The following is a 59945-nucleotide window of genomic DNA, read 5'->3' as shown; positions in this document are numbered from 1 at the left end:
ACTTACCAGGCAGATTTATCTCCCTAACTGCAAACCATTTAACCCAGCTTGGTGATGGCGCAGCCTGGGGTGCACTTTAGCTATAATATGCTGAGTCATGCATCTGACAGGCCACTGACAGGAAGGACAGGGGAGCTGTTGGTGAGGTGGTGACGTTTGTGCTCGGCAAATGAAATGCATTTTCAGCAGGCACTCAGAGCATGGGCACTGTTTGTTTTCTCTGTGTAATTGGTAAATAGGCTCCAGTTGATACAGTACAAGGCAGTTGAGCTTGACGTGCCGTAAGGGCTTCAGAAGGCTTTCACATTTGTTTGTTGTGAACAGATTTGGCCGTCGAGTGGAGAGGGAAGGCAGAAGCTTTGTTTGTCCAAATGGTCAACTTGGCTAGAGAGGTGGAGAAATAACACTGACGTGGAGCCTAAACACACTTTATCAAGACTCAGCAGCGAAAGCACATACGCACATGACACAGAGTTTCTTTCCTCTTACCTGTCTGTGTTAGCACTCCGCACTACCATACCAAAAACAAAGACCAAAAACTCATGTTTAAGTTCAAATTAATTACACATGCCTTTATCTGTCACCTGTCTGTGTGTTATTAGTATCACCTGTTGCTAAATTTCCTTCACCTGTATTTGGGAGGGTACTCTTCAAGATTGTATAAATTTCCGGCTGGTTTTCCTATGGAATCACTTGTGCACACACACACACATACACACACACCTGCACATAAATGCAAACACATTGACACATGCGCTGTAAGATAGTCAGAGCTCTAGCATACATTAATCAGAGAGACTGTGTGCATTGACATGTTTCGTTAAGCTCACTGCTATCCCATAAGGCTTGCAAATGGAGACAGGTATCCTCCTGCTCTCTACAGTAATTCTCTTCTCTTGGTGAACAGCAGGATATAGGCATCAGCCTTGATAATAGGGATGTACTTATCCTACACTGACTGAGGGAGGTATAGAGTCAAAAAGAGAGAGGGAGGAAGTATATTCTGTATAGGAGTACACTGAACCTGGTGGCAGTAAAAACATCACAGTAATAATTAAAAGATCATGTTAAACCATCCCCCAAAATATTTCTGCTTTAAAGTTTTTCTAAAGTTTTTTTAAAGTTACAATTTAAATTATCACACCAAGTTATTTAACTTCATATTTGTCAGTTTTTGATTTTGTTCTTTATCATCGCAAAAAAGGTTACATTGGAGATCAAATCAAATCCAACGTTAATATAAGCTTCAGGACTTTTAATAGAATCAGATTGTAATATAAATGTTAGCTTCAAACAGACTTGCATGCATGTTTCTTTTAGCTTTTACAGGGGATTATGAGTTCAAAGGGGGAAGAGTGTGCCACTTGTGACCCTTTGTGTTTCAGGGGAGGCAGGTTTCACAGGGGTTACCCCCCACCATCGCGGGCCCACGCCCATGTGGAACGCGTCCAAGACGTGGGGCTGTCCTGGCGCTGACGATAAGCTCACTTCCTGTCTAGACGTGTCAGGTTCACAGATGCAAACGCTGCTGCCCTATCATTCTAGCATTTCTCCTGCAGAGTGACTTATGGGGGTCAGAGGTCAAACCTACCCCTCAGCAACCCTCATACCCCAGGCCTACCCAACATGCCAACACTCCTTCCAGGAGGTACCTGGGTTTCCTAGGTCTCAAATCAGAACTACACATGACTTACTAAGCTTAACTGGATTATCCCAGCTGAGTTTCAGTACTAACCAATCCCAGTCTCACTGTGCTTCAGTAGTAAGCCCAGTCGAACTACGCTGCAGTACAAACTAAGCCAAGCCCATATTAACTTCAGTAATTATGAAAGACAGCCATGCTTAGGTCCATCCCTCACACAGGAGACAGTCAGTCACTGATGTGTCTGACCTGTGGGCTGGTCAGTCCCATCAGGACAGAAATGTGGGACACTGTTGGTCTCATCACACAGCAGGTAGGGTGGATTTGAGTCAGTCTGGAGGAGTGCACACACTTCGGCTGCAGTGTTGCTAAATAGCCGCAGGTGGAAAAACTGTAAAGTGCACAGAGAGAAATAAATGATTGGCTGTGATAAGCTGTTTCCCCATCAGTAGATTCCTGTTACTTTGTGTGACATGTAACGGGATACAGGGGTCAATGGTAGATGCATCCTCGGAGGATATGGATGGAGTCAGAGTAGAGGGCTGTGAGCAGAGAAGGTACAGGGTTAGAGAGGCAGACATGGGCTCATCTGGGCAGTCACCCAGGCAGATCCACCCAAAAGTGACTGTAGACAGCGATGCTGATGTCATAGCCTTGTCAGAACATAAAGAGAAGCCTCTGCTAGCTAGCAGAGCTCTGACACACACACACACACACACACACACACACACCTTTATACCTCTCCTAAAATTCCCTGTTAACGCCTTTCAACCACCATTGTAAACAGACGTCTTCACTACCAACACCATCCTGATTCTGTACAGAGCTGCTTACTGTTCAGATCTAACAGAATGTATTTATATTGAGACAATCTGATTACATCCAGAAAACAAAGTGTTAAAGAATATTTCTATGATAAAGATAAAGCAGCTCCGTGTAAGAGTGTATAAGATTTTGTGTGAACTGCTGAACCACCCAGGACAACTTCAGAGATGATTCCAGGCTGCAATGCTAACGCACGGCTTCCCTCTAGTGGTTGAAATTTATTACTGCATCTCAACCTGGTAAAATCAGTCGCTCGACTGCAGGGGTTCTCCAACGCAGGCTGGGCACCTCCTCGTATGCTAATTTTTGTTACAGTCACAATTGTGACCCCAGAATCATGACAAGCTAATTTCTAGTTGTTTAAGAGATTGTTTAACTTTTTAAGGCTACATTATGGCAGAGAATAAATCTGTATTATAGATATGTCGTGATATTAATAGATATGCATTCCATTAAAGATAAACTAAGGGCATTTAATCAGTCAGAATAACTAATGATTTCTTTTCTGTCATTTTTATTTTTTTTCAGTAATGTGGTATTCTTTATAATTGATTAGATTATTATCAGAACCATTCCTAATTGCTAAGAGTGTAGATAACTGATTGCTGAAAATTAAATCACTCCTGGAAGAGTTCAGGAGTTCAAAGAGAAAGAAAAGGGTAAGGAGTCAAACATGACGCCTGGGAGGTCTGTGTGTGCAGATGATAACTCAAAACACACGACTCAACCATTAACAGTGGCAATAAAAATGTAATTGTGGGACACAATCAAGTGAGCAGTGAAAAATGAATTTCACGTGGATACAGGCTTTCAACCGTAGAAGTAAATATCAAAAGGTTTTAATTATTTGACTTAGCTAGCTAGTCCAGCTTTAAGTGTACTTTCAGTGAGTGTCCGCCCTCATCTACTGAAGATCTGGGAAGGTCAAGCACATTTAATATAGCCATCTTTAGTTCCCTGAAAAAGGGGCAAACCTTTTAGCTCTCCTCAGCTCCTGATTGGAGGACACATCATTGGTAAATGGTAAATGGACAGCATTTATATAGCGCTTTTATCCAAAGCGCTTTACAATTGATGCCTCTCATTCACCAGAGCAGTTAGGGATTAGGTGTCTTGCTCAAGGACACTTCGACACACCCAAGGCGGGGTTTGAACCGGCAACCCTCTGACTGCCAGACAATCGGTCTTACCTCCTGAGCTATGTCGCCCCTTTATTACAGAGGCTCTAACCCCACCCACCTGCTTTTCCTCAGTGGTTCATAATCAGATGCCGTTTACAAACGACACAAACGACACCGCACATCGGATCCATGGCCTGTGCCCCTGCACTTTATATTAATAATGTGTTTCATATGCATCCCCACACCTTCATGCGTCTCATACATATGCAAATGACATGTCGGCTTATAAGCAGGGCAGTAGTGGGCTCACAGGGTGACGTGCTCCTTTTCTCATACTTTTTTCTTTTACACCAGAGTCACAAGATGGCCACAACATGTCCTCATCCACTAAATGTTATGCAGGAGGTGGCTTTACTAGATCTTTTCCTGCCCAATAACAACAAACTTCTCATGATGGTTACAAGAGCAGAGTCGTTGGCTATCTTCTGACACAGATCGAAGACCCACCTCTTCAGACTGCATCTTGGTTCCCCCTCCCATCCCCACCCCCTAGTTCTCCCAGTTTTTGTACAAGTTAGGTTCATTGTGCATGTAATCTGTATGTAATTAAAACGTGTATTTAGGTTCTTGGCTAGCACAATTAACTTGAACTAGTGCTTCAGTGATGTTGCATCTAATAGTTGGTCTGAGAACGTTATTACCGTAGGCAGGTCTGGCACTGCTGCTAATGTAAAACAGGTGAATGCAGTGACGTTTTTTCACTCTGAATAATAGTGTCTGATAAATCAGAGTAATGTATGGTAACACTGCATCAGAACATGTGTGTTAAGGACAGGTGTACAGTATATTGTATCTGAGTGATACAAATGAAGCCCAGCTCTTTCACACAGATGCAGTATTATAATTCAGCAAAGCCCACTAAAGAGTGAAGGCCCCTGCTGGCTGAAACATTGCGAGACACAAACCAAACACCACCTGTGGAGTATTAGACTTGTGTATGCAGAGCCAACTTCTTGTATTCGCCATATGCTTTGCATCCTTTTAAGAATGTATGTGCAACATTTCCTGTGGTTTTCTAATTGTTATTGTATTTTCCACTTCATATTCTACTTTACATTTCAGGATCACAAACTCCATTACAGAGAAGTGGGGAGGGACCTAGCTGATGCAGGGCAGCCATTTTGTTCCAGAACGCCGTTACATGTGACTACACATCAACTGAAGTGGGGAGAAAGAGTTATTAAGCCAGAGAGACCAGGGGTTGATTGGATGGCCAGCCTGAGAAAGCCAGGGATTTGGCCAGAAGCCCAGGGAACACATTGCTCTAAGTGCCACGAGCTCTTTAATGACCATAAGACACATTAAAAAAACACTGATGGGACACAATGGGGGAAATACAGAACGTGGGACCAAAAAGACCCTTTTTCCCCTGTTGTGTCAAGAGCATTCCCACAGCCTTATTCACACCATAGAAACCAATATACTGTATGGATGTACTGGATGTTTGTAATTGTGCATAAGGATTTTAGTTATCAGCTTCCAAGGGTAGATCTGTAAATTGACATTCAATTTTTTTTTTTTTTTACAGTACAATACATAAAAAAGCATAGCATTTTAACAGCATATATCCAGGGTTAAGGGTATAAGTTACAAACATTAAAACTGAAAACTGTATTTACACAATTTTGTTTAAAAGCAAGGCCAAAAACGCAACTGAATAGGTAGCATTTTAAAAACCAAAGATGGGAAATCACCATGACAAAGCAACAAGGATTCACTTTTATACCTTTACACACGGAATCCATGTGCAAGCACATTACATAATCTTTTTTTAATTATTATTACCATCATCATCAATATCTTTTATACATTCTAATACAAATGCATGACAATACATTTCAGCTAAAATCACATATAATAATCACCATGGCAATGACCATCACAACACAATAAAAAATGCACCATAAGTCGGCTTCCAAGCGAGAGGGGAGCAGGGGCAAGGAGACACACAGCACCCTTAGTAAAATATCTCTGAATAAGGGCAGCATTAAACAAGTGCGGCTCTTAAAAGGGGGTGAGTGGGGCAGGTAGGAGGAGGGGGATACAGCCACAGGTTGAGGGGCTGGGGATGGGGGGGGGGAGGGGGTACATCCAAGTTATACATAAACACAAACCTTTATACAGCTAAGCCAACTTTCCTCAGTATAAATATTCTTCATCCGAATGTCAGTGCAGTGCCACTCTCCAATCCTGCTCGGGAAATGCAGTAGTTTCCGGCGTCAACTGGTCCGTTTTTGCCCTGGTTTTGTTATTTGTTTTTGCTCTTTGTTTACAGTGTGCCCAGTACCTCAAAGGTCCAGCTGAGAAGTACGAGTCATTTGGTTGTTGTCGAGGTTCCCGATTTGCCAGTATAAAAAAAAAAAACAACCAAAAACAGAAAGAAAACACTCCTTTATATTTTACAAGCCTTTTTTTTCCTTTTCCTGTCCTTTCCTTTTGGAAAAGTCCTTCCGTACTGTGAGCCAGACCTACTGGATCCCTCTGAACAAACACATAGCGAACACCATGGCGAAGAGCTGGAGACCAAAAGGGACAGAAACAGTTCATCAGTGTTCAGCCCAACATTAGTAAGTACTATTCTTAACACATGGCATACATGTTAGGGGGATTCAGACTTTTGACACGCATTGCATTTCTGAAGCATAAAACTAACATGCAGAACAAAAGAACACAATCACCATATTAGACATAAATTGAAGTACAATATCTCTGGTCACCACAAGGTGTCTCTCTACTATACTGAGTGGGGCACAGGAGTGCGAATGATGCCTTGGTAGGGAAATGTGACATTAATCCTCACTATTTGTCACTTTAAAAGAGCGACTAGTTGACCTACCTGGTTAAATAAAGGACGATGTTTTAAATATGAGACATAGGACAGTTGGCTAGAGGAAGGGCTCAACCTGTTTCATTTACATGAGCTGATAGTCATTATTTCACTGGCGCATGATTTGTCTTTTTCATGCTTCGATCAGGGACTTGTCCAACACACTGGCAAACATGACAGCAAAAACAAAAGCATTTGTTGAACAAAAACAAGACAACCGTACTTCAATAGTCAGGACCACAATGGCGAGCGCTCCAGCCACGTAGATGTACATCTCAAAGTAGTCGACCACCGCCGAGTAACAGCCCTATAAAAACACAAACATTTTTTGAGTAAGCATTTTTATTGGACCACTGAAACAACCAGCAAGATCTTGGCAGACCACCCAGATAGTTCACTATAAACAAAACATGTATATTTAAACGTGCAATAACCACAAAATTATTTTGATCCTCACTGGGATGCGGGTGCTTGCAGTTTATTTGAGTCAAGCCTTGTAAATTCAACACACAAATAAACCAACTTTCTGTATGTTACACTGCACTACCAATGCAATTAATATCAAATTCATAACATAACATAACACCCACAAGCCACCAGATTAGCAATGGTCCACTGAGCACAGTTTGAAAACCCCTGATGTAGAACATTTAACAGTGGACTTAAAAGTTGATAAAACAGTGGATAAAACTGACACAAAGCTATGCTCAGAAACCTTGCAGTCCAGAATCCAGATGGTTCCCAGAACCGTCAAAACAGGTTGGGAAGATGGCAAAGAAAAGAATGCTTCTTTTCACTAAATTCTTAAAACTCACTGAAATGCTTTTCACTTTTGAATGAGGACACTCTTCATTCAACATCACACGCATAGCAGCAGACAACACAGTGAGACCGCTCTTCAGTGCTCAAGGTTCGTTCACCACCGTGCAGTGAGAGGATTTCATTTATGAACACAGACGTAAGGTCATACAAATGAATAAAGGTATTCAGCGTCAGAAACAAAGGCAAAGGAACCGAAGAGAGTGATTCAGTATGAACGCAAATCAGGTCGGCCTCAAGCCTTTGGATGGGAACCCAAATGCCTTGTTATGTTGCTAACGCAACATAAGTGTGTTTAGTTTGAAATAAGAGTATGTTGCGCAAGTTTGGACTTTACATAACAGTGCCTTCAAACTGTTAAGGGATGTCAAGACGAAACAGCCTGTTTCGATTGGACCGAATTGCCTTCTGGAACATCGACGGCATCGCAGTCATTAACTCTGGACAGATTTTTCATCTCGCAGGACATTATTTCACAAGCGAAATGCAGCTCGCCTCGGGCTGTCCATGTCTGAATTAATACAGTACATAAAAGCTCTGTGTTTCATAGAGAGTGGTCCTGCAGTTGACCCCGACCACAGGGAACACACAAAAGCACAGAATGGATTTCATGGAGCGAAGCCGCTCCCAAGGCGCTGTTCAAGCCACCATTTTCCCCCTGAAGCTTTTACAGATATTAAACAAAGCGTTAGGGCCAACAGACATTCAAACTTACCTACCACTCACTCTCACGAGCTGCAGTGGCCAACCTATACACTCGGCGTTCTTATCGGCCCAAGATAACACCATTCAAAGAAGTGTGGCAATATGGTTTACAATGCAATATACACAAAAGATAAACTGAGCGGTTTGAGATGTCTCCTTTATTTTGATAGAGTGCAGTCTGGATATAATAAACCTTTCTCCATAAATGTCTTACAAATAAAAACAATCTCAATGGGAAAAATGTGGAGCTTTGATATCATCGGGCTCAGAGCTGGAGAGCCACAAAGGGAGGCATTTCGGCGAGGCAGGTTTTCACCTTATTGTGGCGGAACAGCATACTGCCCATTAGGCACTCCTCTTTGCTGATGTAGGCCACGTCTCCAGGGTGACTGTTCCTCTGGCAACAGGCCTCGGGCACCATGTCGTTTGGGTTGATGAGCCTGAAGAGGCTGTCCTCAAAGTCTTCTGGGCTGTTCACCCCACAGCAGTCAAACTGGGGAGAGAGAGGAGTCCGTGTACACTTTCCAGAGCCTTAATACGATGTGCTTTTACGCTAAAACCCAATGATAAACACCCTCAAAACCACCCATAATGACTCAGAAAGCGTGCCCATTATGAGCACTTCTCTGTGACATCACTTTGATGGCGAGACCTGGCTGCTCTTACCACACCACCCTGAAAGGGACATAATACTGATGAGTCAAGGCCCATTTTGTAGGGGTCTCTGCTGGATATCACAGGGAATGCAGGCCACCCGCTATTCGCCGCTACAGGAAGGGCGCGGCGAGGGCCTTACCGTGGTCATGATGGCGTTCCAGGTGGAGGTGAAGACGTCGGTGTTGTTGTAGCCCTGGTAGTGCCTCTTCAGCTCCCGGGTGAAGTATTCTCGCGTGAGCTGCAGAGACAAAGCAGAGAGGCACAGGTCAGAGGGAGGGGGCGGAGACGCCGTTGCGCGAAACCCACGGCGGTCCGCGGCTCGGCCGCCTCCGCTCGGAAAGGCCAGAGACTCACGTGCTCACGGAAGATGAAGGCCAAGATGGCGGCGGCCAGCTCTGCCAGGAAGATGATGAGGATGAGCATGAAGAACTGGACAGAAAGAGAGAAAGTGTAGGAGAGAAGGAATCAGAGGCCAGACTGAACCCATTTTGCTCTACATTAAATATACCTGAAGCTCTGTGCGCACAACCCTCTCTGTTCGACCGTACGAATACGACAGGATTAAAGACAACCCCAGGAGTTTAATAAATGATTTCCCGCTGTCTACAGCACAGCGCTCGACAGGAGGCCCGGCCCGTAGGGCATACTCACGAACAGCAACAGGCACTTGTTCTCTCGAATGGCCCCGCAGCACCCCAGGAATCCCAGCAGGAAGAGCATGCCGCCCATGGCCAGGATGACGTAGACGCCGGTGAAGAGGAGGGGGTTCGCCGCCACGATCTCTCGGAAACCCGTAGGGTCTACCAGCACCCACACGCCCACGCCCAGCAGGAAGGACCCGCCCAGCTGCCAGACAGACAGACAGACAGAGAGAATGGAGGGATCATACCGGGGGCACAGGGACTCCTCATACAACATCGGGGACGGATTACTTTGGAGTACACGGTGCAGGAATCTGTACAGAAGCCCTTCCATTTACATTATCCTTTCCTTTCCGGCAAAGACTGAAATGATAAATGCGCTTTAGATACAGGATGGAGAAAGATATGAAAAGATTGGATTTATTTAACCGTATCACATCATCCACTTCGTAAATGTGCACCATGTATTAAGCCGACACTGAACTATTAGGCTTGAGTGGACATTAGAGGTTGCTCAGGAGAAACCAGGGGAGAGAAAGGAAGGGCACTTCAGGTGACAAATGGCTCCTTTTGGGGGATATTGTGGCCCTGTAATTCCCTGGTCCTCTACCTCTCGGAGCAGACAAACCCTTCAGTTATGATTAAGAGGCTGCCAAAAGCTTTTAGGACCCCCCCCCATCACACCCTCCCCCTTCTCTGGGCCCAGCTGGGAGAGATTGAGTCTGATTGAGTTGCTTGAGGAAACTGTGGGACTGTGATAAGAGCTCCTGACTCTCACTCTCTGTCTCTCGTGCATGTACACACACACACACACACACAGACACACTTTATCTCTCTCATTCTCAGACTCTCTCTCTCCCTCTCTTGTTCTCCCCTTGCTCTTGCGTTCTCTCTCCAGTTTGATAAACCTGAGGAGCATTTTCCAAATTTTGTCCCAGCTGCTTCTAAGTCGGACAGCCTCCCTACACCGATGCGTGTGCCTGTTTGCAGTATCTCCTTCCTTGTCAGCCATATTGCCTGCATCTTGAGTGTATGAATATATGGTAATAACCCAATATTGCCATATATACTCAATCCAGGGCTGTGGTCAGGGGGCTTTGAATTAAAGCACATAGGTTAGATCCAATGCTGTGAACAATGCCAGCACCAAGCTGACTGCAACGGTTTCTGATTCCACCGGGGCCTTTAAGTAAGCCTTCAAAACCCACTTTTACCATTTGACCTTTTTAGAATGGCCCACCATTCTTATCTTTACTTCTCAGGATCCAGACGCTACTCTCCGTGATGTGCTTCTTTTTAGTTTCATTTTTTATTCTGTAAATATTATGTGTCCTGATTTCAGGAATTTGTAACTTATAATTACTGACTTTTTATTTTTAGCTCAACTTGAGCACTAGCTATGCGATTGTTATGCAATGAAAGGTGCTCTATAGATAAAATGCTTAATAATAATAATAATAATAATAATAATAATAATAATAATAACAACAACAACAAAAACAACAACAACAACAATAATAATAATAATTTAAACTGGATGCACACACACATTCAACAACAGCGCTGCATGACTGAGCCAAGTGCAGTAATTGATTATTAAATAAGGTAAAAAATAATGAACTCTTCTTAATGAGCTTCTTAAATTCAGCCTCAGGACAGCGACAGCTTATATCAGAGGGTGGTTGTGATCTTATCTTGTCAAGGTCTGTCTTTGCAGAAGCTCTGTTTCACCCAAGCACGCTGCGCTGCTGTTATAGGTAACACCCGACCATCTGCCCGCCCGCGCAGCGTACGCAACGCGCTCCTCCGACGCAGACTGCGCAGCGCAGCTGGAGGCCCGAGGAGGGGGAAATAAAGGCAGCTGGCAGACTGTGCCTGAGGACGCGTGTGCCAGCCTGCCCTCTCCTCCGATCGTGGAGGGCGCAGCAGTGAACGAAACCGTAAAATATAATTAACTATAAAATGGCGCAGAAGTAAAACTAAAGGATAAACGACTGCTCCAAATGTGACTGTCTCATCGTCACATTTGGAGTGGATTACCTGTGGAATGGAAGTAGAGCATATCACGTATCAGTCTCAGTACAGAAGCATGTTCTCTCTCTCTGTACAGTGCCCACCTACTTGTACCTGTGCTGATGAACCAACACTGTCCACTCTTCTGTACTCCCCTACTGATAAGAGAGGCAGTGACATTTAACCATTCGCTGAAGAACAGCTTTCAACAGTGTCACTGTACGAAAAGCTGCGGTATATTAGAAAATGCATCTCTGCTGGGCCTTGAGGGGAGCACTCACAGCACGGCAGCAGCCTGATTGAAATCTATAAACCCTCGGGGAATTTCATCTCTCTGTGTTTTACTTGCAAATGGTCAATTACATATATCCCACCAGCTCCATCCATCAGTTCTTATCTCAGTCTTTCCAATAATAAATAACCCCCCTCTCTGCACACAACTACAGAGGCATGGCACTAAATGGAGATGAGAAGATAATTCACAGATCATTAACTTCTCAAACAGAAAATGCCCTCCAACAATCCAGCCAAAGAAAATAATGAAAAATAGGCACTCTACAGACAATAGAGGTCTATTATTCTATTTTATTACTGTGCACTTTTTTTATAAAGCTACTATAGCTGTCACAATGGAAGCTAAATAGGACTTTAACAGTTTGTCTGAAAGTAATCAATAGGAGTTTGGTTTTTCAGACTACATCATTAATTAGATTAAGCTTCGCTGTGATTCACCCTGTGCCTCAGTCATCACCATGAACACAGTCTCTACACCATTTTAAATCATTCTTAGGAACTGTGACAAACTAGGCTCCACCCCCCATTGTCTGCTTGGTCACCCACCTAATAAGATGTCCTCACTTACCACACTTACTTTGTGCTTTGTTAACAAAAGGTGCTGCGTCTTTCCATCATTTCAGGCGTTTGTCTTTTTTAAATGAGAGAACATTAACCTTAAAATACTACATTTTACTGTTATTCCAATATGAGGACACTTGACTGCACCTCAAATTAAATTTAAAGCAAGTTTAAATTTGAAATCTCAACCTACAATGAACTGGCGTAAGTATGAAGTCCTCCATTTCTATCAATATAACTGGAACCACACAGATAAAAAGCTTTCCTTATGATAGTCCCCTAAAGGTATTGAACATTCCAGAATTTAATTATCTCCCTCATATGACAATTTACATAAACACAATTAGAGTACATTCCTATAAAGGCACTGAAAGACTTATGTAACTGAGTACAAGAACATTCTTGAATGAATAAATTACCTAAGATCAATGCTCCATGTCTACCTACAGTGCACTGCTAAAAGGTTCGATGCTTTAAAACAGCCAATCCTGAAGGTCAACCTGAAACATAAAATTAACTCCTTTGAAGCCATCTACTTCACAAACTTCCAAATCTGAAAGCGGTTTAGGGACCCTTGACTGTCTGAAATATTTTTGATCTCATAATAATCAACATATCAAATTGGCTTAATCCACAAGACCGGTATCCCCCCAGAATGAAATGACCTGAATAATATTCATCTAAGAACAGCACTATAGAAATACAGAATTTTTTCCCATATTTTTTCAATATTTTCTATGGTGCCTCTATAAACACATTATTACAGTGATACGGAAAGCCTGGTTTAAGATCCATAAAATAAACAGGGCCAAGTTTTGACCTTCAAGGATTTCACCTCTGTGGGACAACGCACACTTATCTGGAAGAGGCTTTGGGTCTCTTTGTGGAGGGAGAGGGGAATCTCCCATCTACATAATCTCTTTGAAAGTGTTGAGCTCCTACCATTAAGGCCACTAAGAGATTTTAATCTCCACAGCTCCATCACTCTTCCCTGCGAGTTCACAGAGTTCCCCTGGATAGCTCTCAGTAAGCTCTCCGTAAGTTCTCCAAGCAGTTTCATGTTCTTGTTGAATCTCTCACCACCACTAACACCTCTGGTGTGTCTTTCCTACTTCTTTTATGACAAATTTATAAGTGCTATCAATCCTCTTCTATGAGTTACTTTTGTTGGGTCAGGAAGCTCTGTAATATCTTCTTAGAGAAAATATTGTTTTATCCTACAAAAGTTTCTCAGAGAAAATATTTTTTTATCCTACAAAATATGAGCTCAGCATTGAATGCCATTTTAAATGGTAAATAGGGATTATTTGTTTCCCTCCCATTGCCTGTGGTAGTTGCTCTTGTTCTGGGAATTTCTTGCTTATAATGTCTTTTTTATAAGTTGCACAGATGGATTTTGGGCTTAGATCTGCCTGTTTGCCTGGGGTCCCACATTCTTGTAGATGACACCCAAATCCAATTAAAGGTAAACAAGACATTTTTACCTACAGCTTCACTTTAAAGGAATAAATCCAAAAGAGATGGGTGAAGCATGCCGTAAATGTAAAATATTCCAGGGTGCTTTTGGTTTGGGGAGATTGTAGTAGTGCTTGTCGTTAACGTTTGCAATGAGTCCTCATTATGGGGCTTTTCTGCAGTGACTTTTCCCCCCTCACCAAGTTCATTTAACCAAAAAAAATGTGTTCACCAAACAATCAAAAGCAAATTACTCCCCCTAACCACCGCTCTTCCATTGGCCTTTGCCAACAACCGCCCCCCCCCCCACCACCATATTTGGAGAGGCCGTCCAATACCACAATCCAACAGCACTGTCAGTAACAGAATAGTAATGGCTTTTCTCTGCTTTACACAACTATTCCCTAATGGCAGAAAAATGACAAACAGACCAGAATCCTTAAGCTCTCAAACCCCCAGGAGGCCAGATTGCACAAGGACTATATCATAGAAGCTCTAAAAACTGCTTAAACTACAGGAAATGTATCCATCACAGCCAGACAAGGAAACAAGTTCCCACTAATGTGACAACGGGCGTGGGACTGAATGCTGGGAAAATACTCACAAAGATGAAGAAGTTGAAGACGAACATGAGGTATTTGATGCAGCTGAGGCAGTCCCCCTCCATGGCCGTGCCTCTCGCTGAAGCCTCTCCGCTCCCCTGGGGAAGAGACACAACTGTCACTGTGCTACACATACACACACGAGCGTTAACATACACACACAACACACACACACACACACACACACACATACGCACGCACACACACTTGCACTTTACAGCATGATCCAATGCGATCAGTGAGCTTTGTGTACAGGGTATGGCCTGGGGTGGGAGAGAGCATTGAGGTACTTTATCATTCCGTCCTTTAATTAACAGAGTGAGGGAGAGAGGGAGAGAGAGAGGAGAGAGAGAGAGAGAGAGAGAGAGAGAGAGAGAGAGAGAGAGAGAGAGAGAGAGAGAGAGGCCACTTTTTTCAGACTGCATTGATTTTGAACTATTAATTCACTTAAGCATCTGTAATGGTGCTGACAAGGCATAATGTTGCAGGGCTATGGCAATGACTGTCCCTTCTCAAATGTCTTTGCACAGACCTGAATCATTTCAATGCAAATTAAAGGGCGATGGCCCTTTTTTTGTGGATATTTTGTCCAACGCTCTTACACAGCACTGCTGCTGAGGACCAGAAGAATAAAGCGGAAAGTACAGTAAAAACACAAAGATCTGCAGCCTAGCAGCTCAAACAAAGCGCGCGTGACAGAAAGAGCAGCGGCGGCGGCGGCAGCCCCAGCATGGTGCCCCGTGCCCTAAGTGCCGCTGCATTACGCCTTTTATTTTCGGCTCTGCCACCACGGACCCGAAGTGCCTCTGACTCCACGGCACGCTGTGTTCCCGCTGTGTCTGTGTGATGTCCCAGATGGTCCGTGTCACGGCCCCTGCTGTTACCTCTCTGTCCGACGGCAGGGTGTTGCCAAAGGGTGACAGATCGCCCCCCCCCCACACACCCCCACCCCATTTCCCCCCAAAGACCCAGCAGAGGACAAAGATGTTCCCTCTGCTGGAATCCATGCTGTCACCCCCTCCGTGTTTGTGTGATCTCGACCCAACATTGACCCTGACCTCAGAGCAAATGCGAATCGCCTCGGAACTACAAGCAAACACGCTGTACCACGAGACAGCCATTTTACAGTCTCCATACCCTGTGCAGCCAACTTTCCAACACCCAGGCTACAGTGCAGGTTCGGTCTTATGTTGGAAAAGGGCCATTTTTACTGTGCCCAACTGGGTGTCTTAAAAGTATTTACACAGCAAGGGGGGACTGTGGTTGTTTCCTTTTGAATAAAGTGAGTGGTAGGTGCCCGGTCAACAGGAGAAGGCAATCTCTCTATCTGACAATGCACTCTACATAATTGAGGCCCATTAGGGAGCATTTAGTTAAATGAAGGAGAAGATCTTTATTAGCTCTGGGAGCTCAAGGGTTGCCATGTCTGTAGGCCGCAGCACTGCAGTCTCCCTCTCCTCCCTGCTGCTGTCCCATGGACTGCCCATAGGGCTGGGGGAGTTTCAACCTGAGGGTGCAGCCTGCAACCAAAGCAGTCAAACAGCCCTGCTCACTCTGCAGAAAGCCCAGATGACTCAGGTGGAGGAAGCTCTCCACAGCCAGGACAGCCATTTAAAAATACACCAGGAGCAGCACAGCAGCCGAAGGGAACACCGCAGAAGCTAAAATGGCCTTTTATTTTACATCTGTGCTCACAGATAATCCCGTAATCCTCTGGCAAGCTTATCCCTCCTGAGTAATTTCCTGTGAAATTAAGAAATCCAGGTGCTGTGAGGAAGAAGCCCTGGGCTCCATCAACCCACACTCTGATACCTGGCTCAGAGAGGTTTTGGGTTTTACACCCCCCCCACGCACCCCCCGCCACCCCAGAGAATATGCCTTGACTCATACTCCCATGTTCTTTGTGTAACTTTTAGTGTCTCACCTGAATCCTGACCCCTGACCCCTGACCCCTGACCCATCCTGTTTTACAGCCCTTTGTCAGTGTATTTACAGCAGGCAGAGAGCTCAGGGTCATGCGTTTGCTCCCACAAAAGCCCTTCTCTCAGCTCGTGTACAGACATCTAGAGTTTCAATTATGCACTGCACTGACACCTAACAAGCGCTTGAGAGGTATTAATTGAGGATTAGTATAAATTACAACTCACAGAGCAAGTGTCAACGGGCTTCTTCTCCACGCATTCATTACAGTGGTTGTGCATGTGGGGAAATAAAATGAAAAAAACATTTCGTGACAGGAGGGGGAATTGGGAACGCTTTTAGAGGGGGGCTTGAGTCTGAACTTCAGAATGTCTGATTTCCCTTCCAGCCCTCTCCCAGGGGGAATCCCAGGGACTGAGCACGCTGAAATCCAGGCCAAATTCTCCTATTTAGATTCAGAGACATTTGGCATTCATTTCTTCTCACGGAGACAAAATGTTTCATGCGGCTGAATCCAGTTTTGGTTCCTGCGCACGGGAGAGATTCTCTGGCCCTGTAACTACAGCACCAATAAATATCCAATCGAGTGAATCCCTGCAAAATAAATCAACCTGTCAGAGGAGAGGCGAGAGCCTGGAGAAAAAGCAGAGTACAGCAGAGAGGGTGCTCTCTGTCCCCCTTACAAAACACGGGATTCAGACAGGCCTCATCAATCAGAGGCACAACCTCGCTACCGTACCGAGTCAGCAATTCGGCTTATACAGTAACTGCTAACCCAAGTGCAATCAACACTTAAAGAGTGCTTAAACACGCGCAAATATGTTCACACCCTTTGTGACAAAGTTAATATATGAATATATGCATCATGTTTAGATCTTTCATCCTTTCTCGCTCTCTTTTTCCATCCTAGTCCATGGCTACTAGCATCCAAATATGCACATATGGTAGGAAATATTTGTTTTCACTGTCTGTCTGTCCGTCTGTCTGTCTGTCTGGCTATCTATCTATCTATCAGAAAGGGAACCCATGTTGTTTCTTTACTTTATCCACTGTGGTCAATGATTCAGCCTGTGAGGGAACAGAGCAGCAGGGAAAGGATGTGAATGTTGTAACTGTTTTAAAAACAAGTCGAGCGTACACCCAAGCTTAGTTGCGGCTGCAGGACTCAAAAAATGAGTATGAACAGAACACAGAAATAAGGTCCGATAAGGTCTTACCTTCCCTAGAGAACACTGCATGAGGAAGTTTACCGTGGAGAGGAAAAAGCAGTGTTTTCACATCTCCACTAGTGTTTTCCTTTGACTGCAGAAAGCGTTCCCTGCCCCTTCAACCCCGGGGTGAGCAGTGCATCACATGACTGCAGTTTCACATGACATCACAGCGCCACTCCACAGCCTCGGGGCTGGTCTGAAGCAGAGCAGTACGAGGGCCACTCCATCCTCCCGCTGAGTGCGCCTTCGGTTCTTCACTCATTTCATCAATCTCCGTGACAGCCCCACTCATGGTTTCATGTAAGTTATGGTACAAGTCAAATGCGGCTTTAAATCAGAGCAGGAGGCGCCCAAGGGTCGCGGCTGGTGAAGGCACCGGCTACACGTTCAGTCTGGGCCCTACAGCCTAGACATGCTATTAGCTATTGGCTATGACTGGGACTCCACAACTGTAAAACACAATAAGCTGCAGCCAGCCGGGGGAAGGGTGGACTTAAGATTGTTAGGATTTCTTAGGTTATTGTTGCATTATCTCCTCCAAACATGTGCCCAGAGGCTAGAGATATGCCTCATCTGACCAGTGCCAGCTACAGCTGCAGTGTAGTTTAGCCCGCGGAGTGGAAATGTGGGCTTGTGAGGGAACTGTACCAGAGGAGGGTGTAAATTATAGCTGTAGCGCTGCTTCCTTCCACAGGTACGGGAAGCACAGATGTGACTGGAGGCAAGAATCGACAATTTTAAACTCTTAAAATCTTTAAAGCAGGAAGGATGAAGTGCTCCTAAAGTCTCGATCTGCTGGAGAATCCTGAACCCCTTCTCTGGCTCTCAGTAACAATGCCCTGCAGGACATTGTTACTGAGAGCCAGACCGTGTGTACAGTTTCATCTCAGTACCTCACTGTTGCTGAAAACAATATGAAGGCTAGTATTATCAGCACAACGGAGCACAGCCCCGAACTCCAGTACGAAATTACTGATATTCCAGTTCATGACCAATTGGATTCTAGCAGCACTGACTGCATGCCTAACAGAAAATGACACCCAGACAAAAGCAGTCTCGTCTCAAATATAAACCACCATCCTGCGTCTCCTACCTCATCTTTAACTGTGCCTGCATTTCACCGCCATGCTAAATCAAAAGAATCATCCCGCTGACCTAGAAAGCTACAAAAAAGGAAATGGAAAAATGTAAAGAGTATATTTGATTCTGAGAGTATTTTGGGTACTTTCAAATTCTACAGTACTCGGTGGCAATCAAGGCAAAATCCTCCTAACACACTGAGCTCTAGTGTGTGTGGCTATGCACCATGGCTTGGTATCAAAGCCTAATGGTTGCCAGTGTTCCTGATTCATTGTGCTCGTCTACCCAGAATCCTGAATTAACAGAGAGCATCACAATTATAAGAGAGCCCATTCACACGAATACCACTGAACTTTCAAATTTGGGAGAACATCGGAATTTAAAATTTTTGAAAAAAAAAAAAAAAAAAATGTGGCATAAACAAAGCTGGTGTTTAGGAGCTTGTGCCCGAGGCATTCCTCGGTTGCTCTGCACTGCTATTGGGTCTGAACAGCTCCTGAGTGTGCTCAGGCTTCAGCTCGGCTTGATACCTGAGTGGAATAAACACGTCTGCCACAGCACTGATGCCCTGGCCGACTTCAAAGGCAGAGTTCAAGTCCTGGCGCACGCACTCCACACTTCTCTCTCTCTCTTACTTCAAAATATCTCCTTCTAATAGAAAGAACGTCTCTGAAAGCAGCGCTCTAAGCCAAACATTGTCAAACAACTGCCACAGAAATGTGTGAAAAACACAAAACAAAATCACTCATCTGAATTCAAAACACGGTTCACACTCCACATAAACAACTCACTTCAGTCTGTTGAACTTTTGATACTTATGTGCTCAGTGTGATGGGCATAACAATTTGAACACCAACGGTTTGGAACTTCGGATAGATACACTACCACTGAGATTCATGATCACTAACATCTTATTTCAATGTTCGATCAACATAATCTAATGCTCTCCATATTATACACACTCTACCACTACATCTGTCCCCTGTGCAGTTTACCACAGCATCTAATTCTTCATCAAAAATGATTCATTTTTGCTTTCACAATCTCAATTTTTAACATTCATTTTTTTTGTTTCAAGGTTCATATCATTGTTATGAAGCAAGCCACTCCAACAGCGCTGTAGCACAGAGATCGAAATGCTGAGATCAGAGGAGCCGTGATGTGTTCATGCACGACAGCCCCTGGATCAACACGCAGTTTGGACGGCCACACAGCTGGGATAAATCAGGTGGCGGGACTCTCCAGCTTCTGGAGGGCCGCGGGGTTGCAGGATTTAAGACCGCAGGGGCCGATGGCTTAGGTGTCTGGGGCTGAACGGGACCCTCTTACGCACCGATGACCCATAAATGATCACCTGTAATTGTCCCACGGGGAGTTATCCTCTGGCCCCTTAATACCTTCCCCCTGCGCTGCGCCGCGGAGGGACCTGGGGCCATTGTCTGCCAGGTCGCCCTGGCGGCAGCTCCCTTTGATGATGAAGCGTCGCGCTAACGCCACTAAAATCACACACAGCAGGGAGCTGTCACATCGAAATTACCCTTTTTATTGGGTGGCGGTGGGGGTGGGGGGGTGGGGGGGGGGGTTTGCGCTGATTTGTTCACATTTTATTTTTAAAAAACCCCCACTTGACTGCTTTTCTGGTTATCTTAACGAGTCTATCAAATGTGTGATTTGATTCCCCCCAAAGAGAAAAAGAGAGAATTGAACCCGAAAATAAATAAATATTCTGAGAGAGCAGGCTCTCCGCTCCCCCGAGGCCGACATTGTCTGTTAATGAACCCGCAATTACGGGGAATGGGGAGCGTGCTCCACCGGCAAGCGGGGGTACCTTTGAAGTCGGCTGAATCTTAAGCAGTCACATGACCCGGTGTTCTTCAGGAGCTCAGCCCCAGCCTCTGAGGGGACGGGGGAGTGAATGAGAGGGGGAGAGAGGGCTGCAGATATGTGAGCCTTATCAGCCTCAGTGTCAGGGCTCCCTGGCCCCTCCACACCACTCCAATCATGGAGGATTTCACATCCAGCCTCAAAGCCCCAAAGCTCACAAGACTTCTGGTGCCAGACCGATTGTTTTCTTTCGACAGGAAAGATACCATCCTCAAGAAACAACAGAACAGGCACTGGAACACACTGTATGATTTGGTGTCCAGTCTGTCCACCACGGAATTTTTAAGCAACAGAGTCAGGGCTCCTCCCGCCCACAATACAGCCATATATCACAGAAAGTCACAGCCTCTGAAACGCTGTACCCTCCATAAATTGTAAAAGGAGCTATCTGCAAAGTGTCAGTTTACCCATGCATACAGTACATATTTTTGCACAAGCTGGGTCCAATTAGCTTCATGCGAACTTTATATTTATTGCATAACAGTGTTATTATCTACTCTATTTAGGCATGTACTTACCCTTGTAATTTTCACTAGCTGTTGTTTACTATAATTGCCAGATGAAAAAAAACATGCATGCAGATCGGCAAAATGAATAAATGTGAATGTAAGAGTACAGGAATGACAGAATCAGACCCTGAGACTGTAGTGCTGGCCAGATACCTCCCCATGTCCGGAGATATACAGGATATATTCTCAGCTCAGCCACAAAATAAATTTATATCAAACAGCTAACAGCTTGAGTTAAATTTTAAATTCACATATTTCTTGAGTCTATCCCCCTTCTTCTATAGGTAATTAACTGCTCTTTAGTGTGTTCTTCTTCGTAAATAGTCATTTATTTTTTAAATTAATTTATTTGTTAGCACAAAACATTTCTGCATTGCATTTAAAAAAGTATCAGATGCATTTTTATAAAGTATTTATAGCCAAAGGCTTATTTCAAACACCTGCCACAAAAGGCAACACAAAAGAACAATAAATACACAGAGACACAGGCTACCACAGTAAATAATGAATAACCCCCTATTTGATATGCACGACAAACTATCACAAACTCCCAGGCCAAAAGGAAGGCCAGAACACTGTCAGCTTTTAATTTAATCAAAGAGGCAACACAGCAAGCACAATCAGCAGCGTAAAAAAAAAAAAAATCCAAGTTTACAAGGAAAATCCCCTGTGCATCCATGCATGCATTAATCCAAATTAACTGAAGCTATTGGAAGCTTGCTGCCCAAGACACAAATGCCCTTTCTAGTGATACTGGCACAGTAATGAGCCATGGGTCCCCCTGGCATGAAAAGCAGCCATGGCACCACTGCTAATGCGAAGCCAGCACTCTGTATCGAAGGGGGGGATAGTCCAAAACAAGCGTTATTTGTGTGGAGTAGAGCAGGCTTCAGTTCAGTGCATATTTACTCACAGCAATTATAATCGATTTAGTCATGGCCAAAATGTCAGGCCGAAAACCATTTCACCAAAGAAGCTAATGCATTACACAGACCAAACAAACAAACAAACGAATAAATAAATAATGAACCCTTGTTTTTTCCTCACAAACCATCTCCATGTTTCAGGTATGACAGAAGCTAAGTTGTGTTGAGAATCCATAAGAATTGCTGGAAAATGGCCAGATTTAGCCAGAGAGTGGTATTAAGATTTTGCATCAAGTTAAAAATAAGAGACAAGCAACCTTCCACCTCCCCATAGCTAAATGGAGTTTAGCAATTAGGAGGTGGAGGGGGGCTTGTCTGCACTGTAGGAATGAGCGTCAAGGGAAGAAAGCCTGAAAACACATCCTGGGACCACATGAACCAGATAGTGATTGACACCTGTCGCGAGCCAGCACGCCGACAGAGACCTGGGCTGGAAGTCGGCAGCGAGGACGGAAGACGATCACGTGTTTAATTGTGTCAGAGCCTCGACTCCTTTCCAAAAGAGGACGCTAACTGCTGCTGGGAGATACAACCGCAGGTCAATACATGCGGCTTGGGGCTGCGATCGATCGCTGAGGAATCCTGCGCAGCTCTTCCCCGTGATCTCCGGGGACCAACTCTAAGCCCTCCATCTCCAGAGGTCTTAACAGACGTGTAAACAGAGCTTCAGTCCGGCTGGTTAGCCGGGAGCGTGCTGAGCACCTCAGGCGGGTGGGGGGGGGGGGGGGGGTGGAGCTTAGGAGAGTTAATAATGGTGACTATTATGGTGTCCGAGTGTTTTGAAAGGGAAACAAGCCTCTAAGACCTCTACTGGCCTTTCCTACAGCTCTGCCACATTTGGAGACGGAGTGGAGTGCAGGCTGGGCTCTATAGGCCGAATCTGCACGTTCAAGTTGCATCTAGTTCAGACAATGGGCTAGTTTCCCAGACATGGATTAAGCCTAGTCCTCAACTCAACTAAAATAGAAATTCAGTGAAGCACGCCATTGAAAACCGCTTTTAGCTTAGGAATAGGCTTCACTAAACTGTTTGAGACACCGGCCCTATGCAAATAAAGAAAAGTTCAGCATTAAAGGCATACTATGCAGGATTGTTTTTAGCCTTGTTGTGGTCCAGTGTTTACAGTCCAAGAAGTCTCCTCCTCCGTCTTCAACCCCGCCCACTTACCCTGAGTACCCGACTTCAGCCATCTAGCAACCTAATGTAGCTAGCTGGACAGCTAGAGACAACGTTACTCACAGGTCCAACAGAAAACACGCCACCTCCACGTTGCTTTTAATCCCCTTGCAAACTTCAGCTGACGCCACCGAGGAAAAGCAATTTCAAGGTCAACTCTAGTTCTTGAATTAATCCTGTTGGCTTGTCATTTTGCTTCACTGTATCTGGACTTATACACTCCTCCGAAATTTGATCCCAAACCACAGGCTCTGTAGCCACACACCCCTCCCCACACAGAAAACAGTGACACACCCAGAAACGTCCCAAGCATATTTTAGAATAACAAATACGGGGAAGGTTACAGAATTTGGCAAAAGTGTGTAAAGATAGAGATTTCCAGTGCATCACTGATATGCCTTAGCATGGTTATTTTATAATATTCCCAAGCTAAAACTCCCGCATAGTATGTCTTTAAAAACTAGTTCAATAATAAAAATGATGTTAGGTCTTGATTAGCCAATAGATGAAGCTGTGATTTCCCCAGGCATTCTCAGAGATGAAAGAGGAACAGTGCTCTTATGTACCCTGACAGCCCTTCCCTTCAGTCCTTTCATGCTTTCAATTCCAGACATAAATGAAAAGCAAGATACTTGTCTGAGTTTCCTCATTCTAAAAAGAAGGAATATAAATGAAAGTTAAAAAAAAAACAAGAGAAAAAGAAGATGCAGTTTGAATAATGTTGCCCACCAGGCTCGATGTAGTTGATTTGAGACAGTCCCTCGTTGGTAGACAGTGTATTGAGTAGTGAGCCTGTTAAATTTAGTAAAAATACGGCTTCATTAAAATTTCCAAATAATGTAACAAAGAAAAATGGAATTTGTAAGCAGAGCTGAAGGAGAACTGCATAATGTATGCATAATGCAAATCTGTTTCCTGGAAAAATATAGGACAAGACTTTAAATGGGGAAAACAAACAGAAAGCCTCTGTGACCTTGCGACTTTGACACTGATAGATTCCCAGGGTCTAATAAGGATGACATTTTATCTAAATGATCCAGACGTCAGAGACGAGACAGCAGATGGACAAACTCAAAGCACAATTCTCTTATAAAATCCAGGTCTTTGTCATGATTTTTGTTAATAACAACCTCAAAGGAAGAACCGGTGACACATTAAAGAGATCACACATTTTTAAAGTGATCATCGAAAAATTCCACTGTAACCCTTTAATAGTACAGAGCACATAAAAGACAGGTTTGAGGTACATTCCTTTTTCCAAGTTATTTCCCATTTTAAATTCCTTTAACCACACCGAGGCCTGTGCTAGTATTTATGCAGAAAGAAGAGGTGGGGTTTGGAGTTGTCTTTGGAAAAAGTATCATGGGCAGGGGCCAGCAATATTCTTGAATTTCACCTGCTTGTTGAAAGTTCCAGCCGCCGACTGGCTGACCATCTTGTCGGATACCTCTGCCCACCTTCCCGCTACGCAGGTGGAAGTGGCATTCAACTCCAGTTTGAGGTTTGCGGGCCGGAGATAGCACTGCTCTCTCTTAAGGCCGGAGCCAAAATGACTGACAGTCACTTCGCAGGCGGAAGTGAGCTCAGAGGAACATTTGTTCTACCCTGCAGGCTTTTCACCCAAAACTCCTTCACGATGCTGTGCGCCGGGTCAGGAGGTCAGGCCTAAAACCTGATGCATTTTTTAGTACAAAAAGTCAATTTATCATTTACACCTGCCCACTTGGTACCGTAAAGGCTGAAGAATTTATGAGCGGGTGGGTTTCTACTGGAATCCATCAGAGGCACGTTTTCTCAGGAGAAACATCGTAATTCCAAAACAGAGCGAGAGCATTTTATTATTTGGTTCTGATAACTGCACTGACTCTGTGGTAGAGGAATGGCCTGTTAGCACTCTGTTGTTATACACTTAACTGCGAAGTGTTTAAAAACGCCTCGTTCAGAGAGGTGACTGGGGAGTCAAAACAAGACTCCAGCTGGAAGGGTGGTTGGGGGAGGGGAGGGGGGGGGAGGGGTTACCCAAATTCTTTCAAACAGCTCTCTGTATGTGCACCATCTGCCCCTCGACAAACATGTCACCCCAAATTAGCTGTCTTGTACCCAGACAGAAGAGCCAGCTGAGAGAGAGAGAGAGTGAGAGAGAGAGAGAGAGAGAGAGAGAGAGAGATACTCAATTATGCTAAAGGCTCAACTGAGAGGGGCACTTTGTGGGCTTACTACACCTTCATACCTTGGAACCAACATGCAGTTTCTCCAGGACTTACATCAAACATGATTTCTAATTCATAAATGTAGCACTGACACCCTGGATGAACCGTGAGACAGAGCAGCTGTTACACCTGAATTGCATGGCACCACAGAGTATAATGGAATGCAACGGATTGGCGCATTCGTTGTTTTAAAGTCCTGTGAAATTGCCCATTGGGTCACGAGGCATGCTGTAGGGGGCTTGTGTTGCATCTCCAGGGAAAATGCATATAAGTTTCTGTATCTGATCATTACCATTCTGAGCAGCAGACAGAGAGATAAAAAGAGAGAGAGAGAGAGAGAGAGAGAGAGAGTCTGAGCAAGCCCACAGAGCGGCCCGTGCTTCTGAGCATTCTGGCGGAAGAAATCAATTATTGAGAGACAAAAATACGGTGTCTAATAGATTCATGCAAACTGGGGGAAAAACAGAAAATATATCAGTTCTTTTGTGTATTGAGTCCTGGAGGCTTAACCAGGGAGAAGAAACAGTGCTCTTTCAGACTGAAGAGGACTAACATGGGCCTGGTTTGAGGATTTAAGAGCCTCTACACACCGAGCATCTGTTAGACATTAGCAAATCCAGATTTTTTCCCCCCTTGTAAACCTGAAGAAAAAAAAAACATCAAAGAGAAAGTTCTGCTCTGACATGAAAAGGTTGAGTAAACAAAAAACATATCACCTACTTCCAAATCCAGAAAAATGTTCTTCGCCCGAACGAAAAGAATAAACTATTTCCAAATATATCCATGTATGGACATGGGCTTGCAAAGACCATATTTATAGCAGAATAATGGAATATAATTCAGTGGAAAAATGTATGCTTATACTGAACTGGACATCTGACAACTGTGTGGTTTAGATAGGTGCAACAGGCATGCGGCTGAAATGTTTAACTGAACAGCTAATGGGGAAAATTGCCACTTATTAGCCATGGAAACAAGGCAACCACAGCACTGTACCCGAATCCTCCCCTCATTCCACCCTGTGCCTATGGAAGAGTGCTGCTGTCACTTAACACCTCCTAGAGGAGCCAACAGCTGAAGCCACACCCTGCGTCTTAACCAAGTCAAGCATGAAAGCAAAACCCCTCTCCCCCTTTCTGCTTTTCTGCAGGACATAAACAAGCGGGGCAGCCGCCATTTTTAAAGGCGCATTCATTAGCGGAAGAATTCTTTTCATGGCTGGATCCCGGGATTCCTCGGTGACAGTGTGATGTCTGTGTTATAGTTCCCTTTAACCTTTTTTCTACACTTCATGCGTCAATGTGCTTTGAATTTTAATGCCATGCACGCCTGATGCAAATCAAGCCTGCATAAAGATCTGCACTGGGGTGACAAACAACAGGAAAGCCAGCTGGGCAGGCATGAAAACTGGGCAAAAAGAGAAAAAAAAACCTGCTGACAATGGTCCCGAGGTCCAGCAGCCCCATTTGTGAACACTGACCGAATGCAAGTTCTGTACGACATCTTCTCAGATTTCCCCAATTAAGTTCACACAAGCAATCCAAACCCAATCGATTGGCCGCTGACACGGTCAAGACGAGGCTGACATCGTAGCGAATCAGCGAATCAGTGGTGATATGAGAAAATAAAAAAATCACGAAGGAAGGTAGAGGTGATTAACCCATAAGAATATGACTTTGGATGAATAAGTGTTCGTTTGGGGCAGAAATGGCTACTTTGAAATCGACAGCACCCTCTCTCGGGACTTAAAGACGGCATCGAAAATCGAAAGCCATCTGGCTTTATGTTGGGCCGCAGTGCTGAGGAGGTCTCTGGTTAATGATTAGGAGTCACTGGAATTCACACAGTGATGAATTAGAATTGAGGAAAAAAAAAAAACACCTTACCATGTGTGCCTGTAAGAGTCTCTTCTTTCAGCTGGAGGTGGAACGTGTAGACTCTCTTCTTCAGGCCCTCAGAACTGTTCATCAGCTGCAGAAGGAGCAAAGGACAGATGCAGGTCACTTTTAAACGACAGTCTACGGAACGAGAAGCGAAAGATACGCCACGCGGACGTCCTGCAGCGCACAGCGAGGGCGCACTCTTAAGAATTTAGCCAACACGCTCTGAAATCCATTATTCAGCCCGTGCTCGTCCTGGCACGGCGATGCGCGTTTACCGGGCCTCTTTACCTTCCTGAATATTTCACCACACAGCTAGAGGGGGAAGTGAGCAGGGGGGGGGGGAGTGAGGGTTCGGCTCCTTTAATTGAACACAGCGGTGGAAGCAGGTAAAATATTTATGGCGGGCGCAGGATATTGGTGTGTGTTTTCTTCCCTGCGTGGGCTGTTAAACTCTTCGGTGGCTCGCCCAGGATTTAAGTACTTTCCTTGTTATCGCTGCCTCTAACCTTTATTTGCATCATTAATTTTTTTTTTTTTTTTTTTTTTTTGCAAACAACATTCCCAGCTAATTAGCTCTGACTGTCTCAGCAGTGCGCCTGGAAGGCTAACGGGGCTAACGGGGCTAAACGCCTCTAACTTATCGCTCCTGTTCCTTCACCACAACAGTGATTCTGAGCTGAATACAGGGCATTGGGGCCAATTAAAACCGCGATCCATGCAGTATGTCTGCCCCAGCTCCCCCCTAAAAAAGAGATTTCAGCTCTTATTTTTTAAGTGAATGCTCCCTTGCCCCCTACATCTGAGAAATGTACTCCGATGCCCGCAGGAGTCACGTTATTGCAGATTTTGAAAAATAAAACTTGGACTGAGGGCAGATGAAACTCTAATTCAAGATTTGTACTCCCAGTAAAATGGTAGGGTGTCTTCACTATGGGGGGAGGAGTCCTCATGAAGAGAGAAAGCTGTAGACCATGGTATTCACAGGAGGGATGGGGCCGAATACAAATACCATATTCGGCAACATTTAAATAATGCGTTCTGCCCGAATGTTTTCTCCTCCGGGAATTTGGCTAATATTATTTGGATTCAGATCTTTTTGATGTGATTCGCTCAGAGATCAGCACCAAGTTCCTCAATTACACACATAGTATTTGCATACATGCTCAAGTCATTTTCTAACATGTTTGTTCTAGCCACAATTCAAGCCCTAGTCAGTCAGCAGCCTCCAACAGAGGAAGTTACTTGTCCTAACTCATGACGTTGATACACATCAAAGGCAAACAGCTCCTGTGAGACCAGGTCTGTGGTCTGGCCCTACAATCATCTCCTTCCTCATCTCCCACGGCTTCCCCTTGGAGCGCCACTGTAGCGCGTACAGCTAATGGCGCTAATGTGCGGCATGCTGGCAGGGGTCGGTCACATTGTTCAGTTTCCATGACAACTGACACAGAGGAAAATAAAGCACCAATAAAATCCCACGAGTAGGGGATGGGGGGGTGGGTGGTGGGGGTGGGGGGTTGGGTGTGGACTGGTGGCAGAGGGAACTGGGAACCCTGTACTCCAGATTGAAGTTCAGTTAGGCAGGATGCTCAGGAATCTCAGAGAGACACGGTAGAGATCAGAAAAGGTCTCCACTGCTGGTCAACCAGAAAGAGAAAACAATCTACACAGAACGCAGCTCATTTGCTTCGACTCCCAACTGAATATACAGTACATCTCACGTTCGTGCGCCGAAAGCACTCAAATTACAAAACAAACAGAAAATACGTCAATATTAAGATTGTTTTTCATCTTATAAAAGGAAAGATAATCCTTTTATATTATGACTATTAGTAATAGGATTATATTATGCAATTGCTCTGTAGTTTCATTGACACATTGAATCACAGCTGGCTAACAGTGCCTGTGGTTTTTGCTCTCAACCATTTAGTTACATATTCACACATCTGGATTTACAATCTGAGACCGTTTAGATTAGAGTACCATGCTAAGGAATACAGCAGTAGTGCCCCAGCTGCGATTCCCACCCCAGGGGTCAGGACCTTGTAAAAGATTTCCATGCTGTGCAGAATGGAATCACAGATTCTCTATGTTCACCCAGATGGTCAGCTCCTGTGTTCCTCCTGTCCCCTCTTATTCTTTCCCATGATAACAGGCATCTCTTGTGCTATGCAAGACAAAGAGCTTCTATTGTCACTGGTGCTGTCCTCGGATACTGCTCTGTTTCATGCATGTTACATCCGTAACATGCATGAAACTGGGATGTTTCAGCTGTCAACAGCAAGAGACAGTAATTTCTATGTACAAAAAGAGCATGCGGTTGACCATCTGGTTAGCCTAGCAAATTTGTGACGGAACACTGCACGTTGCATGTTTAGATTACTTCCTGATGTGCACTGTGGCCTTGTCATGTCATATAACAGCTCCACCCCCAACACCCGGCGACTCCATCCGTAAGTAAAACCCCAGATGGATGCTTGATGTTTCCTTCAGGAGGAAGAACAGCTCTGGGCAGCCGGGGGTGGGTGGGGGGGTAGACTGCACAGACTCTTGCCCAGGGACAGGTGCAGCAACCCACCCCCCACGCAAACTCTAACAGACCACCCTCCTCTCCTCTGCTGGATACTTCCACGCTTACTGGGTGGCTTTGTAACAATATCACTGACAGGCTAAACATGATGTACATTAGTAGTCGGTTTTTTGGCACGGATTTGAAAACACTCCCTCACAGAAATATACTACAATTTATTATGCATATGTGAACTTTTTAGGAAATATTATATTTAATTAAATACAGCATAGTATATTACAAAGTCAGAAAATTGCAATAATTTCTGTATTTGTCCATATATTGCGATGGGTTGCACTATCCTAGAAATGTGTCTTCTTTAAATACGTTTTCAGTATATTTCAGTTCCAGAGGAATTTTCTCTTTTCACAACTCATTCCCATTCATCTCCCTAAAACGCACTGGCATACAGCGCCAAACCCCCCTCCCCCAGCTGGAAGGGGTTCGGTCGGGGGTCCGTCGGCTGCGTGGCACGACCAAGGCCCCGGCAGCCTCTGATACCGGCGGCGCCCGGCGGCATGCCTGCGGTCCCCGGGACCCGAGACGCTGCTCCCGTTCAAAGCGCGCTGCGCCTCGCCGCTCGGCGAGAGAGCAGAGGAGGAGGCGGCGGCGGCGGCGGCGGCGGCGGCGGCGGGAGGAGAGAGAGGACGGCTGTTTGCGAGGGCAGGTCTTTCATCTCCGTGTCCCTGTGGACCTGCAGGAGCTCGGCCGTGTCCTTGCTGCTCCGCAGACTTCGCTCCATTGATGTGGCTGAGTGTGTGACAAACAGCGCTCCGGTACGCCACGACCGGAAAAAGAACACAGCCACGCTCAAGGTCTCGAAAGCGGAGCAGGGCCTTGGATTGATCTTTTTTTCCCCTTTTTTTCATTCTTCTTTTGAACATGAGCTTTTTCAAAAAAAAAAAAAAAGAAAAATCAAAACATTCCTTTCCTGAGAGTCTGGACCTGTTAAGCCATTGTGAGGTCCATGTTAAACACCTTCGTTGTTTGTGTTCATATGAATTGCATGAATGCATTCAAAATAGGAAAAAGAAGAAAAGGCACTAAAGAAAAAGCAACTGGAGGAAGAAAGAAAGCACTCAACATTAAGTCTGTCATATTTGGGGCTTTTACTGGATATCAACTGTCATAACAGTGGCCTTGGCGACAATGATGAGTGCTCTGGTGGGGGCGGGGTATGCTTCAGGTGTGCTCCACAGGTAGGAGGGGCATGCTTCAGGTGTGCTCCTCCAGGTGGGAGAGTTGATCAGAGGAAGCTCATACCGAAGGTGCTGAGACATCACCACAGGCCAGATCATGTGTTACTGAACACACGGCGCTTGCTCCTCTTCCCCCTCCCTCAGACCCGCCCTCGTTTCCCAGGCCCCAAGGCCAAGCCAAGCCCCCCACCCCAAATCGCCCCCATGCAGGGCCATCTGAATAAGGCTTTGAAGTGGAGCGATTAAAGATGAGGGAACAGAGGAAGAGAGACAGGTTGGATCTGCGGGGGGGGGGGCGCATCGCTCTGAGGGACAGGAAGAGGCAGCGAGCGCCGGGCCTTTGGGAAGCAATTAGGCGAGCGCCCACTCAGAGAGAGCTACGGCGGGACCACCAGGAAGCCCAGCTTCCCACTCTCCACCCTCACATGCACCGGGAGAGGAGGGGGGGGCGGACCGGGTCAAATCCACGTTCTGCGACCCCGCCTTCACACCTCAGGGCTGACGGGCCACAGCAATCCACACCAGTGACAGAGAACTCCCCAAGTACCCGGCTGTTGGCTAAATGGCAAACTACAGACCTCTGCTTGGCTGGCTATGAGACATATATTTAAGGTTTGCTGATTAATTTAGTAAAAATGATGTCATCTGCATTTGCCTCCTTGCTGAGCTCACCTTATTGGACAGTGCACTGTCAGTGGTTAGTCAGCATGGTGCTGCAGTTCCTGATTCAGTGGTGTTCCAGTCAATAAGCGGAAAACTGAATATCACATGTAGCCAGCTATACTCTGTGAGATTTGACAGTTTGACATCCACAGGCCACTTGGAAGGCGCTCCTCAGCCAACTGTCATTGGTTGTTGGACCTAGCATTAGGAAACGAGATAAGGGATTACACGATCTGAGCAGGCGTAAGCTTGAAAGAGGTTCATGGGAAACTCTTGAGGGCAGCTAAAATAGCTAAACAGAGATGAAAATTAGGCAGTAGACATTAGTGAATGAAACACTGCGCTACATCTCAACCCCAGATGTCCAGGAGGTCTGATGTACAAGCTCTACACAAGGGCTCAGAACTGCAGTAACTCTGACTAATGACACCAAAGAAAATTCCAGGAAGCAACTAAAGCAGTATTTTATTTTCTTACTGGCAACACTGCATTGTCTGCTTCTTGCTTTGATGTGCAGCCAGATACGGCAATGGCACAAGAGCATGCCTCTGCCTGCAGCCCACACAGGTGAGCTCCCACAGCCTCCCGCTGAGCTCACCTGACTGAACGGTGTGCATCATGCCTGCTCTCTGGCCCTGATCCCGCTGGGCCAAGGCCAGGGTGCAGCACAGGAGAGGCGGTTTGATTATTCAGGGCTGACTGATTGCAGGGATCGAGGTGTGATGATTACAGGAAGAATGATTGCGCTTACTGAGCCTGGATTATTTAGTGCTTAAAGCCTGCAGGTATGAGGGACAGTCACTGTGCCGGTTTGAGTTGTGCCTGTGTGGGGCTTCGATAAGTGCGCACTGATTGTTTTGCAGGTACTGAGCGGGGGTGGATTATTGTGGACTGATTGCTGTAGAAAGTCTTATTCACCCAACACCCATGGAAACCAAGGCATTCCACCCCCGCAAAACAGTACCTACCTTTGAAATGACCTGTAAATTTACTGTGAGATACTTCCTATGCAGTGATTCATGGTTCCAGAAGTTATGTGTTGTTTACATACATGAACCAGCACGTGTTCAGGCACACACGCAACACAGAGGGTGCTGTTCTTGTTCTTATCAACAGGACAGATGTCTGCAAGATGGTCTTTCAAGGGAGCGTGACTGCCCAGTGGGCTCCGTATAAATTGAGCTTCAAGCCTTCACTATTTGTTTAACAATTTGCTTAATTGTATGCATTTTCTGGACAATCAATAATTTCAAATCAATTACTGCTGTCGGCCTCGAGATTAATGACAACTCTGCGGCTCAGCAGGTTAGCATATAAGCGTCGTGTTTTGATTCCCACAAATCTCACGGAGGAAATCCGTCCGAAAGAAGCTGAGAAAGAATGGGAACGACGCGCAACGCCAGAGGCAGCGCCGAAAACGCGCGGACCGAAGCGGGGCGAAGAGAGAGAGCACTGCGGCCACACGGAGCCCGCGTTCCCTCTCCCGCCCGCAACATCTCCCAAAGAGGATTTACAGCGAGGCGAGATTTATTTTTATCTGTTACTGCACCAAGGATGTTAAAACTCCCAGAGAGCGCCCGAGCCTGTGATTTATGACTGCAGGGGGGTCAGAAGCAGCAGCTCCACTCTCATTTCCCACAAAACGCCGCATGCACCTCCACCCCCACACAGCGCTGACCACCGCTGCTGCACGAGAGCAGCACTTCAGCATTCTGAAATGGATGCTCTTAAGACTTGGCCTGCATTCCACATACACAACCAGTTCCTAGCATTTCCTATGAAAAGGCAAACATCTGGCCTCAATTTTAGACTTACACACAAAAAAAAGGTAAGCACTACCGGAGTGGACTCCGTTAGGTCAGGTTATGACAAACATCTCAAGGCGCTTGAAAGGAACACACAGTGCCAATCTGTGGAGATCCACTACCACGCTGTTGATTTAAAGGAGACCGCAAATGTTTGATCTCCCCTGGTCCTTCCTGGTCGAAGCTGCGTGGTCGTGGTTCTTGCCCACGCATTGCCTTGCCCCAGGGGGGGTGTGCGGAGCCCGTGACGGCTCCCTCCCTGATTGCCAGCGACGTTTATTGGCCTGAGATGATAAACTTTTCAGTGAGCGTTTCAGGGAGAAAAAGCAAACAAGGGAGGAAACACGCTGCGGGCGGACTGCAGCCCTTTGGGTTTTAGCTCCCTAACCGAATCCAGATGAGCCTCTTACTGCATGTGCTCTTTTTCTCAGAGTCGCAAGTCCCTGATGCCAACCCTCTGGAACAGCACACGCATGCAAGAGAGCACCAGTTCAATTACAGGGAACCAGGCTCTGACATCACAGAACCACAAGCTGTGATGTCATAATGGAGAGCAAACATTCTGTGTCTAACCACCAATGGGGGGGCAGCTTCCAGAATTACACAGCAACAACCCAGTGGCCATATTGTAGAAACATCAGATCTGAAGTCCAAAGTTGAAATCTGACAAGCCTAAAATTTTTCACACATTTGTATTTCTGACATAAATCTTCAAAATTTGAAAGTAAATTAACTTTAGGCATTGCGTCTTATCTTAATCCATCCTATTGTATCTCAGGTTAAGAAATCCTAAATACTCAAACCGAAATCGAACCAAGGCCACATTTTTCATCTTGCGCACAGCTGATCTTTTGTGCAAATAAACAAACTCTCTCGTGTTAGCAAACTTTATCTTTTATTTCCAATGGCTAACAACAACAAAGTTAGGACACCAACAGGGTCATTCTAAAGTTAGAGCACTTTATTTAGAATTTTGGCAAGTTAGCATGCTTAGTTATGTGCTTTTCCTTCCTCGAGCAGGAAAATGGACTATTCTGTACTGACTGTTCTCCTAAATGAAGACCTCACTCAAAGTACCAAGGTTACTATACAGATAAGATATGATGTCACAGTTAGGACGTTTCTGTTATACGGCCCCGGGTGAGGTGCGGAAACCTACAGTCACCGAACGACTGGAAAGCTGCTAGGATGAGCTCAGCTACATCACCGTCACTCCTAACACAAGCGAGCAGCAGGGGCCGGTTCACATTGTTCACGGTTCACCCTGCATACCATCCTGCACATCAACACCAGCCTTCTCATTACAACACCACTCTCTGGCTGAAAAGACTCTTTAAGCCGAGTGCTGCATTATTTAAAGAATGTAGTACATAAATGAATAAAATCTTTGTTCGTTCACCCGAAAGCTTGCGTTTGAGCCTGCAGAAGCATAAACATGCAAGACATCGATCAACACATGCTACTAGGATAAAACAAATAAACATGGAAAAAATGGAAAAAATAATACTAATTATTCTTATGAGGATAGGCAGATGACACTGGGGATGATGGAGACAGCACTGCCATCCGTGAGGAAGAGACAGACAGGGAGGTATGGGCATTGCTCACTGTGCAGTAGCTCCATAGGCCAGAGCCACAGGAGTGAACCTGGGCTCTGAATGTCAGGAGGGCCTGCTGTCTCCCCATTCACCCCCCCCCCCCCCCCCAGCACAACGCCCGCTATCCCAGCATGCACGGGCACACCCACCAGGCCTCACGGCCAGGCAAAGGGGTTTTTGCGGTTCCGTGTTCATTTTCTTATGCCTAAACCACGTCTGTACTTCACGCGTTCCATCTTGGTGGAGCTCATCCACCTCAGTGCGCCGAATTTGAAAGCCGCGTATATTGAAGGGCCTCAGAAGACAAGAAAAGGGAAATGAGAGCTCAGTGATTTATGTCTCCTGCATCCTGTACTGAAGCCATATTCCTGCTGCACACTGGACGGCTCTGGTGATGTGCAGCCACAGCATATCCCTATGCAGGCCATGGAGTCCCATTGCCAAGTGACTTAGCTGAAAGCTCAAAGAGGTGAAATATACAATTTATTCACTTATTATACGCTATAATATAGAGCGACTTACAGGACAGTGTATACAGAAAGGCTTGTACATACAAAGGCTTGATGAACACCAATATCGATTCAGAAATTGTGTGTAACAATCAAACTTAAATGGAGAAGGATCATTGTGCTGCACCTGTAGCACACAGGGCATTCCCCCAGTGCCAAGGGAGTCTGGCCTGGTCGTCAGGGCACCAGCATGTTCGTGTGAACTTCCTCTCTCTGCTGGGGTAATCGGCATTGTGGGAACAGGAAGAGAGTGAACACGCAGGAGGAAAATCAAGCCTGCAAATAGCAGAGCATTCCCCATGGCAGCTGTCCTTTATGGTTTATATCGTCTTTGCAATATCTCTATTATCTTTTTTTCCCCTCCGCATCCAGTTTGGAGAACAGTCAATCGTATCTGGAGGCCTGCGCATCATTGCGACAGCCTCCATAAATCTGGAAGCGAGCGGTCTAGTACAAGCATCCAACAGTACAAGCAGCACTGCCAGCTGAACAGCACAATGATCTAGCATGTGCAGCCTCTTCCCTCAGCAGAACAGCACAGCGCTCCTGCGGGTTCAGTCTCTTCCCACAGCAGAACAGCACAGTGCTCCTGCGGGTTCAGTCCCTCCCCGCAGCTGAACACAGTCTGGTTATGACAGTCCCACAGTCCGTTCCCACCAAACCGACCACCCCGGAGGAGAGAAAGAGTAAACACATGAAGACGCGCTCAGCTCCTCGAGGAGCGCGTGGGGGGTGGGGAGGTAGGGGAGCTGGGGGGGGGGGGGGAGTTAGGGAAAAGGCCATCCGCTCTCCACACTCTCATCTCATCACAGTGGAGGGCAATCAGCGGGAGGCTGAGAGCAGGCGCGTCAGGAGAGATCAGTCTCAGCATGAGGGCCCTCTGAAAACCTTATTTAATCACGGGCGGTGCGGAAGAGGCACACGCAAAGCACCGCGCCGCGCCTCCGCCGCCGACACCTCAGCCCTCGAGCCTCCGGCCCGAAAGGGCATTCGAGAGGAACGACCAAATTAGGGTCCTCAAGCTGAAATGTGGCTCTCTTTCCTTTTTTTACAAGCCCAGAGTCACCAAAGCCATCTGACTAGCATACACCATCGGGACCATTTTGGGAAAGAGAGGTGAAGGTCAACTGGGCTCTCTGCTGCCGGGCTACGACGCACTTGGGTCTGGATATGTGGGAAAAGGGAGTTCCTGTCATTACCCCGCAGCAAATCATTCAGAGAAGCAGGGCGAGGGAGAAGTCGTAACATGAGCCTTCTTGGAAGACGTCTAGACTGCGCTCCCCGAAGGAACGTCTGTGGGTTTCCAGCGCAAACTTTCGAATGTGAGGCGAGAACAGAAATCGGTTTGGTTTTGCTCACAAAGGCAACGGCGATAACAGCTTTCATTCATCATTCGCAGCCACTTAGGCCAAAGGCTGCCACCCCGAGGAACACACATCCTCTATCAATGGTCCAGCAATCTCTGGACTGCTGAAAATGTATTCCTTCACAGAAATGGTAGATGAACGATTCTAGTCTAAAACTGAGCTCAGCACATGTTGTTTTTCAGGAAAAAAGACCAAGCATTCTTCACTGATAGGTACTGCCCTTTGAGCAAATCAATAACGTTGGTTAATTTATATAATTCATGGATGAAAGACAAAAGAAAAGGGGAAAAATAATGAATAATGAATGAATCATTAAAATATTCGGTCTTCAAAGAAAGAAAAAAATACGATACAGTCTTTGCTGCTGATCCAGAAGACCCAGCAAGGCCTGTAATTAAGTGGGGGACGAACAATGATGAAACATAATGCAATCAGCCAGGCATGCAGGTTACGCACCAAACGTTTCGGGGCATCCAAACGTGGAATAACAATAAGACTGCAAGTGAGCGGGGCCGTCTACGGTCCTTAACCACCGGAGAAAACCCGAGACCACACAGAGGACAGCGCTCGTAGGGCACTTTCTCACATGAGTCATTTCATACGCAGCTACAGCACCTCTCCATCTGCCTTTGTGTTTTTTTGGTGGGGGGGGGGGAAGGGGGGCAACTTTAGTATTAGTACTTTGGGGGCCTGAGTAATCCTGTTTTCTCCTGGTCTCCTGGCCACACATGGGGCTTTGATTTACGTGCCTCTCGCGTGCCGGTGGGACATGGTTCCCAAAGTCAAACGCGGTCCAGGCTCCGGCTGTACGGATGAACCCCTCCCCGCGCGGTCGGCTCAGAGTTACAGAAGCGAATGACGCTGAGGCGTAAAATTTGATTGGGCTGCGCTAATTCCTGGCACACAGCGAACGGATTGAATCTCTGTTTAAAGACATTACGGAGTAAGAGGAGATTTAGCAATTACGGCTACATTATCAGATAGAAGAGGAGAGGGAAAGGCTTTCATCTCTCCATAATTTTAATGAAAAACCTGTCCATGACACGGCTTAAAAACAGACAAAAAGACAGAGGGAAAGCGATGCCGGACCATCTGAATTTAAGGCAAGTAAAATGGGTCTGCGCTTCACAATATCACTTACAAAATACACCCCCAAAATCATCATGCTCTAATTTATGATCCTGAATGAAAAACACAAAAATACAGGCTTTGGCTGCCTGGTAGCCCATCTTGCCAGGACACTGGGTTTGTTCATGTGTGGGTGAAACTGTGGCAGTGCTAGATCTGTCCAGTAACCCCACAGGGTGGGGCTTAGCATCCTGTAGCACCACCCACTGAGGGAGGGGCACCGCCGGTGGGATGTCCTCTGTAAAATTCAATTCATGTAGGAAATTTCATTGACGAGGCCTACAAATACAACAGGGAAGTAACAGGTCTAGAAGTAGGCTACATACAGCCATGGTGGATTAGGCAAAGAATTGTGGGTACTCGTTTCCAAAGCTTGTGAATGTGCAGTTCCACAGATGTGCACTTGTCTAAGCCTGGAAAAATGTGCGTGACTGCATATCTACTTTTGCACACACTCTGTGAAAGTTCTGCGTTTTATTAATCTCATTACCCCCCACCCCCCCACCCCCATACAGATGCTCCTGTAATTCCATAATCAGTTTGGAAGCCATTGACATTGAAGCATGGTCCTGTTTTTCGGCTGGCAGAGAAACTTACTTATGAGTTGACGGGGAATGCGGTCCAAGCGCGTTGCGTTTGCACTGTTACATCTCAGCCAGCGGGCCAGGACGCTGGGGGCCATCGCCCCACAATTATCATTTATGAAGGCAGAGTCACCAGCCTCTCCAAACCGCCAGCAGCTGAGGCATCACCACGTAAACGCTTTATTTGTTTCTCCGGTTTCTGGGCATCAGTCTCGCAAACAGGTGTTTACGATCAGGCCAAGGCTCGCTGGCTACGAGTCAGGTGACTCATTGCCGGGAGCGCGTCCAGCCTTATCGCTCTCCCGACTCGCGGCGCTTCGGCGGGGAGAGAGAGAGAGCCGCCGCGTTTCGTTCGGCGTTTCCTTTCTTCCGACGCCGCGTTTCGACTTAACCCCTCGCCCCCTCCAGCACAAAGCCACTCGCGAGCGAGCTCTCGCTTTTGTTCAATTTAGCACAATAAAGGGGACGGGATCCTTCGCCTGCCGGCGATGGAAACAATGGAGATTAAATCCATTCCATTATGGCATTGAAATTGCTGGTAAATGTATGGCTTAAACCATATCACGCTCACCGTATATGCAACCTGAAGAGGCTGATATCTGAAGGTCATCGGTACATTAAGAACGCTGCTTTTATGGTCTAATTCACCCAGATTTCTCAGCTAATGGATGAAGAGTGCTTTGATTGCTGAAGCAACCCACCTTCACCCAAGAAAGAGGACGCAGGCTGGATTAATGGAGACCACGTTCCCTTTCACTAGTCCTTCAAACCCCAGTCCTCCAGAGCGCGCTACTGCAGGGCAGCTCACCGTAAGCTGACAATCCCCTCTCCGGAGTGTAACCGCTAAGCGCCGTCACGCTCCGCAACCCGCGGCCCAATCATCCGCAAGCAGGGCAGCGCCCAATCATCCGCAAGCAGGGCAGCACTCACGCCCGCAGGCACCAGGGAATCGGAGTCCTCTTACTGCAGCGAGCCTCAAAAAGGGGGCGGGGGGGATATAGGCCAGACCATGTGTTGATGAAGTGAGAGAACAGCGCAATAGCGTAACGTTTAGGGAATTGGGCTTCTGAAAGAAAAACGTCAGCTCTGCAAATCCATTTTCTGCACAGCCTCATCTACCCTCTCAGCCCACGCCGGGGCTACTCGGGCCAACGTTTACCAAGAGGTCGAGCTGAAGGGGCTCATCCGAAACTGGCTCGCACCTCAGGCTGGCTTTAGAGCAGTGACCTACAAACCCCCGCACAGCTGTATCCTTAAATAGGCTGGCTGAAATTTTTATGAAGGTGCAAGCAGCACTTGGTCTTGCAGTTGGAATCCTTTCATCCTTGAAGGAGAAAAAAAATAGGAGCATCCACCATACAGAATTAATCTGCGATAAGCTCTCAGACTACTGCAGCCCCCACAGTAGAGCAGATAGCAGAAAGTCTGCTGTAAAAAAAAAAAAAAAAACTTGACACAAGGCACATGCAATGATGACATAACCCCTCAGCTTATCCGTGAATGTGGACCAAGGCTGGTCCATACTGTTGGTCCTGGTTTTGAAGCATCGCCCTGCATGGATACAGCTGTTCATTTAGGGAAGCACATGTCCTTAGTGCAGGGCCCCCACTCAGGTCCTGGAAAGCCACAGGATCCGCTGCTTTCATTTCCTACATAGCATTTCAGCGATCCATTGAAACAGCTGACTGTAGTTAATCAACCTGGCCTGGTCTTGCTTGTGTTTTCTCCGCAGGGCCATGGCTGGGGACCCCTGCATCGATTGAAAGGATGAGGTCGTCTAATGCTCCCAGATCCAGCACTCATTGGATGTGTCATGAAAGCAGGGCTGAGAAAAAAAAGTGACAGGTGGACCCCCAGATGGGCCCCCCCCCCACCCCCCAGGTCATGTGACAACACCCCCCCCGCACGCACACCTGCACCACTCCGGGGCACAATCAAGCCAGACTTCTCCTTGCAGCTCGATGGCCCTACACCCACTCAAACCCACACCCCGCTGCAGCACATCACTTTAATTAGCCAGCGCACAGCATGGCGTCTCTCTTAACAGTTACGCCGGGCAAAGAAAATGTGCATTCTTCGAACGCGCGGCAGCCTTGCACCAATCCGGTAAAAGGTTTCCAGATGAGCCTGCTCCTTTTTTCCTCCACGCCCTCGCCAGCATTTCCTTTTTTTACGAGCTGGGATTGGTGCGTTCCCGGGGCTAGGCATTGATCCTGGCTGGGCAGGGACCATTAACGCTGCCCCCAGGTAGAACCTCTGCAGCAGAGAGTTTTAATAAGACACTTATCCTTCCCCCGGCTGCCGCGTCTTTGCTGGAGAAGGCAGACAGGAAGCCGGCTTCTCTAATAGGTACAGTAGCTGATGAAAGGCAGCTTGGGAAGGCAAGCCTAATCAGCAGGCTGAGGTCGCAGTGGTGAGGGACTGGCATGCAAAGGGAGGGACTTCTGGGGGAAATAACGTGTGAATTGCTTGTTTTTTGACCACCCAGTGAAAGGATTTGAGGCACTTTAATTATCGCAATAAAAAGTGATTCACTGAACCTCAAAAGTGTTTAGTGTTAAAATATCTATGACTGTATGAAGCAAGAGTGTGTAAGAGTTGCTCACAAAGACGTGCGGAGGGAGCCCTCAAGCTAGTATTCGTAATCATTAGAGAGAGGCCGATTTCCCCTCCAAAGGCCAGTAGCTCTCTCCTCTAGTACCCTGTTGACGGTAAGGTGTCACTGGTTCCAGCATGCATCAGGGCAGTGTACACACTTCAGTGGCACAATGGTAACTCCATTGCTGATTCCCAACTGCAGGGAAAGAGACCAAAAATCTAGTGCAAAAATCAAATGCATAATAACATGATCTGGCAGCTGAGAAAGAAAAATGGCAAACAGATGAAGCCAGATGGAGCAGACTACTCATGTGTTGTGACATGAACCACATTTGACCAATTACAAAACACAAACTGAACACAGGCTGTTTGAAAAACATTCAACAATTTTTTGTCCTTCTCTCACAACAATATTTCAGGAGGAAAGAAAGGTAAGAGGGGTGAATGATTCTGGCATACCAGTTGTGTTTTGTTCGCATTTCAGTGAACTGCCAGGCCTTCCAATGTGGCACAGAGGGAGTGACTAGACACGGGCAAAAATCACACTTGTGCTGCATTTCTAAACTGCCCTCTGCAATCACACCGCTATTCTCCAACATCACAGTATTCCATAAGGCTTGATGCCTCTGTCATTTTTGCTTAATGTAACTGCCTTCCTTTCAACCACCCCCCCCTCCCCACCCCCACTCTCCAACTCACTCTCTATTTTTCTCTCTCAGCCTGAACTGAGAATGTGGAGCACGAATAAAAGAGCAACAGGCCAACGACAGCCACGGCATAAAAAATATACTTTGTTTATTCGGCTCTCTGGGCCAGCGCAACCAGAGCACTCCAAGCGAACGCTGAGTCGTCTCTCTCCCCCACAGATGACTAAAAATGACTCCGTTCCCCTCACCCCCTTACCACGAGCCCAGTTTTCACTTGGTGGAGTGACTCAGGCGGCTTTTGAAGACAGGGTGCCTCCCAGGCAGCTACCCCTTCCACGCCAGCAGCGCAGGCTGGGTCCAATGGCTGAAGGTTCGAGCTTTGGGATATTTACTTGGATATGCACCTCCTCTGACCGATGTGTGCTCTCCAACATTATACAGAGTGGACTACAGGGTGTCCAACAGTCCCTGGCTCACAGGCGAGTGCGCTGGAGGAGTGTTTACACTTTAGCTGCAGCGCTGTTTGAGTGTGGGTGTGGCTGACAGTGCAAGAGTAACAAATGGTGAGTCCATATAATGAAGAAAAAGGGTAAAAAAAAAAATATATGAAAAAAGGAAACGGTGGGAAAAATCCTTGCCTCCTCCAGCTGTCCAACCATTTTGTGCCTACACTTTCCTCCAATCATGTTGGTCTCAGTTTCCAGCTTCAGGGGCCCAGCATGTTCAAGCCATACCAACCACGGGGCACTGCACAGGCACGCAGACGCGCACAGGCAAACAGCGAGAGCTGCGCAGACACAAGCGGCTCTCACAAACCGACGGAGGGCCACGCGCAGAGGGTCACCACAGCAACCGCAGGAGAAACACAGAGAGAGAGAGAGAGAGAGAGAGGATGGCCCACGATGTGATGACAGTGCTCATCTCCTCTGCGAGCGTGCGGGCCGGACACAGAGCTACAATCACACAGCGGTGCGGCCGTTTACCGAGAGCGCACGGACACCCAATCACTGCAGCAGACAGAAACCTGCTCTTTCTATCCCTGTCTCCTCACATTATCTTTAAATATGTGGAGCTCGACGCAGCCAAGCTCCCTGAGCCAGGGTGAAAAAGCCTGAGAGAGAGAGGGAAAGAGAAAGAGGGAGAACAAGGGAAAGAGAAAATAAGGGAGAGAATGTGAAAGAAGAATCAGGGAGAGAAAGAGAGAATAAGGGAGAGAAAGTGAGAGAATAGGGGAGCGAAAGATGGAATAAGGGAGAGAGAGCAAGACAGAGAGAATAAGGGAGAGAAAGAGAGAGAGATTAAGGGAAAAGAAAGAGAGAACAAGGGAGAAAGAGAAAGAGAGAGAGCAAGGAAAAGAGAAAGAATAAGGGAGACAGGGAGAATAAAGGAGAGAAAGGAAGAGGGAGGGAGCAGAGAGGAAAGAGCAGAACCAGGCGAGCCTTGGAGTGACAGCGTGAGAGTGGGAAAGCAGGGCTCGGGCTGCACAGGCCCTCCGCGGGCCGAGCCAAGCTGCTGAGAGGCAGCGGGACGGTGGCCAAGCGTCCGCAAGAACATTACAAACTTTACACGCGGGCGTGGACCAGCCGGACGCCATTGTGTTCTGTGACAGACAAAAAAAAAAAAAGCCTGGCGTAAGACCAGCACAGCCTTCCCCGCGTTCGCGATACTGTTCATCCACACGGCCGTTCCCACCCCTCAGCATACAGAACTGAGGTCAGAGCTAATCAGACCCTTTTAGAGTCCATACTCCGGTTCTGGTGGTGATCTTCTTTAAAAGAGAAACATTCTCCTCTCTGGGGCGACCTGGCAATGCTTTAGTTTATAAAGCATATGACACAAGCAATAAGCACAGCGATAAGTATAACAAAACATCTGTCATAACCAGTCATGACAGCGTATTACAGCTCACAAACCAAAAAAATAATTCTGTCATAATGAACTTCAGATGAACTTAGCTGGATAAGGTTAAAAAATACAGGAAACCTAAGCAACTGTTTTACACCAAAACAAACAGACTTTCTCTCAGCCCAGGCTGTACTGCCATTACCGACTGCACATTTCTTACTGCATCACTCCTTGTTTCGTTTCGGTGTGTAACTGATGCTTATTATGCATCCTTAGACCCTCTAAAGTGGCCCATTGTCCCAGAGGGTGAAAGGGAGACACAGGTTCTGAAGCAGACACACTAGGACCCCATCTCACACCCTTTGGGTGTTTAAACACAGCTAATTGGTTTAAATGCAGAGCAGGAGCTGTGGCTCTGCCCCCTCCCCTCCCCTGCCCTCGTCTTCCATACATTCTCAGGTAATCCCACATGGCCCAGTCCCCTCCACTCACCTGTCAATCAACCCCTGCCCCTGCCTCCCAGTGCCTTTCAGGCATCTCCCCCCCCCCCCCCCCCCGCCCCCAACTTAGCCAAGGCCCAGGGATCCAGGGATGAATGACAATGAGCAGGCCGGGATAAAGACTGCCGCTCTCATTAAAAGGATCTCGCCCTGCATTCCTTGTTGGACGGGCGGTGGGCCTTGCACAGTAGTGTTTTCATGGGCGCATGAGTGACATGGTGGGTTAACCTAAAAAAACAAGCCGGTGGGAAATGGGGGAGGGGTAGAGTGAAGGAATGAAGTTGGGGGGAGGGTGGTGGTGGTGGTGGTGGTGGGGGGGTTTCAACAGCTCTGCCACGTGGCACCGTTCGGTGAATAAAACATACCGCCAAGGTTTGGCTCTGCTCTGCCCTCCTTTCTAAAAAAAACACACCCCTTTACTCCATTACCTATCCAGAGAGTTATTCATGGGGAAGCCAGCAAAGTGCAAGATAAGCATAAAGGATCCTTGCCTGACCGCAAACGAGCGGGTCTGTTTCCTCCTGATAAAGAGGATGTGTCAGCGAGCGCCGGCCCTGGGACTCCCCCCCCCCCCGGCAGACTCATTGTTCAGCCTCCAGCTGCGGACCTCTCTCAGCTCAACAGCTGGGTGGGACAGACGGGGGGGGGAGGGAGTGGGGGTTTTGGTGGGGGTGGAGGGATTACAGAGGTGCCCCCCCACCGCTGGGATCAATGTCAGTCAAACCCCAATATCGAAAATCGGGCTCTGGGAACTTTCCTTCTCTCCTCGCGATCAGACAGAAACAAGTTGTGACTGAATCTCAGCAAGCAGACGTAGTGCTGAGAATCAGAGGCAGTGTTTACACAGACACAGCCTTTATCTGTGAGATACACAGTGAGCGTCACAGGCAACGGGTGCCTTTGCTGTCAGGAGGCTGTGTGTTCTTTCATTTCTGAAAATCTAGGCAGGATCAATTGGATGATCCCAATCTTATCTAAGACGCAGATAAGGCCAAACAAATATCAATATTTGCTTAGATGGGGCTTTATATTGGTGGTAGTTAAAGGTGAGTTTCCCCCTTCACTGTACCACAGTTTTAGTTACTGCATTGAAAAAGTAAAATAAATGCAATCACTTGCATTTTTATGCTTAATAATAATAATACCATATACAGTACAGGTAATGTAGCTATTTCCATATACAGCTAATATTGAGAGACTTCAGGTGGATTTTGTCAGGTGGAGGGAATTTCTGCACTTCATAAAGCCCACTACAAATGCACATTTTTGCCCCCCTAAAATAATTCCACCACAAAAAAAAACATAATTCAAGTTTCTCTGTGGTGAGGAATGAAGCCCAAATAACCAGGCTTATTACAGCCATTACAGCGCCCTGAATCAAATTCATTAAAAGAGCCCCCCCCTATAATCAAAAAAGCAATTTTTCCCCCTCACAAAGCTAATAGCTCTTCTGTTTGGGGCCTGGATCTCCATGGGCCATCCATGCAGGCATGCATGGGCTTAATACACCCAGCTGGCAGATGAGTTATGGGACTGGCCTCTTTAACTCCCTCTTCTCTAAACCCATCGATATGGAACAAGCCAGGGGGGAGGGAGGGGGGGGGGTGAAATACAGCTGGAGGGGGTGTGCGGGAATGAATTCCCAAAGTTAATCGGAGCCGTGGAAAAAGCGGAGCGTGAATCGAGCGAGCCCTGGACGCTAGCTCATTTGCCGAAGGCACACCAGTGAATATTGTTGCCAGGGGAATGGGGGCTGGGGGAAGGGGGTGGGGGGGGGGGTGAGTGAGCCCTCTTTCTGAGGTGGAACAGCACTGCTCTCCAGTGACACGGGACCTCCGTTTAATTTCACCAGGCTCAGGGCTTAAACGGCCCTGATTGTGCCCAGCCACCCGAGGGTGGCAAGGAGCTGTGGGGGGCGCCTCAGCCTCTCCCTGCTGTGTAATCAAAGAACAGCGCAAGGAGGGTGTCAGCAAGATGGGAAGGCAATTGCTGCCTGGCTGCTAACTGCTACCTGTGTACAGCTAAGGTTAAGGTATAAACACACTTTAGAGAGGAAAAGAGGAAAGCACAGCTCCAAACGTGTTCTCCTGAAACAAGATAGCTCAAGTGAGTGGGTGACATGTTTTGCTTCATTTAAATAGCTGTGTTTGAAAGCCGCAATAGACTTTCAACAAGGCTTTATACATGTTAAATAATAATAATAATAATTATTATTATTATTATTATTATAATATACCACCTCATGCAATAACAGTAGAACCAAGTAGAACTAAGAAACACTGATGTCATTTTGGGATAACAGCAGATTTCAGTGATGGATGAAGAACAATGTAGATCATATATGTGAATGGCACCTCCTCCACAGGGAGGTAAACACATTGGGGAACACACGTCCATTGTTGGTGAATAAGGTTCTTCTGCTGTATTCTGGTCACTTCTGTTCAGATTCTCACAAATTTGATTGACGAAGATTTCATATGTATATTTCAGTCCAATACAGTACACTGCATTAACACTGAACATTTTATCGGGTACACAATATGCTCTGCAACCAAAGCACTGATACACAGCGCTTGCAATCCCTCACAGAGAGAATGTTAACGCACAATATGGGGCCAGCGCTACTGACTGTAGCTTCACTAGCCTGAGGCCATGGGCATCTCAGTGAAAGCACACTACAGGTCACCGTGAGCCTTCATTTCATCTTAACCACACCCCCCCTCCCGCGCTGTAGTGCGCGCTCGCCAAGGTCAGCTGTGTGCAGTAGGGGAGGCAAGCCTGGGGCCTGAGAAGGAGCGGACAGCCTGTTTTCCCCAGATGATCTTTAAACACGCTGTGCAAACAGAAGGCTCCGGGCCCCGGCTCTCCACGTGGGGCCACTCTGAGATTTCACCGGGCAATCACATTTACCAAGGCTCCGGATTCAGGAGAGACTGTGAGCACAAACCACACCAAACTGACCCTGGACACACATTCATATTACTATAACACAGTAACATTCATATTATTACCATATCCATCACTGTCCTGATGCACTAACAATCCATACATGTACAGTGGACGAGCAGAAGATCCTACTCATATACCGTACAACTGCTGCAGGGACAAGGTCTTAGTGAAGTTAGAGTGGGAAGAGACATCTTCAACCTCAGCTTTTGTCTTTTAGCATTCATGCCAAAGAATGCTTTTTTTTAAGCTAAACTACAGCTTTAGAAAAGATAAACTGACATCCATTCTCTTGATAAATGCCAGATCCTTTCTATCCTACCAATAGCCTATATGGTCCAACCCCTGGGATCCATCCCTCTGATAGCTTGGCATGACAATGTATGGTACAGGATTACTGGCTTTGGCTTTTTTCAACCAAATTTGCTGAACAGTCGCTGATTTCATGCTTGTGGGACAGAAAAGCCAGCAGGCATTTTTTTCTTTTTGGATCATTTCCCAAAATCTTGTGAATTTAATAAAACTATACATGTTGTCTTTCTTTTGGCTGTGTAGCACGATCGTTTTTGGTCCTTAGGCACATAGATGATGTCACATATATTTTTTAATTGGCCTAGCAATCTTTTGGATTGGAAAGCTAGAATGACCATGAAATAAATGTCTGGTACACCCGTATCTAGCGTAAATCTGTTTTTTAGTTATATGGTTTGTTTTTTTTGTTACAAAATAGATTAATTACAGGACTTCATCAAAGTCCTTAAATCTCCAGTACTTAAGTTTGAACACTTCTTAGAACTGAGGCTTTCGGCCTCTATTTTGGGGATTCTGCCATCCCTCATGGCAGCTGCTTTGCAACCACCAATAATAATTTGCAGTGAGGCTAAATCTAACCATTAAATTGAGAACACATTGTTTTTTTTTTACATTTACTTTGTGCTCCACTGGGGTAAAATAATTTTTAAATTGTTTAAAAGATTAACCAACAATCTGGAATTCTTATGAGCAAGCCTAATGATCAACACAACTGGAGGCCATGATTATCCGCAGCAGTTCCGTCATGAAAAACAAATCACACCGAGTGCTTTTCCATCCCTCTTTCAACTTCTATCCATATGGCTAGCACATCAATCAAAAAATTGCACAGTCACTTAAAAGAGACCCATTCAACATGGGTGGATTGTTTGGCACTCCTTAGCGATATCAGGCAGCAATAATTCTAACCTTCCAGTGATAGACCAGGGCCGTGTGTGCTGGTGACGCCGTCACATTAGGCTCTGCAGTCCAGAGCACTCCACCCCGCGTGAGTCGCATTGTTAACGACTCCCTGGAGCTAATGACCTCGAGCACAAGCGGCTGGTTAATTGAAACCCGATTTTACTTGGAGCCAGTACTCTAAACAAGTGCTGCATACTTTGACGCTTATCCGAGGTCACAAGTCAAAACAGAGAACTTCAGCCGTTCATTAACGAGCTTCCTATTGAACATTACCCAGCCATGATAAAACATGCTTGTTGCTCCTGTATTTATAAAAGACAATCACACTGCAATGTCCGCCAGTGTTCTACTTACAAACAATCAGATCTAGTTGTTTGTAATAGCGCAGGTATGTAGCCTATTTATAACCTATATGTAATAAAATGCTAGGCTGTATAAAACATTGCCCATTGCGGGATGGGTTAGTCTACTATTTCAACAAAAATCTGTTCTCGGTTTAAACCACACGACCTTGATAAAATACAAGAATATTAAATTGGGAATATAAAATAGACAAGTAGATATTCTGAATAAGCAGCACAATAATTGTTCATTGCAGCCAGCAACTGGAGAACTACGGTCCCACGTGACTATATCCTAAATTAATGTGGAACTGCATTTTGCTACCTTAAAAAGGTGTTAAGACAGATAATCATGTGTCGGTGTAAACAACCCGATATGACTGCGACAGCAATTCTCCCTGTCACCTATCTGCCTCCCTCGTGCCGGAGATGCGCTTCTTGGAGCACATTAAAAGTGAGATTCGCAACCTGAAGAGCAATTAAAATGTGTTCTTTACTACTTAATATGCATTATCCACGCCTATACGCTTATAAAACGTGACACTTAAAATTGGTTATAAACGGTCAAATGAACAAGTAGGCTATATGCAGGTCCTATCAGCCTCCTCCTTTTTAATCTCTAATGCAAAATGTCAAGAAACGTAAAATTCAACTAATCAAACTGACCAGGTACACTTAACAGATACGGTGGAAACCGTAAAAAGCAGAACAGTTCTGGAAGCTTCCAAAACTGTTTTAACGAGTGCACGATTATGTTTTTACACCGCGATGAACAGAAAGTCTACCACATAGCCTATATGAATGTTACGCTACCCTGGAAATAATGTATGTTAGGTGCAATGGCGTCTTTCTACTAGGCTACCTCGTACCTGCGAATGGAGAGGAGATTATTATTTGTAGGTCAGTGTTTGTAGTGGCACTTAGGCTAAGTCACGTTCCTGTCAGTCACTGTTGTTTTGGCTTGGCAGTGTAGCCTAATAGTTATGTGTGTAGCCATAGCATCCATTCGCGACTCCGAAAGTGCAATAAGTAATTTAATGTGTTCAGGAAAGCATTCAAATTCAGCCAGAGATGTCGATCTCGATTCTTATTTAAACTGACATGCATTCATAGTATTTGAATTAGTAGCCTAAGTTACTTTCTAATGTTACAATAGCCTAATTCATATTTGCAGAAGTGGCACAACGAAATGAACTGGAAAACAATTTGAGCTAGCAAATAGTAGAATCAACCATCTGGATTATTGCGATGCGCACAGGCGTTAAAATGGCATGGGTAGCTAATTTGTTCATTTGGTTTGAGTGTGGTTTACACGTTGTAGGCTAGCCTATCACATGAAGTAGAATTGCAAAGTTGCGGCAAAAGTCACCCGTTTATAACTAGGCGGCATATTGAGTCACAGTTCTCTATAAAATAGGCTTGTGCAACGCTTTTCTTCATAGAGCAAATGGTAGACATAAATCCATTAGGCTACAGGTTATGATTATAGCCTACACAATTTACGTAGTCCAATTTTGTCATTCCGCCTCTAAGAATCGGACTTGAGATTTGAACACACGTTCAAACAAAACCAAACGGAGCTACACGAAATGCTGCCTCTTACCTCAAAATGCAGCTTAGTCCACAATTCGTGCGTGAGCTGTAGCCTACTGTACTCCAAAGTGAGGAATTGAATTATGTTTTTGTTTGTAGGCTATTCTTTTTATTACTAGATACACAAAACCAAGAGCAAAAGATACAATTAGATGAGAGATAGCCTATCGTACGGATAGAAACAACAGGCTTCAGCATTCACCTAATAAAATCCAGAGCCCTTAGAATTTACAGCCCGCAATTTGGTCATGCCTTCTTTGAGGGAGATTGGTATGCAAACAGCTTTCTTTCCAACTCATGCTCGATACGAACATCCAGGCTGTTCAGCCCCCGGGGGCGGGCACGACTTGCATTCACGCCTACTGTTAACCCCTTTGTCGTATTTGTGGTCCGAAATACAGATACCTATTATTAGAAATCTTTAAATTACCTTAGGTCAGCGCGAACCCTGTGCATCCACCGTGGTGGATAAATAAACGTTTTCTTATAAATATTCTGATAGAATTCCACCCTGTGGGGAAGAGCGGACTTTACGCTGATGGTGGAACGCGAGGAGGCTTAAGTGTTGTCTTTCTATCTGGGCTCTCGTGCCGCGAAATCTGCTCCAGATGGAAGTGTCCGATAAGAAGAAAAGAGGGGGCTGTGATCTTTGTACCCTCCTCTCTGCGGGTCGTGACACCGAGCGACATTCCCAAACCGTCTGTCGCCCCCCCCCCCCCCCCCCCCACCAACCAACCAACCAACCAATCTGGCTATCAAAATGATTTCGCTGTAAGAGCTCAAGAACTGAGAACAGAACGACAGAACAACATCTATTTACCTTATAGTTAATTAATACTGTTGGTTGATAACTCGCTTAAACCTTAAATAGTAGGTAGGATGATTTGAGTTACAAAACAAAACACTTAATTAGAATTATTGCTACCAAGATGTTGCTAGATTACCTCAGAACATAGTGTTCAGTATGGACAATGCAACACGTAGATCTGAGTTCTCTTTCTTAACCAGTTTGTTCTTCTGGACAATTTTGCCTCTTCCCTATCTCACAGATCTCCCATGGCACTTCTGTTCCATTGTGTCTGGTAGATTTATTCTCTGCCTGTCTGCTATAACACACACACACAGGCTTCCCTGAGGAATGTTTTGTGTATGTTGATGCTCCATTTTGGAGCATTTTGTTCTGGAGCCATCTCGCATTAAACACAGACAGAGATAGACCCAGGAGCGCTGGTGTCGTCCCAGAGTTTGGACCTGCACAGGCACAAAGGCACTTATTTGGGACTTTACGGCTTTGACTAATCACATATCTCAGTAAATCGCGTACCCTACAGTGAAACATGATTGATACATAATTATAATGTACATTTCTTATAATTATGGCCTCAGGTTCAATAAGTACTTAAAACCCTTGAATAAAGGAACCATGAAAGGGTTTCAGTTGTTTTTTTTCCCCTCTTTGCAATCTGCAGCTTATTGAACTTGTGTACAACACCGCTGCTGGCTGTAATCCCAAGATTTTACTGAGGTAAAACTGCAGACAGTCATAGTTAGCAGTCAAGGCTGGCTGTCTCCACTTCGCCTGGGGCCAGGCAAGCTGCATGTGGTACTGACGTGACAATGGAGAGCTGTGTCTCTCTAATTAAACTATCACAGCACATTGTGCAGTGTGGAGAATGCCAAGGGGGAGTCAGATAGCAGCTGTAGCCTGGATGTGCTGCAAGTGCTGTGACTCTCGAGTGAGGACTGGGTGGGGGTGGGGGGCACCAGGGTCGCATTTAGGCTCTAGAAGAAAGCACAGATTAAGCAGGTCTCTGTCTGCCAAGAGGCTGTGTTAAAAGGATTTCTGTGCTCCACTAGGAATGCAAACTGTTCACACAGTGACTGATCAAATCCAGAATGAACAAAGCTAAAATAAATAAATAAAATAAAGTGTCATCTTTGGTCATTCAGCGGAGGTGTAACAGAATCTACAAGAAATAATCTACAGGGATGTCATGTGAAATATACAAATAAATTGTATTGACAGCTTTGCAAATATGGACAGATGAGTAAGGAAGATATCTGAACTGAAATGTGTTTTTATCTGTTGGTATTCACTCTGTGCAGGCATCAGAAGGCACATTCCTTTAAAGTGTGAGCAAAGGGTTATGTAGTTCATTCAGCTTCACATAATACTGACAGTATTCCATTTTTGGTAATAATGATGCAAGACTTACGACTACCCCATCCCGGGTTTGAGGGAGATTAAATTGGAAACAGACATTTCCCCCAGCTGTTGATGCCAGAGCCTGAGGTTTTTATTGAAGAGTATGGATGTGGTGTGCTCAGTGAGAGGTTGTGTGTGAGTATGGATGTGGTGTACTCAGTGAGAGCTTGTGTGTGGGTGTGGATGTGGTGTACTCAGTGAGAGCTTGTGTGTGGGTGTGGATGTTCTGTGTTTAGTGAGAGGGTGTGTGAGTGGATGTGGTGTGCTCAGTGAGAGGTTGTGTGTGGGTGTGGATGTGGTGTGCTCAGTGAAAGATTGTGTGTGAGTGTGGATGTGGTGTGTAGATTGTGTAAGAGATTGTGTGTGAGTGTAATGTGGCGTGCTCAGTGAGAGGTTGTGTGTGGGTGTGGATGTGCCGTGTTCAGTGAGAGGTTGTGTGTGAGTGTGGATGTGGCGTGCTCAGTGAGAGGTTGTGTGTGGGTGTGGATGTGGTGTGCTCAGTGTGATGGCATGTGGGTGTAGATGTGATGTGCTCAGTGAGAGGTTGTGTGTGTGTGGATGTGATGTGCTCAGTGAGATCTTGGGTGTGAGTGTGGATGTGGTGTGCTCAGTGAGAGCTTGGGTGTGAGTGTGGATGTGGTGTGCTCAGTGAGAGGTTGTGCGTGAGCGTGGATGGGATGTGCTCAGTGAGAGCTTGTGTGTGAGTGTGGATGTGGCGTGCTCAGTGAGATCTTGTGTGTGAGTGTGGATGTGGCATGCTCAGTGAGAGCTTCTGTGTGAGTGTGGATGTGTCGAGCTCAGTGTGATGGCATGTGGGTGTAGATGTGGCATGCTCAGTGTGAGGTTGTGTGGGTGTAGATGTGGTGTGCTGAGTGTGAGGTCGTGTGAATGTGGCGTGCTCAGTGAGAGCTTGTGTGTGAGTGTGGATGTGTCGAGCTCAGTAAGAGTTTGTGTGTGAGTGTGGATGTGGCATGCTCAGTGTGATGGCATGTGGGTGTAGATGTGGCATGCTCAGTGTGAGGTCGTGTGGGTGTAGATGTGGTGTGCTGAGTGTGAGGTCGTGTGAATGTGGCGTGCTCAGTGAGAGCTTGTGTGTGAGTATGGATGGGTATGCTCAGTGTGAGGGCAGGACTGGATCCTCTCTTACACAAGTCCAAATCTTACATCACCTTTGAGCCATGTGCACTCTGAGGTAGCCTCAATCTGTCAGTGGGTATCAGACTGCTCCCACTGGATGGACACCACATGTTGGACAGGCAAAAAGGGGCGGAGGAGAGCAGGGTGGCGTTGCTATGGAACAGCACGTCGTGTCTTATGCCACCTCCTCTGACACAGAGGCAGGCTCTGAGAAGTAGAGTGGTGTGGACTGACTGTGTACTACAAGTATAGGAGAACTGATACACTGTGAAATATCACAGTAGAACAGCTAAAGAGCATGGATAGAGAAAAGCAAAGAAAGTGAAATAGACACATTGTGCTGTAGGACAAGCAGGAGAGCAGGTACATTGAGTAGTATAAGACTAGGAGAACAGGTGCACTGAGGAGGGCGAGAGTTGAACAGATATAATGTATAGTCTGAGCGTAGGCACAGACAGGGCTGCAGCCTAAATCTGGGAACGAGCCTGGATTCAGCCAGCTTTCAGTCACAGAAGTAAATGCAGTCTGTTCTTCTCTCGCTCACATCGCTTGATTCTCATCCAGCTCTCTGACACCGACTCTGCTGACATTAATCTCCCATGTAAATAGTGAAGAACTCTTTACTTATGATGGCCAGTAATGGGGAGAAAAAAATTGACCACAAGTGCTGTTTTTGACAGGAAAATGTCTATTGTCTCTTAAAGAATGTCTTTCTATTCATTCACACGGCTCTTACTCAGAGTATTTGTTTATCTGTAGCTTAGCAACCTGCCAGGCCTCTGGTAGAGACATCCAGGAAACTAGTTGGAGTGCTGTTATTAGTTGGGTTGTAGGAGAAGACCAGGAAAATATGATGATACAATAATCAGCATGTAAATTAGTACTATTGCATAGGTTGTATGGAATCCATATTTCTGCATACAATGTGTGAATTGAATTAGTATGTTTCCATTTTAATATTAATAATGGAGATAAAGCTAATGAAAATTGGCTTTCATTAATGAATGTTTCAATTAACTTTGTTGTACCTAATATGCTGTCCTTTTTGTGCAGTGTGTATTGTAATCCATACATTTTGTGATCGTCAATGAAAAGTTAGCCTGTCTGCTGACCTGGCATGCAATGCTTTACATGTGTGTTATGCATGTTTTCAGACTGTAAAGCCTGATAAATAAATAAACAAATAAACACTGTTATGTCATATGGCAGGTCTAGATGGGATGAGTTGTGTTTTTGTCATCAGTTTTCTTCTGTCCGTTTGAAACAACGTGTACATAGTTCCTACTTTGCGGAGCATAAGATATGCCAGGCAGTGGAGTACATATGCACTGCAGCACTGTGGAGAACGAAGAGCTGAGGATATAAACGAAGGAATCCAGAGAATGTGTGAGTGCGGGGCCCCTCATGTCGGAGGACTCTTCCTCGTTTCGCAATGCGGACGCTGACCGGTGGAAGTCATGTCGGCTGTGGCGCCCACCTCATCCCGTGGGCTCTCCTAATCGACTGATCTGGGACCTGTGGGATCCTGAGGGAGGAGTATGAATAGGGCCTTCATGCAAGGTGACCCTGACCTACGGCACTGCGTGTGTTGCTTGAGCCGTGATGGATGTATTTATAGACAGGACCACATGTGTGCCGCTCTGGTGTCTACGGTTGCCAGAGCAGCACCTCTTTCATCTCCTATCATAATCTAATGTGTCCAGACTGAAAAAAAAAGATAAAAATGTCTAATATTTCTGACGATGAAAGCTTTTTTTTATCTTTAAAAATATTGGGTAAACGTGTGAAGCAGTTGAGTTTAGTGGAGCACAGGATAGAGGCACATGTTCAAATGACCCACCTCAAATTCTTGAGGAATCCCAAAACTTAAGGGGGGCACAGAATGGTTCCACACACCTCTCATGATTCTTTCTGCTCACCACTCACTTGTCAGAGGCAGCACTGAACCCACAAACTAGAGGCCAAATTCCTTCCGCTCCCTCCACATACACAAACACAGTGTGTAGAGAGGAGGCAAGGGTATGTGAGTCATTAATTTTGGGAATTAAAACTACCCATCACTCAGGCCTGTATTCACACACACAATTGCTGTACATAGCACTGACTTCAAAATGGAGACAATTTTTCCTTACCCTTCATGTTTACTGACCCTATTCTGCCTTCACCTCCAGAACTTTATCAGACTTTATTTTTCAGACAGTAATTTGTCTAATTGAAAATGACAACATTTTGAGCAGTCCACCGAATGTTTTGTTTTACACCTCAAATATATATAGTATGAAAACAAATCCACATTGAATTTTGGTGAAATATGGCTCAGGCTAGGGTTCAGTCAGCTATAACCTTGCTGTGTGATTCAAATCAAGACCAGGGAAAAAATCTTCTGTTTAGGTTGACCACAAACAAATGTTTTGGCACTCACAGACTTAAGCAACAATTTCATAAACCATATGTCCATTATAACCTTGACTCTGGGGACGACTATGCCTACGGTTAGGATTTATTCTGATGCTCCTGAGTTTCTTCCTGTGTGTGGAAGAAACTCAGGAGAAACCGTTGGTTTGTGGTTTGGGTGTTGAGGTGGACCACGTGCGAACTGTACGTACTGGGGGTGCACAGTGTTACTTGTTTGCACTTTTCTGGCAGCTGGCCCTTCCCAGCCCTTTCATGTGAAACCTGTTAACAGTGGGAAGAAGTACTATCTACACACTGCTGTGACTCCCAAATGTGATCTGTTTATTGTACATTCAGATGACCCACCTGCTACAAATGAAAAGCAGTAGTGCTGTGGACATGCAAACATAATTAGGGAGCAAAAGCAGTTTACAGGTACTGCTTCTCCTCATCATTCGCATCTTTACCAGTCTGCACCTGTGATTGAGTAGGATTTGCAAAACCTTATGTTTTTCAGGGAGTTAATGGGCCAGCAGTGAGTTCTGATGAGCCATATGTCACCACTGCCAAATAGTCCCCCTGATGAGCCCACTCTCATCTGGATGTGGAGGGCCCAAAAATTATGTGTATTGAGGTTAAACAACACTGTTCTGTTTCCTTACTGGTTTTAACCCAACAGGCATTTGCTGTCTCTGTGGGCTCTTGTTTCTGTTGGACAAACGCATAAACAAAGGTACATTTGCCCATTTTAAGACAGATTTGGAACATATTTGTCAAGTGCCAACACTCACTTAGCAACCACATGTGTCTGGTCGGAGGAAAACCACAATATACCTGTGCACTGACATCCTGTTTGGCCAGTGAAATGTATCCTCCCCAGGTGATGTCATTTGGGATTCACTACCAGCCGAGTCAGCGTTTGCCACAGAACTTGCCAGGTGCCTCCCGTTCAGCCATGTCTGTCTGACCTAATGGAACTTAGAGCAGAAAATGAAGGCCACTATTCAGTGCTCAGGGGAGGCACTTCTGGGACCTCGCAGGGATGTCAAATATAAAAAAAGTTAATTCCACAAGGTTGCCCATTTCACCAGGTGAGAAGATTTACAAACATGAAACGCTGGCACCAAGCACCAGAGCCAGACATATCTGCTCTCAAAGCTGTTTCGGAATACACTCAGTCACAATGATGAAAGAAACACAGCACATTAACTGTGGGGGGAAATGGAAACAGCAGGCGCTGCCATTCTGAAAAGCACCTTCAGCAATTGTGACTGGAAGAAAGGAAAAAAGTCTTACAGTACAAAATAGAGACTGCAACACAAAAGGTACTGAAGCACAAAATACTAAGCACAGCACATTTTGTTGTGGTCCTGAAAAAAGCAAGAACTTTCCACATTATGTTTCCATTCTCCTCTTCTTTTGTGAAAGATAAAAAACTCCCAATTTCCTCATGAAAGCTCACTTCTCATTTTATAAAATTACTGTAATTAATAAATACCATTCTTTTGCAGTAGCATGCATTTTTATAAATCGAAAATTGATTTGAGTGACATTTCCTGTTCAGCAGCAACAATTTCCAGCGTCTTCAAAAGATTTTTTTAAATTGTTGTTACCCAGTGATTGATATATTTCAGCATGAGTTCTGAGTTTAGGGATATGATGCCCCTCCAACACTTAACAGTTTGACATCAAGAACAACAGAAAATAATTCAAGCTGAGAAGCTGCTATTCCAATAATAACCGACTACTAATAGCACTTAAAATGAATAGCTTGAGGGCTTTTATCTAAACTTTCCTATGAAATGATCATTTAAAACTCCCAGTTATACAAATGAGATGGTAGCACTATGGAGCACAATGCTCATTACAATTCACCTAAAATGGAGGATGAAAGTACAAAAGTTTATTGGAGTGGACAATGTTGCTAAGCTCCAACAGTAACTAAGGCACAGTCTTGGCACACCGGCATATGCACAGCTGTCAGGGTTTGAGAGGACTGTTTATTCTAAAAGTTCATGTCTGTGTTCGTTTCTTTCAAAAGAAGTGACAGGACTGACATGGGGTGGTAATTACCATTCCAACACCCACAGGCACAAAAGAGACCTCGCTGTCTGTTAAAATCTGCCTCCCAGGCTCTCAGCAGTTCACCTGGACAGATCTGCAGATCTGCTTGACATGTTTATGTTATGATTGGATGGAAGAGTCAAAGACAGTTCCCCCTGTACAATACCATAGAGTGCTGATGAGGCAGAGAGCCAAATTTGTTATGATCTGTTCTCTCTCTCTCTCGCTCTCTTCTCTCTCTCTCACACACACACACACACATATTCTCTCTCTCTCTCTCTCTCTCTCTCTCTCTGTCTCTCTCTCTCTCTGTCACTCTCACACACACACAGACCTGCTTGACTTTGGGTTTTCAATCATTGTCTTGCTGCATAACCCAATTATGCTTCAGCTCAGCTTCACAGCATAGCAGAGCCACTGGAGACCCTCATTGTAGGCCTGTACCCATCTCTTGGTGTACACTACACATACATTCGCCCACTTGTCAAGTAAATGGTGAAGGATGACTCATCTGACCATACCACTCTTTTCCACATCTCTGTAGACCAGTGCCTATGATTTTTGCACCACTGAATTCTCAAATGTGCATTCAACTTTGTAAAGAGGGGTTTATGCACTGCAACCCTACTATAATATCACTTTCTATGTAGTTGTAACTGTTCTAGCTGACACAATCTGATCACATCCTCAAATGACATTCTTAGTCACCTGAGGAAGTGTTGCTCTTCTGCTTTTCCTTACATAGTGAACTAATACATGGGCATCATGGTCACTGAATGTATGCTTTCGAACACAATATCCAACCCTACTTAAATGCAATGTCACTTTAGTCACTGTTCGTATTGAAGCACTAGCCAGTTCAGCAGTCTTTGTGACTGAAGCTCCTGCCATCCGAGCCACAATAATGAATCCTCTTTCAAAGTTACTTAGATCTTTTCCTCTTGCCATCTTGATCCAAAATCGAGGTAAGCTGGGCCTACTCAGCATTTTTATACATGCCACAGAGCATGATAGGATGCTAATTGCTTAATTGTATCACGCAGTACGCCTGTATGGAAGCATCTGCATTTGTTACGCTTTTCCACTCATTCAGGTTTATCCCGTAGTTTGTCACCCACCTGTACATTTCCTCTCTCGTGAGGTTATAAACTCTTTGGTGTGGTAAAACCCGAATCGTTCCTTTACTCAGGAACACTGAACATCACAAACAGCAATAGCAGCTCTACCTGTTCTGCTGTTTCATTCAAGCAGTCACACCACCCAGTCCTATTCATACATTTTCTCAGTTTGATTATTACTGACAACGGTCAATTGCAATTTTATTTTCCATTTATAGTTTTTACCCAACAGCTAAGACACATTTTTTGAAATGAGGCTGTATTTTCCCAAAACACTGAACAAAAAAAATAGTTTTTACCCAACAGCTAAGACACATTTTCTGAAATGAGGCTGTTTTTTCCCAAAACACGGAACAAAAAACACACGCTGATCTATGTAAACCTCAAACTTCTAAGACAAGAAAAAATCACTCTACTCAAAAACATTATCTTCCTACTAAATCAGACTTTGCCTTCAGGTGGCACACAAAAGCGATCAAGTACCCTGATGCAACAGAATACCCGTTACACACTGGTGAGATCAACTGGTACAGAAATGATCTAGTTGTAGTGTAGTTTCCCTTTACTCTCTTTGTTAAAAACATCCCTTTCTCTTCGACCCCTTGAAGGTGCTTACTTGGGATACTGGCCCAGTTGGGAAAGTGGCCCAAACCAATCTCATAGTGGCCCTGGGCCAGCAGGCACTTAATATCAAGCCCTGCGCAAAAATATTGGATCAAAACTTAGTACATATTCCAACCGCTGGTCCTTGACTCTTTCTGAATTCCTTTCAAAAGAAATACAGTAGGCTTGTTTCTTGTTTCTGTACTCTTCGTCTTACAGCACTTCAGAACTTTCTCCATTATTTGGATCCATTGTTCCGAAGGATATGAACGCACCTGTGGGCGTTTTTATTCAT

The 59945-nt window shown here is 45.7% G+C and overlaps 1 protein-coding gene across 2 annotated transcripts; it reads right to left on the bottom strand.

Annotated features, from left to right (window-relative positions):
* Positions 1 to 4911: 4911 nt before the first annotated feature.
* Positions 4912 to 50454, bottom strand: tspan18b (tetraspanin 18b). Of its 2 annotated transcripts, none has more exons than XM_064336946.1 (9): positions 50331 to 50454; positions 27025 to 27109; positions 14225 to 14320; positions 9308 to 9502; positions 9011 to 9085; positions 8796 to 8894; positions 8316 to 8492; positions 6699 to 6782; positions 4912 to 6164 (listed from the first exon to the last, which is right to left on the bottom strand). In XM_064336946.1, exons 2-9 carry the CDS (start codon positions 27025 to 27027, stop codon positions 6117 to 6119), a joined length of 777 nt encoding a protein of 258 aa, XP_064193016.1. In that variant the 5' UTR covers positions 27028 to 27109; positions 50331 to 50454; the 3' UTR covers positions 4912 to 6116. The 2 variants fall into 2 exon arrangements, with proteins under 2 accessions (XP_064193016.1, XP_064193014.1); XM_064336944.1 differs by having other exon boundaries at positions 50139 to 50429.
* Between the last annotated feature and the right edge of the window lie 9491 nt (positions 50455 to 59945).

The sequence above is a fragment of the Anguilla rostrata genome, chromosome 5 (genome assembly GCF_018555375.3).
Source record: "Anguilla rostrata isolate EN2019 chromosome 5, ASM1855537v3, whole genome shotgun sequence".
NCBI lineage: Eukaryota > Metazoa > Chordata > Actinopteri > Anguilliformes > Anguillidae > Anguilla > Anguilla rostrata.
Note: the sequence above shows the minus strand (reverse complement) of the source record. Positions and strands in the feature narration are given on the sequence as shown.

Coding starts and splice junctions, on each gene's coding strand:
- tspan18b (XM_064336946.1), bottom strand. Junction 8,895..9,010: donor CCTTCATCTTCCGTGAGCAC/GTGAGTCTCTGG, acceptor TTGTCTCTGCAG/CTCACGCGAGAATACTTCAC. Junction 8,493..8,795: donor GGAACGCCATCATGACCACG/GTAAGGCCCTCG, acceptor CTCTCTCCCCAG/TTTGACTGCTGTGGGGTGAA.